At 48.8% G+C, this 66,648-nt stretch overlaps 3 protein-coding genes across 4 annotated transcripts; 2 read left to right on the top strand and 1 right to left on the bottom strand.

Moving 5' to 3' along the window:
* The first annotated feature begins 774 nt into the window (after positions 1-774).
* On the top strand, positions 775-21,742 carry rgs12b (regulator of G protein signaling 12b). The gene is made up of 18 exons (XM_068750556.1): positions 775-1,824; positions 1,892-2,131; positions 2,255-3,154; positions 5,443-5,562; positions 14,875-14,896; positions 16,269-16,438; positions 16,531-16,623; positions 16,721-16,864; positions 17,091-17,273; positions 17,513-17,663; positions 17,759-17,853; positions 18,080-18,292; positions 18,401-18,474; positions 18,570-18,696; positions 18,808-18,904; positions 18,989-19,035; positions 19,862-20,033; positions 20,278-21,742. Exons 1-18 carry the CDS (start codon positions 775-777, stop codon positions 20,862-20,864), a joined length of 4,485 nt encoding a protein of 1,494 aa, XP_068606657.1. The 3' UTR covers positions 20,865-21,742.
* Positions 21,743-25,102: 3,360 nt separating this feature from the next.
* dok7b (docking protein 7b) lies at positions 25,103-38,122 on the top strand. The gene is made up of 11 exons (XM_068750625.1): positions 25,103-25,159; positions 25,278-25,323; positions 26,070-26,146; positions 26,353-26,503; positions 27,398-27,598; positions 32,678-32,797; positions 33,966-34,073; positions 34,202-35,025; positions 37,486-37,557; positions 37,792-37,837; positions 38,000-38,122. Exons 1-11 carry the CDS (start codon positions 25,106-25,108, stop codon positions 38,017-38,019), a joined length of 1,719 nt encoding a protein of 572 aa, XP_068606726.1. The 5' UTR covers positions 25,103-25,105; the 3' UTR covers positions 38,020-38,122.
* A 1,115-nt stretch (positions 38,123-39,237) lies between these two features.
* lrpap1 (low density lipoprotein receptor-related protein associated protein 1) lies at positions 39,238-44,854 on the bottom strand. 2 transcript variants are annotated; one of them, XM_068750627.1, is made up of 8 exons: positions 44,616-44,854; positions 44,186-44,306; positions 41,484-41,614; positions 41,248-41,368; positions 40,584-40,739; positions 39,867-39,949; positions 39,604-39,780; positions 39,238-39,376 (listed from the first exon to the last, which is right to left on the bottom strand). In XM_068750627.1, exons 1-8 carry the CDS (start codon positions 44,772-44,774, stop codon positions 39,308-39,310), a joined length of 1,017 nt encoding a protein of 338 aa, XP_068606728.1. In that variant the 5' UTR covers positions 44,775-44,854; the 3' UTR covers positions 39,238-39,307. The 2 variants fall into 2 exon arrangements, with proteins under 2 accessions (XP_068606728.1, XP_068606727.1); XM_068750626.1 differs by having other exon boundaries at positions 44,186-44,330.
* Positions 44,855-66,648: the final 21,794 nt, after the last annotated feature.

The following is a 66,648-nucleotide window of genomic DNA, read 5'->3' on the forward strand; positions in this document are numbered from 1 at the left end:
CGCCAGGACCGAGTCCTGTGTTCCTGCCTGAGGACCGCCCAGGTGTGGGGACGCCGCGCCAGGACCGAGTCCCGTGTCCCTGCCCAAGGACCCACCAGGTGCGGGAACGCCGCACCAGGACCGAGTTCCGTGTCCCTGCCTGAGGACCGCCTAGGTGTGGGGACGCCGCGCCAGGACCGAGTCCCGTGTCCCTGCCCAAGGACCCACCAGGTGCGGGGACGCCGCACCAGGACCGAGTTCCGTGTCCCTGCCTGAGGACCGCCTAGGTGTGGGGACGCCGCGCCAGGACGGAGTCCCGTGTCCCTGCCCGTAGATTGTCCAGCTGTGCAGCATGACTCGCTGAAACAAACTCAACTAGAAAACGACAATCAGAGATTGCAGACCCGCCTCCAATAGACTATTGGATCTTGTGAGACAGTAAACAGGGCTTCCGGATCAGAGGGCCCAAACCTGCTCTAGCTTGCTGCTCCGGAATGTACTACAAGCCATCTTCTGGACTCTTTTTCCCATCATGCCATTCGTGCCCCTCCCTCTTAAAGTGGCAGTTTACAGCACAGGCACAATTCCAGATGTAAAAATAATTCTAGAATCTGGATCCAGATCCGGATCTACGCCATTCTCGGGGAGGACCGAGCCACGGACAGAACCTTGCTTGTGTAAAATTTTCAAGTTGATTGGGTTACTAGTTTTTGACTTATGCGCTCGGACAGACAAACAGACAGACAAACGCACCCAATTGCAATACTCTTGCCTCCGCTTCGGCGAGGGTAATTAATGGACAAGAGGAAACTCGTTGGCACAATGTTCAGACAAGTGGACGCACCGTCCCAAAGACGTCCCTGTGGTGGAAGTGGGCCTCCGCCGCCATCCTCCGGTAGTCAGCAGCTCCGCGTCCGGGCCGTGGAGGTGGCCAGAGGACGAACCGGGTACGGCTTCACGCTGTCGGGACAAAGTCCGTGTGTCCTCAGCTGCATCCTCAAGGGGAGCCCTGCAGACTACGTCGGGTTGCGTTCAGGGGATTACATCCTGTCCGTCAATGACATCAACGTCTCCAAGGCGTCCCACGAGGATGTGGTCAAGCTGATTGGACGCTGCTCGGGCGTCCTGAAGCTCGCCATCGCCGAGGGACAGCGCCACCGGCGGCATCACCACCAGCGAGCCGCCGGAAGCCGTCACCACGGCAGCAACGCCGTGGCGGCGTCTTACCTGGATTCCTGCTCCAGTGACGATGAACTGGATGGTTTCTATGACAACAGTGTTAACAACAACAATAACGGCAGGTCAGGCGGTGGCGCCCGCGGGGCGGGGGGCAGGCCCAAGCTGGATTCTAAGCAGCTGGGCATTAACCGGGCAGAGAAGGTGGTGGCGGAGCTTCAGTCTGGGGGGATCTTTAACATGATCTTTGAGAACTCCAGTCCGTCCTCCAGCAGCTCTGACAAGGACAGGCCTGGTCCCGCCTCGGCGTCCAAGCCCCGCCCACCGTCTGATCCGGAGTTCCCTCCATATCGGAATTCCTCCCGCTCACAGAGCAATCCCAACCTGCTCTCCGAAGAGGAGATGGCTCAGGTTCTGAACGATGACTCGGTCTTCCTGGACTCAGATTTCCGTCATCTCCAGCTTCACAACGATGAAGGGGAAGACTTGGATGTTGGGGGCGGGGCCAACGAGGGCATTCTAAACGTGGGCATGATCGTTGGCTACCTGGGCTCCATCGAGCTGGCCTCCGCCGGGACCAGCCTGGAGAACGACAGCCTGCAAGCCATCCGATGCAGCATGAGGCGCCTCCGGGCCGAGCAGAAGATCCACTCACTGGTTCTGATGAAGGTGCGGCTCAGAAACTGTAACATGATGATGGAGGTGACGTTTACGTCTCATTCCGATGTCCCAGCAGGTCATGCACGACAGCGTCCGTCTGTGCAGCGACCGGGGTCAGATTCTGGCCACCTATCCCGCAGAGAAACTGGCCTTCAGCGCTTGTTGCCCCGACGACCGCCGCTTCTTCGGACTGGTCACCATGCAGGCCACCGACGACCACGACGACGGTCACTTCAGCCGCCGAGCAGAGGAAGAGGCCGGCTTGAGGACTTCCTGTCACGTGTTCATCGTGGACCCAGAACTCTGTCACCACCAGGTACGCACAGAGACGCATCGCGGACAGCGGAGTGATATGACTGTTCTCATTCTCATGAGGACGGCCCATGTTCTCATATTCTCATCCTCATGTTCTCATCCTCATGTTCTCATTCCCTCTAAGGTCCATTTCGGTGTCGCTCAAAGGTTTGGCTTTCAGTGCACTCCGGACCCAGACACAGGAGGGTGTCTGGAATTCCCGTCCAGTTCCCAGCCGCTCTTGCAGTTTGTCTCTGTCCTCTACCGGGACATGGGGGACAACATCGAGGGGGTCCGGGCCAGGGCCTTCCACGATCCAGACAACGACGCCCAGCAGAACCACAGCACGAGCAGCAACAGCGACAGCGGCATCGGCAACTTTTTACCTGAAGAGAAAAGCAACCGTGTGCTGCTGGTGGAACTCGGCGGCCCCCCCAACCACAACCACACCTCCGGGCCGCGCCACTGGGACAGCCCGCCTTCTTCCCAACAGGCCTGGAGCCCGACCCTGGGAGCTGCAGCCCCCCACCCACCTCCCCCGCCGCCGGCGATTCTGAGAAACGGCCACAACCGTCACGACCCACACCTGGCTGACCTTCCCCGCCCTCTCCCCGTGGCCCACCATGACGTCCCGGGGAGGCAGGCTCGGGGGCTCCACCCACACCACTACCCACCAGGGAAGCGGGGCGGAGGAGAAACCCGAGGAGGGGTGGGGGTGGAGCAGCAGCGGTGGCTGCCGGTCCACGTGCTGAGAGACTGGCGTCAGCAGCACCTCCTCATCCAGGGCCGGAGCAGCGACCAGGAGTCCTACGCCGAATCCACCGACGGATGGTCGTCAGCCAACTGCAGCACCCTCCCCCCGCCCATGAGCAAGATCCCCGCCGACCGCTACCGGGCCCCGCTGGCCCCCGGGGAACACCTGCCTCCCCCAGCGCAGCCCCCCTCCCAGAAAGACGAGTGGGCTAAGAGGCTGTTCGGGGCTGGGGGCAGGGAGAGAGGTGAGCGAGAGAAGAAACGAGGGAACGCAAAGGAGGTGGAGAAAAAGGTACGTTTTTATTCTCATCCAATCCCGTCTCTGTAAACTCCAGTTAATCCGTCCGTCCGTCTGTCGTCAGCCAGAATGGGGGCTTTTTGGAAGAGTCGTGTTAAAACTGTCTGTGAGATGAGAGGTAGCCCCCCCCCCCCCCCCACGCACGCACACACACACCCCGCTGTGGAAACTTCCTCTGACCGGACCGTCCAGGAATAGCGTTTATGGAGGCTATAAATCTGTCTGCGTCCATTTCGCTCCTCTCCATCACATTCTCTCCCCGCCATTTATGAGACCTGGGATTTAACCCTTCGAGGGAAGATTCTGACTCACTCAGGTCCTCAGAGGTGGAATCAGAAGCCAACCGGACTCTGAATTGACCTGTGGGGGGGTTGACGGCCTGGACAGACGAGGAGCTGCCGTTTTCTCGGCTTCAGACCTTCGGATGAACCAGGTTACCCTCGAGCAAGCGTCGGTGCTCTGTACCCAACAGCACCAGCACCAGCACCCCGGTCGGCTCTGTTCTAGTGCAGCGCTAAGTTATTCATGCTGCTCCAGTGTCAGGTCATGTATTATGCACCACCCCCCCACCTGCCCCCACCTGCCTCCACCTGAAACCCACCTGCGTCCGACGCAGTCAGACTCTGCCGGCCGACGCCGACGTGTTTTCTTGGCGTAGTCATTTCATACGTGTTGAAGATTGAAACGAGATGCTAACGTTAGCTTCGTCACATCCGCTTGGCGTCGCTTCCTTCCTGTTGGCTTTAAGAGACTGAGCGTCACTTCTCAGAACGGGCGGGTCGGAGCGGGTTCCTCCGGCACCAGCCGCTCCCGCTGAAGAGCCCGTGCAGGATCAGGATCCGACGGGAACGGGAACGGGAACCTTGTTGCTACATTTGAATAGCACAACCCGGTGGACAGACTCGTGTTTCCTTGACCCCTGAAGGAGGCTGGCGTTTCCCAACCAGACAAAGAAGTGTCCCGGGACACCCCAGGGGACAATCAGAGGAAGCGTTTACAAGGCCGAGGTCAGGGTAGAGGCCGGGACAGGAAGGGGGACGCTGGCCCGTCTTAATAATGTCCTCTGAGTGGCTGTTTGCCCTGACTAGGCAAAATAAAATGCTGATTCTGCTGCGACAATCAACGAACCTCCGTCTGTAATATGACATTTATTACGACTGCATGTGTTAGACCCATGTCCCTGGATGGGGGGGGGGGGGGGGGAGAGACACCCGAGCTGTCAATGAGGGTCAGTATTCGCCACACGATGGCGCTGTTTTATTACTTCATTACTTCTAGTGTTTTAAGTGTTTTTTCTTGCAGCAACTCTCCAAACATCCAGCGATGAGTCAGATCACTTAAACAGGGTTGAAGTGTAATTGAGCGACGCACACGCGCACGCACGCACACACACACAGGACCGGTCCGGTCTCCAGGCAACACCGCCGGTCATATCTTGATGAATTGCTCCTCATCGGCGTTTGGATGAGGAGCACACACTCGCTCATTCATCAGCCGAACGCCGGGTTAGATGGGAACTGATCATCTGCTCCTCCTCTCTCCTCAGGGCTCCGCCCCCCACCCCGTCTGTGGTGTCTGGGTTAGATGGGAACTGATTATCTGCTCCTTCTCTTCTCAGGGCTCCGCCCCCCACCCCATCTGTGGTGTCTGGGTTAGATGGGAACTGATCATCTGCTCCTCCTCTCTCCTCAGGGCTCCGCCCCCCACCCCGTCTGTGGTGTCTGGGTTAGATGGGAACTGATCATCTGCCCCTCCTCTCTCCTCAGGGCTCCGCCCCCCACCCCATCTGTGGTGTCTGGGTTAGATGGGAACTGATCATCTGCTCCTCCTCTCTCCTCAGGGCTCCGCCCCCCACCCCGTCTGTGGTGTCTGGGTTAGATGGGAACTGATCATCTGCCCCTCCTCTCTCCTCAGGGCTCCGCCCCCCACCCCATCTGTGGTGTCTGGGTTAGATGGGAACTGATCATCTGCTCCTCCTCTCTCCTCAGGGCCCCGCCCCCCCCTGTCTGTGGTGTCTGGGTTAGATGGGAACTGATCATCTGCTCCTCCTCTCTCCTCAGGGCTCCGCCCCCCACCCCGTCTGTGGTGTCTGGGTTAGATGGGAACTGATCATCTGCCCCTCCTCTCTCCTCAGGGCTCCGCCCCCCACCCCGTCTGTGGTGTCTGGGTTAGATGGGAACTGATCATCTGCCCCTCCTCTCTCCTCAGGGCTCCGCCCCCCACCCCATCTGTGGTGTCTAGGTTAGATGGGAACTGATCATCTGCTCCTCCTCTCTCCTCAGGGCGGACGCTTCCGGGGTCTCACCATGGGATTCCCTCTCGTCTCCCAGCGCTCCTCGGCCAGACGCTCCTTCGGACGCTCCAAACGCCTCAGCCTGGCCCGCTCTCTGGATGACCTGGAGGTGGGGGTCATGCACACGTACACACACACACACACACACACACAAACACGGCGTTCACGTCCTCCACCGGGCGTCACGCTCAGTTTGACGTCCTCACATATCGAGGGAGCCGGTGCGTCCTCTCAGGCTTCGATAGCAGGAAATGACCTCATAACGGAAGAGTTGGACCTACGATAGCGATCAGAAGGGCGCTAAACGCTTCCGGCGCCGGGCCCGTTCCGAGGCGCCCTGGGAGTAGATGAGCAGATGCCGCGTCGGTGCTTCCGGAGTGCACGGCACATTCCTGCTGCTGCTTTGATTGAACTAAAGAGTTTAAACGTCAACGCATGACGTGACGCCAAATGTCTGATCCGTGCTGGCGTGTTTGTGAGTCGCCCGCCGGATGTGTGCGTCCGTTCGTTTCCAGTAACGGAGGAATTCCTCTCATCTTTTCTCCTCCTCCATCCCTCGCTCTCTCCTCCCTTTCTGTCTCGCTACTCGGGCAGTGATGTCCACAAACAGAGAGGGCTTTGTGTTGTCCAGTGTGTGTGTGTGTGTGTGTGTGTGTGTGTGTGTGCGTGTGCGTGTGCGTGTGCGTGTGCGTGTGCGTGTGCGTTCCAGTTGTCTGGTCATAGCCAGATCAACTTTACACTCTACATGTGTTTGCAAGCATGTTTTAAAGTTCCGGCTTAAACCTGAACAACGTACGGATGGTTGCCGTTGGTTACGCTCGTACAAGGCAGACAACCACAAATAGTCATCCGGAGGTCAGAGGTCGGAGGCAGAGATGTAAGCTCTCACCGATGCACGGTGCAGCGGACGAAGATGAGGGACCACCAGCCGGCGTGCTCTGTGGCGCCGATGGCTCCTCCAGCGGTTGCTTCCCGACGGATCGGATGTTTTACACGATGTAGAAAATCACCGCAACACATTTTATTCTGTAAAGATCTCATCTTCTACAGGCCGTTCTGTCCGTGCAGCGCATTCCGTCCTGAGCTGATCAAAGCGAGCCTATTTACAAATGAGTACGGCGCCGTGTCCTATTTTACGTTACGGTAACGGTAACGGTAACGGAGCCTACAACATTCCAAAAATAATACAAAGTGTAAATTCCCCTCTGATGCTGTGTTGATAGAAGGCCCAGAACAGTGTTCGGTCAGGAAACAAGCTTTATTGATTGAACTGTGGACACGGCGGGAGACAGGAGGCTCCACGCCTTGTCCAATCAGAGGATCTGAGCTCCAGCTTCCTCCCAGAGTAGCAGGAAGGAGCGCCGGGAAGGATTCCCAACACAAGCAGCACATTGTGTGAGAATGAACGACCATGTTCCACTACGACCCGCTGCAGCTTTTACCTCCCAGCACTTCCTGTGAGGCTTCATCAACGGTTGCTGCGGTTAGATTAAACACGAACGCAGCAGTTGTCTCTGTTCAAGTCGCGGGCCGTGGGAGAAACCGTCGTGCAGCCGACTTATCTCAAATGTAAATCTAACCACGCCTCAAAAACACAGGATCCTGGTATTCCCAATGCGCCACGGAAGCACGGACGTATCATCGAATAGTTCCTCAAGTCATGGGAGAAATCATTCTGCTCACGAATGCTGAGGGGTCAGTCCAGGATGGTGACCCCTCTGGGTTTGACACTCCGTCGGGGCTATCGCGGGGCTCGGGATGCATGACATCACACCTGCTGGTTTTTGTTTTGTTCTCTTTGAATGTCAGAAGGACATTCGGTGGAGGAATGCTTTTTAAACTTCATCACTGCTCCGTAACCGCCCTCGCTGCCAGCCAGAGGATCTCCTGCTCTCTCTAAATATCTATTTCCCCGTCTTCCTGTTTACTCCACCTTCTGCCCCCCCCCCCCCCCCTTCCTCAAACATACATGAGGCATTCTAATCATAACACAGAAGCGCTCTGAATGCATTCATCTTGGTGTGGGGGGGTACAAGGGGCCTCCCTCTGCAGCGTGCCTCTGCGTCTTTGTGTGTTTTTGTGTTGGTGCATGTCTCTGAGCCCACAAGCAGTGTGGGAGGAATAGAAATTATAGGAGGGTGGGAGGAAAAGCAGAGAAAGAGGGGAGGGGGGAGCGCGGGGAGGCAGGTTGAGGGAGAGATGATAGAGGAGGAGGAGGAGAAGGAGGAGGAGGAGAGAGGAAAGGAGTCTGGCGACGGCGACATTCTGAAGCGATCTGGTTGTTTAAAAGCCGTCAAGCGTCGCCGGATCGTCTCCGACGCACAACCACGGGTGGAGATGTGTTCTGGGTGGTGGGGGGGTCTCTGACACGCAGCACTGAGGATCACTCGCCTCTTCCTTCATGGAGCAAACTTTGAGTGTGGATTCTGAAACGGCCGCTGATCAAGTGAGTGAACGAGCTGCGAGTGTGTGTGTGTGTGTGTGTGTGTGTCCTCCCTGAACGTGAAGCATGCGGCTGCGTTGCAGTCGTGACTGCTGCAGACCTGCACCGCCGCTGCAGACGAGCCTTCATCTCACAGCCGAGCTTATTTATAGCTGGACTTTTGTACAAACAGCCATTTTCTGTTCTTGTCAATTTATAATAATCACCGCAGAAATAGTTGTGAAGGGTGTAAAATAAGTTAATGTCAGGCTTGTGTGTGTGTGTGTGTGTGTGAACCGTCGACCTGTCCGGGTTATATCCCGGATTAGCCTCCGACCCTTATAGGATAATCAGGAACAAATAACTCATTTAAATATCTCAAAACTTTCAGCGAGGCCTGGCTCAGGATTGGCTGATCATGTGACATATGCCGACCAATCAACAGGGTCTATTTGTCTCTGCCGAGTTAAAGGGGGGGATCTGTTGATTGTTCAGTTTAGTCCTTCAGACTAGTTTAACTATGAAAACTAAGTTGGCTTTTGGATCCTTAAGAGTGATTTAGTGTGGGTAAGTAGGTGTGTGTGTGTGTGTGTGTGTGTGTGTGTGTGTGTGTGTGTGTGTGTGTGTGTGTGAGTAAAGTAGCTTTTTGACATTGAGCGTAAAGCAATACAAGTTATCACGTTATTAAACACAACAGCCCCCTGCAGGCCCTCTGACACACACCACAAAATACATCTTAATAATTAAAACGTGACATTTCACCCACACGTCATCTTCTGCGTGTGCGTGTTCCTCATTTTTATCCGCCGGGACCGGGTAGTCTCATCAGGTGATGCATCCGGATCAACGGCGCTCCTGTATCCCAAACACCTCAGGAGTCAAATAAATCAGCTGCTGCTCCTCTTTCAGATCAGCACAAATGCTTCTCTTTGCTCTCAGCAGGTTAAACCAGATCAAATCAGATCATGCTTGCCGTGTCCCACTTTAGCACAGTCACAGTGTTCTGTGGAAATGCATCCACAGCACTGAGAAAGAAAAGCACTTGTAACTGGAGGAGCCGTCCTGCTCCAGGTCAGGATGTCTCCTCTTCCTTTTTTGGGAAGAATCTTGCAGCGTTTGTGATTGCTGAACCAGCAAATACGGAAAATCAGCACTCATGAGGTTCAGGGAGAAAACAATAGTCATTAAAAAAACAAAATCCTTCTTCTTTGGGTGTTTTCTGTCTGTGACGTCCGGGTTTAGAGCAGAGTGGGACGTCCGTCCTCATCCCTTGTGTCCCCTTGCTTGGGACAACTTTGCATAATTTTTATCAGGAAAAATATTCACCGTCTGCAATTTCACCAAATTAAATGGTTAATCACTCAGATGTTAAACAGCTTCCACCCCCCCCCCCCCCCTCGAGTGAATGATGCACCGACACACACTAGTTCTGATCTGACCAGGACCATCCGCTCTCTGGAGACGATGGATCAATGACCGCTGATCAATACTCATGATTCACCCAAAATGTTCAAACTAAATGATCAGTCATTCTCTATTCGGACAGCAGAGGGCAGCATTGTGTGTGTGTTTGTGCGCGCATCACATGCATGTGACTGCTTACAGGTGTGTGTGTGTGTGCGCGTGCGTGGCAGAAGGGGATATTTCCTTTTGATTTTTGCTACCACAGAAAAGGATCCGAGCTTGAAACAGACACGCGATCGTTCAGAATCAGTCTCGGGTCTTTTATCTGATCAGACGTTGCTCAAAGCACTTTCATCACCTGATGGAATCCACGTGTCACTTAGAGATGGAATCAGAAACAGAACGTCAGGACTAGACCTTAACACGAGGCTAAAGAGGAGAGCTCCTCCGTAGCCAAGCTAAACGTTGTCTTCTTTCTTCCCCTCTGTTGATTGATCGACGTGTTATTGGACGGGCTTCCGATCCATCACTCTTTGATCTCTCCGGTCCGGAGGGAGGTGTGTAAGACGACGAGCTCCAAGAGCTTTAACATTAGAAGCTGGTTGTTTGGGCTCTGACTGTGCATTAGTGTGTGTGTGCGTGCGCTGAAGCCATCCCTGTTGTTGCTATGATATGGGACATGGAAGTTTAACTTAAACCACAAAACAGAGAGAATATCTTATCAGCTCAAGGCTGATGTGTGTGTGCGTGTTGGAGGGTGTGTGTGTGTGTGCGTGTGCGTGTGAAGCCTCTATTTGCTTCCCAACATGAATCAACTCTTCCAATCCCTCGCTTGTCTTGCTGCTGATGACACACGAAGAGATTCTGAATCGTTTCACGCATCACTCGATGGCTTTTACGTTTGATCGCACCCAAACCTGTGTGAGTCTGAGCTGAGAGGAGTCTTCAGAGGGGGGGGGGGGGGGGAGTTACAGGCTGTGCTGCAGTGTGATTGGCAGACTGACTTTCATCCCCGCCCCTTCTTCTGTAACTGCTGCCAGAGGGGGCGTGTCACTATGGAAACTGAGCCGTGAATGTGTGTGTGTCTGCAAGAGAATGGAACTTCCCAGTCAGACTGTGGGCTAAGTTCTCAGAGTGGGAGAGAGTGGGAGAGAGTGGGAGAGAGAGTGGGAGAGAGAGTGGGGGAAAGAGAGTGGGAGAGAGAGTGGGAGAGAGAGTGGGAGAGAGTGGGGGGGCCACACGATGTCGTCAGAGCCAACGGTGTGATTTTATATTTACTGTCTGCATAGCTGAGGCCGGCCTGAGACCTGAGCCATGGCTCCATCCAGGCCTTGTGTGCGCTGTCTGCACACGCGCGTGTGTTTTCATGTGTGTGTGTGTGTGTGTGTGTGTGTGTGCGTGCTGTTCTGGTGTGTAGAGTGAGTAAGAGGAGTTTTCCTCCTGTGTGAGCAGAGAGCAGGATGAGCCTGAGGAAGAGGCTCTCCTTCAAGCGAGTCTGGAACTTCAATACAGTGAGTAGAACACACACACATGCGCACACACACACCCACACACACACACACACACACACATGGATCACTGGATAACAAAGCTGTGCGGCTGCTGAAGTGGAGTTTTTAAATATGTTTATAGATGTTTCTTGCGGATCCTCGATTGAATCGGTTGTTGTCTTTTTCGTTGGGTTTGTGCGAGTCTTTCTCGGCTGCACCGCCACCCTTGCTTGCAGGCTCCCGGCCTCATTTGTGTGCCCCCCCCCCCCGTCCTCTCAGAGTTAAGCTATGCTAAAGCTAAATGGTTTTCGTGCCAGCCCTCCAGTCTGCTCAATGGCAGCTTCTATTAAACTCATATTCAAAAGTAAACACGCCGGCCGGCACACACACTTTAAGAATGTTGGAGCAGGAGCTCAGCTGGATGTGTGTGTGTGTGTGTATGTGTGTGTGTGTGTGTGTGTGTGTGCGCAGTCCGGAAATTTGTGTTGTGACACCTTCTCAGGACAGCATGTGTGTTCTCTTCCAGGCGTGGCCTGTCTTATGACACAGGAGTAGACTGCCTTCAGTGTTACACACACACACACACACACCTACACGCACACACGCACACACACGCAGTGGCAGTTACGTCTTTAGTAATGCAGCCAGGAACACGGCTCCGCTGGTGTAAACAGTCTTGTCTTTGTGAGTGCAGACGTTAACGCTGACAGTTTTTGATTTGTTACCGGCTGTTCTGTCTCATCCAATGAAACGGTGCGTTTTTCCATGAAACCTCGCCCACCTGAACACACACACACACACACGCAGGGAACATTCCGGAAACTGGAGCTTGTTTAAGGAAACTTTGATCACTTATAAAGTCTTAAGATGACATGATATAAAGGGTACCCTGGTGTTCTGCCACGGCTTCATAACAGATGACTTAAGCCACCCCATTTTCCCAGAAGTCAGAGTTAAGAGGGCGCACACACGCACACACACACACACACATACACCTAACATGAACAAGACAGGTGTGAGGCTGCAGCATTTCATTTTCAGCTGTAAGCAGTGGGTTAACAAACATGTCAAAATGCCGTTTTTAAAGTGCACATAGGATTAAGACATCACTGATGACATCACTAATGACATCACTGATGACATGCCGCGCCCTGCTCCCACCGACAGCATCCTCAACACCAGCTCGTAGAGAATCTGAAGCTGCCTCTAGCATTGAAAAATGTGTCTTGTGATCTTTCTACAGTCTGCATCAGAACAGTGAATCTGATTGGCTGATATATTTTGAAGATTATTTTTTGACCACTATCTTGTCCTGAGTTGTAATTTCTTTCATTAAATTGTGCTTTGACTCATTTCGATACTTCCACGGCTAGCTAGCTATTACTGCGCTACATGTTGTGTTTTTGACTCGATGACATCATCGCATCCCTTTTTGATTAAAGCATGACGTGGCCATTTCTGGCCATTCCTAAATTCTCGTCCTCTATTCTAATCCTAAACCTGAGTGTGGAATCGTCTTCGTCCTCCTCCTCTGATGTCTGTCTTCCGTTCACCATGCTAATGGTTTGCTCAAGTTTTGTTTCAGTCGAACTGAAATATTTCTTGGTTTGTCTGAAATTAAACCGACCGTCTTTCAGTACATTTCATTTCATTTCATTTTATTCATATGCACAATAATAAACATAAACAAAACATTACAAAGGCAAATAATAGTGCAGGAGAGGAAAAGAAGGTAAGGTTACTTTATTTGTAGGTAGAATTGGTTTACAGCAGTTACACTTCAACTGTAGTCTGCTGCTGAAAGCCGAATGGGCTTATATAAAAATCCTCCCCTCAAGTTCAAATTAACTAAACAAAATCAATAGCGGCGGGATCGCTGTCATAACATGGCCGTTATGGACTTCTCTTTGTTTTCAGTTTTACGGCGTCTCCGGTCCATCAGTGGTCCAGACGAGAACAGACGCTAACCACATTAGCCACATGAAATGATGACGCCAAATCCGACAGGCTGTTTTAGACAAATAAACGGTAAAGAAGCAGAGAACATCTGTGACAGCTGCTATTGGTTATTGATCCCCGGCGGCTTTGTCTCTCATTCCGGTGTTTTTTGTTTGTTTTAAAATAAAATGCCATAGAAAAGTTGGCTTAACTTAATATTTGACTGTTAAAACGAAACCCTTGGCATGTTTGAGGAACAGCTTTAATATCATTTTCCAGTTGCATGCTTTTTATTTATTTACTTGGGGAGGGAAAGTATGGAAAACCCCAGCCATTCCTTGTGGGCTGTCAGGAATGACCAGGATCTGCCAGGAGAACAGGGGGAACGCCACTGGAATGACTGAGGAGGGGGTGAAGGAGGGAGGGGATGAAGATACCATAGGAGGAGAAGAGAAGGGTAAGAGGGAGGGGGGGGCACAGGGAGGAAGAGTATGGAGGATTCTAACCACTCCACCACAAAGTATGTCTGGAAGTGATCACACCAGAGCGGATTGGGGGGGGGGCCAAAACTCCAACACACACAAAAGAATGAGCCTAAAGAAAGGCATGTCTGACTGGCGTGGACCACATGCATGAGAGCCCCCCCCCCCCCCAGGCAGGACACACACCACTGACACCAGGATTGGGTCACCACTTTCCACTGGTGCGGCGGCGCCCTCTTATTTCCTCGTGTCCTCTGCAGCACTTTGATCACAATCAGCGGCTAGAAAGTCACATGGAATCTCCCATCACGCTCCGGTGCCGACATCGACTCTTCCAGGGAGAGTCTGGAAAACATAATCCCGGGGATTAGGGCAGAATGCGGGCCAACCAACCCAGTACACGCTGCACGGCGCACAAGCGTGAGATTAGAGATTATTCCAGAAATATATGTTTGGAGAGAAGCAGCAGTCTCTTCTGTCCCGGAGCCACGGGGGGGGGGGGGGGGGGGGGGGGGTGATAGGGACAGTGATAAGATTTTAGAATGGACTCTGTGAGCGACTTGGCGGCAGAGTAAGGACTTTAAAATGGGTGTAATGAGGTGTTATTTCTTCGGGCTTGTCAGGAGCCTGGCAGCGGTCCCCCCATTAAATGGAGACGTTTTTGGGAGTTACGATAATCCAATCTGTGACGTGGAGATGCTGGAAGCGTCTATTTTATTTTAGTGGCAGGTTCATCTCTGGTTTTATTGCGTTGAACCCAAACCCTGTTGTCACAGCAACCGTCGCTCCACCTCAACCATGAGGCTGACATTCTGGTGAGAGCTGAATTTAGAGATCACATGACCAGAAAGTTCTGTTTTCCTGGAGGAAGCGGGTCATCGTACGCATCATCGTTGCTGCAGACAGTAACCCGGGTCGGTCCGATCATGGGACTCCTCCCAATTCACAAAAACAAAAACCTGTGCTAATCCTTCTCTGGGTGTAAATAGATCAGAAAACGTGACTTCCTGTTGCGAGTTTGTGATGATGAAGTGTTCCGCGTGCAGAAAGAGCCTTCATCTAAACCTGGAACGCGTTGCTGATGGCAGCCTTGTCTTCACCTCCTCTTCTCTGCTCCTCCTGAGTCACTGAGCGTTTCAGCTGCGTTAGCTTTGTTACTGATGTCTGCGTTGACTGATCTCATCCCCACACAGTGTGTGTGTGTGTGTGTGTGTGTTTCTGATCAGTTTGTCTTTTAGCGGCGTGTTTTTTGTCTACGACGGTCAGTTTGGATGCAGATTCGACGCGTCGCCTCTTTTAACTCTATAACTGGTGATCGTGTTGTGTGCGAGCACGTAACCGTCACATCTCACGACCACACACAAAACAACCGACACACACACACACACACACACACACACACACACACGCCCTCCCTCCCAGGACACTTTCCTGCAGAACAAGCACAGCCAGTTCACACACGATTCCACCCACGCAGCAGACAACGAGTGCGGGTGCCAGCCTGACTGGGACGATGCGCGTGTGATGCTGGTGAAGCGTCTTTGAGACACACACTCCGTGTGTGTTCATGTCTCCACGTGGCTGCGTGTGCAGGCGGTGTCCTCTGGATGTGGTCGGCGAGCTGCGCGTGTCCTGCCTGTGGTGAGGGAACATCCTAATCCATGTCTCTCTGTGCTTCTCTACAGGCTGCTGCAGTCTCCGATGGAGGTGAGTCCACCTTCGTTTGCTGCTTTCATCACACACACAAACTCCGGTTTGACCTGCTCAACATCGGGCCAAGCTCCGCCTCCTAATCTGCTGCCGAAGGGCCGGGATCTAAAGATAGTCCGGTAAACGTCAGCTATTAAAAGGGACAGCGAGCATTCTTAAGCCGATCCCAGCTGAGGAAAGGTCATCAGAGGTCATTTCAGGACCTCGTTCACGCCTACTGGCCAAGGCGCTGAGACAAACCTGCTCAGTGTTGCTCAGTGTTGCAACACAAGAGGACGAGACATGTTACAAATGCAATGCCCCCCCATCAGCGAGGCCCCCCACCCCATGGGCGGAGCTGCCAATTGGACGATTGATGCATGAATAAATGTATAGATTTGCCTTATTTTGAAACGGGTCCTTGGCACCATTCTTCGTCTTGCGGTAAGAATTTAGACCCGTTTTGTTGCCCCCTGAAGTAAAAGACTTGAATCTAGAGATTAAAATGCCCCTGCAAAGCCTGCGGAGTATTTAAGGCCATTTTATTGACTGTGATGTGACAGGAAATACAATATTCTTTCTCTCGCTGTGTGTGTGTGTGTGTGTGTGTGTGTGTGTGTGTGTGTGTGTGTGTGTGCGTGTGCGTGTGTGCGTGTGTGTGTGTGTCTGAGGCCGTATTACACTCGGTTGTTCCTTTAATAAGCTGCTCATCAATACTGCAGCTTGCGTGTGCATGTTTGCGTGTCTGTGTGCGACATGTATGCGCTTTCTAACCCCGACTCCCCCCCCCGCCACTCTGAATTATTCACCATCGAGGCCTGTGTGCGCTTGTATCACTTACCTTCCGGGGAGCTAACAGACGTGTGTGTGTGTGTGTCTGGTGACCGGAGTCTCCTGTCGTCTCTCTGGTCGCCTCCCTCTTTCTCTCGCCCCCCCCCCCCCCCCTCTTGCTCAAACATCCTTCTTGTGATGTCGTCGGCTGGGAGGGTGTTTTTGCGCCCCTGGCTTTGGGGGGCACTGATAGGGTGACTATGGATGGGGGGGCCTGGTTGCCCCTCAGGATGCGCTACATGCCCCGTTGGCACCACACGGGCTCCTATCAGCTCCACCCAGGTGAGGATGTAGCCGACGGGCCGACACCACAGATGGTGTCTGTGTGCAGATGTTACTGTCGTGACGTGATGCCTGAAGAGGGGGGGGGGGGGGATCCTGATCCTGATCCTGATCCTGATCCTGATCATGTGATCCTGATCATGGACGTGTTCACCTTTGCCTCGAATTCCCAGCCATGGCTTACGGATGGTATCTTCAGGTGTGGGCGGCATCCCTCCAGAACTTTATCCTCTTCACAACTATGTGTGTTTCTGTGTGTGTGTGTGTGTGTGAACAGAACTTCACAGCGTGGAGCTGCAGGGCTGCAGCAGCGACAACAGTCTGAACAGCAATGCCAGCCTGCCCAGCGTTCAGAGCCACCGGCGCCACACCGAGAGGAGGGTGGCCAGCTGGGCCGTCTGCTTCGAGAGGCTGCTGCAGGACCCGGTGGGGGTCCGCTACTTCTCGGTACCGCTACGGGACACGCGCACCTCGCAGGTAACGGGCCGCTTCAGTCCAGCCTCTTTCACCATGGCTTGCATTTTATCGCCGCGCTGCAGGAGTTCCTGAAGAAGGAGTTCAGTGAGGAGAACATCCTGTTCTGGCAGGCCTGCGAGTTCTTCAGCCACGTCCCGGAGAACGACAAGAAGCAGGTAGCCGACGTCTGATCGCACTCGCAGCTCGGCCTTCCTCATTCTCCACCATCCATCCGGCTGTTGCTCCTCTTCCTGCCCCCCCCACCCCCTCCAGCTCTCCCAGCGCGCCAGGGAGATCTACAACAGCTTCCTGTCCAGTAAAGCCACGACGCCGGTCAACATCGACAGTCAAGCTCAGCTCGCCGACGACATACTGAACGCACCCCGGCCCGACATGTTCAAGGAGCAGCAGCTGCAGGTAGCACGCGCACACGCACACGCACACACGCACACACACACACACGCACACTGGGGACTGACGCATTTGATTTTTATAACCTTACGCTGTTAGAATTCAGGACTCCAATAAAATCTGAATATTTTCAGCGCCGAACACGAGGACGGGCTGTCGGACTTTTTTCCTCTTCCTCACGTGTGGTTTCAACATTCGTGATCGCGCTTCTCCTTCCTGTTCACGCCTTTAGATCTTCAATCTGATGAAGTTCGACAGCTACACGCGGTTCCTCAAGTCTCTGCTCTACCAGGAGTGCATGCTGGCCGAGGTGGAGGGGAGGCCCCTGCCCGACCCCTACCACGTCCCCAGCAGCCCCAACTCCAAGCACAGCACCACCGGCTCCGACCGCTCCAACCTTTCCACTCCCAAGAAGGTAGCGTTCCACGGCCGGTTTCTCTCGCGCGAACATTGGGGAATCGATTTTGGAAGTCAAATACTAACATTGAAACTGACTGGGGCCCCTCTGCTGAGACCCCCGCCACCCCAACCCAGATAAGGAGAGAAGATGTATCAGTTTTGCTCCTAATTTCAATCCAAGATGGCGTTGAAAATCACATTTTCAGATTTAATAGGATCCTTGGCAGCATTTCTTTCTCTTTCTTTGTTTTCTAGGAGGACAAAAAAAGCAAGTCAGGCCGATCTTTAAACGAGGACAGTCGGGATGATTTGGGAGACCGGAGGAAAGGCACGTTCTTCTCCTGGTCCCGCAACAGGAGCTTCGGGAAAGGGCCAAAGAAACGGGAGCTAACCGACTTCAACTACAGTCAGTAGTTTTTGAGCGTTTGTGGTTTTCTTGAGAAACTTTCCGGAGTTGGATCTTTTCCTTCGTTTATCCTTTTGGCGCGTTTCCTTCTGCAGATTTCTCCGGCAGCAATGGCCGCCGTGAATCTCAGGGTTCGCTGTCTTCAGGGGCCAGTCTGGAGCTGGGAACGTCGGGGTCAGGGAAGAACGAGGTCGGCCACTGATAAGTAGTTCAGACGGTTTACTCATTTTACCCAGGATGGAGCAGCTTTATCTCCAAGCTCTTCCTGCCTTTGAAGTAACTCTGCCTGTGTTTTCCTCTCCTCTTCCTCCTTGTCGCCCTTATTTTTAAAAACCTATGCTCTCTATCTGCCCCCCCCTCACCCACACCCCTCACCCACACACACACTTGTGTCCGTCTCTGTTTCCTTCCTTCAGGGTGATGTTTCCCGAGCTCCAGTGTCCGTGTCATCAGAGCGTGGAGGAAGCGGCGCCCCCTTGAGGCAGTGTAACATCAGCTTGCCGGACGGCTCGTGCTGCTCGGTGCCGCTGAGGTCCGGAGTCTCCATCAGGGAGCTGCTGCTGGGCCTCTGCGAGAAGCTCTGCATCAACCTGGCGGCCATCGACCTCTTCCTCATCGGAGGAGAGAAGGTACAAGACGGGGGCTGTCTTCCCAAATAAAGCGGGGACTCATGCGGTTTTATTGAACGTCACATGTTCGGCAACTGAAGGATGATTCTCTCTCTCTCTCTCTCTCAGCCACTCGTTTTAGACCAAGACTGCATGACGCTCTGCTCCCGGGACCTCCGACTAGAAAAGCGCACTCTGTTCCGGTAATATGCAGTAAATGTCATGATTTCTCTCACGCTGCTCGGACATTGTTCTAAATCCTTTTTTTTTGGGGGGGGGGGGGTTATTCCCTTCCCAGACTGGACTTAGTTCCTATTAACCGTTCGGTTGGGCTAAAAGCGAAGCCCACCAAGCCGGTGACGGAGGTCCTCAGGCCTGTGGTGGCCAAATATGGCCTGCACCTCTCTGAGTTGGTGGCACGCATTGTAAGTCCCGCCCCCTTTTCATTCTGGCTTCCTGTAGGTAGAAATATGCAGACAGGCAGCGTGTGGAATGACGCCAGACTTGTATCGTGTGTGTGTTTGTGCGGGATGCAGAGTGGGGAGCTGGAGCCGTTGGACCTCGGCCTTCCGATATCCAACCTGGATGGACTGCGGGTGGTGCTCGACGCAGCCGAACACGCGCCTGGGAAAGGTAACGGGCACGAAGCCTCTGACTGAGGAACCGCTGCTAGCATCATCGTCATCATCGCTGCTCTCCCGTTCCTTCATCCCGCAGACAAACAGAAGCCGGCGGTTCCCTCGACCAGCAGGAATCCGTCGACAGTAAGACGATTTCATTCTTACTTTCCTTTTGCTCTGGAATGTTCCATAACCCACCGAATGTCTCCACTTCCTGGTTGATGATGTCACGCTACTAAGTGTCTCTCTCACGTGTTTGTAAAGTGTCCAGATGCTGTGTGTCTCTGGCAGTTTGTGTGGCGCCGACCGAATGCCTCGACTGCTCTCTCTGTGTTGCTGGTTCTGTTTCTTCCATATCAAACCCAGTGGGCGGGCAGTAGCGACCCGACCGGGCAGTAGCGGGCCGTCCGGGCAGTAGCGGCCCGACCGGGTTTTCTATCATACCATCGGCATTGTTGGATTATTGCTAATTTAATTCAGCCATAATCAACAAACGGTCTCGTATGGACCGAATGTTCTGACCCAGCGTTCAGAGTAAACGTCTTTGAGGCTGTTATAGGAAGTTCATCAAAACATTCAAGATGGCGACCGCAAGGAACGTCAGCACCAGAAGAGGTGCCGGTTTGTGTGCAGCTGCTTCAAAAGTAGGAAAACAAGGACGAGTACCGTCGTATGAGAAGAAGTTCTAGTGGGTCCGTCAGTCTGAACAGAACCATCGTAGGATCAGACAGTAAATGGGTCTGTGGAGCGTTCTGCGTCGCTGCGTCCTACAGGTTAAACACGACATGTCAAAAATCACTATTGTCATATTTATCATCTTATCGTCCAGTTGCATTCTGTGCCCCCCCCCATCCCGTTAAATCATCCCCATTATTACAAACGGTGACCCAGCTGACCGTCAGCAGCACCGGCCAGCGTGACTCGCCGGGGCTCTAACGCCCTCCTCCGTTCTCCTTGTGGCCCCCCCCAGGGAGAGGACAGGCCATTGAGGAAACCCGTTTCAGTCCACCCCCATGGGGGAAACGGCAAGGCTGGGTCCGTCCCTGACGCCAGCCCCCGGCCCGTACCCAACCACTCGGTCTCTGTCCCAAAGGCGCCGGAGAAAAGAACACAGAAAAAGATTAATATAGACGAAGCTGAAGGTAACGACTGAACGTCTCTCTGTCTCTCTGTAGCCTCGTTGCTATGACGACACTAACCGTCCTGCCTGCAGCAGCAAATGCTTTCAATGCTAGCTAGCCATGTGTAGCCAGTCGGCCTGCTCGCTTGTCTAACATTAATGAACCCTCTGTCGCATGTTTCCTCAATCAAAGTGAATATGTGTCTGTTTTAAGCTGTCATTGTGGGTCAATATCCATTTGAGAGTGTGTGTGTGTGTGTGTCCAGAATTCTTTGACCTCATATCCAAAGCTCAGAGCAACCGAGCAGACGACCAGCGAGGCCTGCTAAACAAAAGCGACCTGCAGCTTCCGGACTTCCTGCGCCTGTCGCCGCTGACGACCGCCCAAGCCCTGCCTCTTCCCTACGACCACGGGCCCGGGTGCTCCACCCCATGTTCTCATTACCCCAACAATGGCAGCTTCCCCAGCACTGGTCGCCGTGGCAATAAGGCCAACAGCAAAGACAGAGGTCTCAACGCAGGCCATCAGTCCCAGAGCTTGGACTCTGCGCTGGGCGCTAACGGGGGAGGGGCCAGGAAAGCCAGGCCTCCTCCTCTGTTTCCTGGCTCCGTCTCTCCCATCCAGCCTTCCCAGGGATCCCAGCATTGTCTCCTCCAGGACTCTGGCAGGGGGATATCCGTCCAGATGCTGGAGGAGGACACCCTGTCAGATCTGACTCTCGTGGGGGAGGGGGACATTAACAGCCCCAGTCTCAGCTACGTCACCCCCTCAGCCCTTCAGTGCAAACGCCACTCCCGACCCCAACAGCCGGAGCGGGACGGTCGGCCGAGCTCAGGTACTTCCCCCGTGTGAACTGTTGAAGCTCTTCCTTCACCTGGCTGCGAGCGGGACCGGCGCCCCCCCCCCCCCCTGAAGCCAGGTTGAATCCCCTTGGGTTGTGGCTTGAACGGTCCCGGATGCATCCAGATCTCCACGTTTGATTCCATAACTCGTGTCACGGAGAATTAACCCTTCGGCGTTCACGGCTGAAGCGGCGACCGAGCTTAGCGTAAAGCAGGTGTCTGCGTTCGCTTAGCGGCGTCTGCAGCGCACGTGTACAGCGCACATCAGAGACGAGACGAATAGGAAGCAGCTCAGGCACATAGGAAGAGGAGCGCTGGATGCATCGGGATCAGAGTCTCCCCTGTTTGTGCATCTGTGTGGGTTTGCTGTGGATTTCTTTAAGAAGACGTGAACTTTAGAACGGGGATGAATCGGTGACGATCAGTGCCAACCCCCCCCACACCCCCCCACACCCCCCCCGTACCCACCCCCAGCCCCTTGTACAGAATCTAACGATGCACTTTAGCCAGTTAAAAACCAGACGCTACACATTTTAACGCTCTCCGTTCTCCCTGCATTTGTTCCTTTCTCGATCTGTGACAAGTTCACAAAGCAATTAGGAAACACTTTTAAAAACAAAAGTGTTTCCAGTCTGCATCGAGCCACTCTGGAATTAAGAATACAGAAGCTCTGTTTTCATTCTTCCCACCGCGTCGTTCCTCATGTCTTCGGTCTCAGTTTCACTTTTTAAAGACTTTAATGTTAATCCTGCACTTAATTTTCACCGTCTCTTAGTTACAAGTACTCATTTGTATATAGTCAACTTAGGAAACCCCCTTTTTGCTGTAGAATCCGGCTCTCCTGTTGTTACGCTGTAAATAGATCAAATAAATGGTTTAAAGGTGGAACTCCTTTCTCTCTCTTTTTTCTTTTGCTCTCTTTTCCAATACAGACCGGATTACAGCTGGAATCTGTATTTGAGTACTCCGGTTACTTTACATTACCCCATAAATGAGAAAAAGATTCCCAAATGTATCATCGCTGCTGTTTGTGACCTCTGACCGACTCTGCCTCCATGTCTGCAGCTTCTTACTTGATATTCATCTCCTCCTCTCTCTCTCTGTTGCCTCTCCTGGTTGTGTGGATGTGTGTGTGTTTGTCGGACAGGGCCTTTGGGGCTTTTGTTTTGGGGGTTCAAAGGCTTGTGGGGGTTCTGAGCTATTAGCTATGCATGGTTTCTCCCCGGCTCAATGCCTTGTTAGGCGTTCTTTGTCATTGGCAGTTCGGTAGCCTACAAAAAACTAGGTTCACACACACACACACGCACACACACACACACACAGTAGGGCTTCATCAGAAGACTTGAGTGTTATTTTCTGTGCATTTCTCTGATGACTATAATTAAACTAAGCATAGTCGTATGGACATAGACAGGCCTGCCATTGTTCCTGTTTCTTGCCTCTCTCTCGTGCACACCGAAACACAAAGCGCTTCCTGCCCGGCTGTGAAGTGCCGGTCTGTGGGATTATTTCAGTGTCCGGTGGGTCCTTCAGGACAGTCGGTGTTCCACACGCGCTGTTGAGATCCCCGCGTGTGGAAAGCATCCTCTGGGTGGGAGTCGTGCTGCAGAGCCCAGTCAGGTTTCTCATTGTTGCTGTAAATGCGTGGGAAAAATGCACCACGAAGCTGCATGTGAATGCAGCCTCGGCCTCTTAGACGCTGGCCAGGACCTCTGGTTCCAAATGGCTCCATCTGCTGGTGAGGGACGGAACTGACAGGTTTTCCCCCCTTAAAGTTTTAAGGTAATTAATTGTACTTTAAATATTTGCTGTAAACTTTCTTTGCGTTTCCATATCGGTTTACAAAGTCGAAAGATGTTCTGTCACAGAAACACTTGTCGACTCTGACGTCATAGATGCAGCCTGACGGGAACTCGTGGCGGCCTTTCCACCAGACCGCTAAAATGTTCAAACGCTGACGTCACGGTGTCATGGCGACGGATAATGAATACAAGTTACAGAACGAACAAGTTCAATCGATTATCCCCAGAGAAAGAGCGAGGATGTCTCTCTTGCTGCAGAGAGCCAGTAGATGGCAGTAGTTTATATGAAGACACGTACAAACATACAGATTGGCTTTAGTTCACCTATCTTCTTATTTTTGGTCTTTAATTCCTGACAAATCATCGACTTTTATCAAGAAATGCTTCATATTTTGCTTTTATTTCATATTTTGACGTTATATTATTTCATGTTTTCCGAGTGGTTCCTGCATGCAGATGTTTTCTGTGGTTCCTGCATGCAGATGTTTTGAGTGGTTCCTGCGTGCAGATGTTTTGAGTGGTTCCTGCATGCAGATGTTTCTTTGCAGTGGGGGTGAGTCGGTCCCGTCTCTCCTGTCTCTGTGCGTCTCTTAAAGCAGCCTCCTCTTCCTCAGGTAAAGACAGATGGAGAGGGAGGGAAAGAGGAGCCAGATATTCCATCCCCGTCCCCCCCTCTCGCTCTCCTCTTCCTCCTCCTCCTCCACAGCCTCATCTCCCTCCTCTTCGCTCGCGTCGCAAATCCAAGTCGCCTTCGTCCCGCGCAAACCGCTCGACCCTGAAACGAGCCTTGGATGTGGACAGGATTGGAGCCACGGAGGACAGCAGGCAGAGCCGCATAGGCTCAAGGGACCACCGGGGGTCCCCCCGGGGTCCGGAGCCGGACAGGAAGTGGGAGGGCGTGGCTTCGGAGCTGCGTTGCCGTGGTAGCAGGATGAGGTCAGCGGTTTACCAGACTTCAGACTTGCCCTCCATGGTGAAAGCCAGGAGACAGCTGGAGCTGAGTGACGACAAACGGCACAGAGACGGCGGTAAAGTGAAGGCCACGTTTGTGTGAGGAGCCTGCCTGACCCCCCCGGGGGTAAAGTGAAGGCCACGTTTGTATGAGGAGCCTGTCTGACCCCCCCATTAGGATGAAGAGCTCCACATCATCAACTGAGCAGCTGCTGAAGCCCTGGCCAGTCATAGAGCGCCGCCACTGAGGTTAATCAAAAGTCTGAAGCCTTTCATTCACATTTATTCTCAGTGGTGGTGGGGGGGGGGGTCACTTACAAACCCCCCCAGCTCTGAACTTAAAGTTGTAACATACCCACATTAAAATGGCTCCAACCCCGACCTGCGTCGCTGTTATTATCTCCCCCCAGAGATTCAGCTGAAGACGCGTTTTCTTTTGCTGATTCTGAATTTGACGTCTGACAGCGTGGAAGCATCTGATTGGATCGTTGCACGCGCACGGAGGTTCACTACCCCAGTGTTTCCCAACCTGTTTTGAGCCGCGGCACATTTTATACATTTACAAAATCCTGGGGCACACCACCAACCAAAATGACAACGACACTAACACAGTACATATTAGATTAGATGGGTTTTATTATAATACATATAGTTAATAATATAGTTTTTTAATGCATTTATACTTAGTGGGAAACCTGGGGCTGTTTTGATGAACACAAAATGGATATTCTGGCAGTAATGAGGAAGATCAGCAAAGTTTAGCTTTAAACCTCGATCTTGTTTCAGATCAATGAGTTCCTTTGAAGTCAGGTCCTTTCCAGCACCGGATGCTGAGCTGTGTGGGTCCCGAACCCAGGCAAGGCATTCTGGGAAGGCTGAATATAAATAAAATGACAACTTCTCAAGAGTTTTCAAAGTTTTCACCTCGCACGCTGCAGCAGTGCTGCCGTCACGCAGCTTCTCTGAGTGGGATCGTCTCAAGGTTGCCCGCTGCGCCTTTGAATGCTTAGTTGGCACCATGGAGTTATTGGAGCTTCTCACCACACACCGAGCCCAGCGGGGTCGGTGCCGGTGCGTCCCCGGTGAAAGTCAGTCCAAATGAAGGAGAGCCTTCGCCGCATTGCCTCTAGCTCACCGTCTTTTCTCTTTTCTTTTGTCGACCGCTCAGACTCGGACCTTCATCTGGGTCAGAATTTTGTCCGTGGCCCAGTTCTGCATTTGCATTTGTCTGACAGTCTGACAGACTAAGCGGGCTTTCCACCGACCGGACCGAGGCTCGGTGACTGGAGCACGAACCCCCGGTAACACCGGTCGAGTTGTGCGCTCTGGGACGCGGGACGCAGGACGCACACAGGTGCCCCCCCTCCCGGTCCGGTCGTCTTGTGGGCCGGCCGGTGGAGCCCGACATGTAAAGGCTCTTGTGAAATTTGACCCCACCCGCCTCTCTCTCTTTCGCGCACGTGCGCGCGCACACAGCTGCTCGGAACCATGACAGAAGATGACGGACACCGTTGTCGTGGAGGGACACGCCAAGTGCAGAGATGGGAAAAAGGTCTGTTCTTCCACGTTCCTCTTGTTTTCTTGCCTTTGAAATGTGTTTCCACGCCTCGCGGATCAATTCCGCCAATATCCGGTGTGATTGATTGATCGTCTGTAAACTTTGTCCACAGTGGAAGTCCCGGTGGGTCGTTCTTCGGAAGCCCTCTCCGGTCGCAGGTGTGTGGCAAACCGCTTTTATTTTGTACTCTCGGTTCTTAGTCGGAACCCCGCGGAGCCGCTTCCGCGTTTTACGCGCGCGCAATCTGTTAATTACGCGCAGAGAATAAGAAAACTCCCCAACTTTCCCTCCAAAGTTTCCGTCCTATGATCCGCTCCTCCAACAGGCCGCCGGCCGGCTCCAGGCTGCTTTTGGAGTTGCTTGGCTGTGCGCCACGGACGCGCGAAAGCCACGCATCCCGTCATTAAGCGGATCCGTTCAGCGCCACACAGCTGCAGAATTGATTGGTCCAGTTGATTCCATTGACCCAACCCACCTTCAAAGAGGGGAAGTTTCTCCTCCTCCAGCGCCAGGCGGATGGATGTTTGATATTTAAAGGCTTTTCAGCCAAACGCATAAAGTTTCTCTCTGCGAGCGTGAAACGATTCAGAAGGCAGGTTTCAGTCGAGATCCTCTGGAGACACACTCCACCAACATGTCGCCTGTTCTCACGTTGCATTTGTGCCGCGTCCTCCGTCATCGGGTGCGCCGGCGGATCAGTCCTTGGGTTTTAGGGTGTGTTGGAACAGCTGCGCCGTGAACGCACGGGCCTGTTGTGTTTCTGCTACGAACCACCACAAGGACCTTTTAGCCTGTCAATCCTTGAACCTCCTCATCCCAGGTGTTTTCGCTGTGTGTGTGTGTGTGTGTGTGTGTGTGTGTGTGTGTGTGTGTGTGTGTGTGTGTGTGTGCGTGTGTGCACCAGACTGCTTGTCTCTGCTGGTGTATAAAGAGAAGAAGAAAGGCGGCGGCCGCAAGGAGCGACTCAGCGTCACGCTGGAGGTGGGTTCAGCTGCAGAGACCAGAAGGAGGACTCCTTCTGATCCCGAGATCCGGGGGAACCGTTCGTTACACACACACACACACACACACACTTCCTGTCGCTGCCGGCAGACTTCGGTTGTTAAAGTGTCCCCCTCTGACCCCCGCCGAAAGGACACGGGTCTAAAGGAAACTTCCTAAAGCGGTAATTCGCTCTGCTTTTCCAGGGGATCTGTGGCGTGGAGCCGGGGCTGGGTTTTGACGGGGTGTCCTACACCCTCTCGATTCTCTGCCTGGCTCGCACCGTGGTCCTGGGGTTCAAAAGCCGAGACGCCCTGATGAGCTGGGACGCCCGGGTCCGCTACAGCCTGGGAGAAGGTCAGTGGTGGGCTTGAATGGGGGTCAAAGGGACTTGTGAAGGATTCCAAATGGGGGGAGGGGCGCGTACTTGCATACCTATATCCAACTGGAAAACACAAATATTTACGTACCCGAATGCCTTTGGGTCGCTGACTGTCATTCTTTTTGTGGATCAGCAACAGCAGCTGTTCACCGGGACCAGAGTCCGTATCTCTGCCACACAAAAGTCCTGTTTCATGGAATAGAACCTCGGTTTGAACTCTGTATGGATCTAGTTAAAATAGGAATGAATCTATTTGTTTGAATCTGTCCTTCTTGGATTGTTGTATTTTTTTTGGTTTACCCTCCGAACAGGGTTCCAATAAAAATGTCTTTCCTGTCGCCAGACGCCACAGACACCAGGAGAAGTCCTCTCCTCTGGATTGCACTTTCTCTCCTCTCTATTTAAATCCTGCAGTTCTCTCACGGCGCTTCCACCTTTGTGCATCATTTATATGATATAAAACGTCCTTTTCGATCAAACAACAAACCCAAAACGTGATGTAGCGCCACCTCTCTGCCGTCTGCTCCCGCCGGAGGTGAAGCTCCAGCTCCTTTTATCACAGTGCTTCCTGTACGCGTTCTTACATCCCTTGCTTTGCACGAGTTCACGTTTGTCTTGTAGCTTTTGATGCATCCCTTTAATTAAAAAGCGTCGCGTGTGCTTTGGGCGACGGTACATTTGGCTGTGAGAGCGAGGCAAACCTTGGCAAAGAACCGGCGCCATCTGCGCATACTGAGCAAAGAACGGCTGCTGCCAGCGGCGCTCCAACTGCTGCCCGTCATCATGACTGAAGCCATCGGTGCGCGTGTGTGTACCGCGTGTGCACCGCGTGTGCACATGCTAGCGTGTTACGAGTCTCTCTTGTTCAGCTCACAGGTTCAGCGTCAACGTGGAGCCGGGTACCAAACTGGGGTGCGGCCCTGCGTCCCTCCACCTGTGCAACGACCTCCTGGTCCTCGCCAGAGACGTTCCTCCTGCCGTCGCCGGCCACTGGACGTTATCGGCGTTGCGTCGATACGGTGCGGTGCCCAACGGCTTCGTGTTTGAGGGGGGGACTCGCTGCGGATGCTGTAAGTACCATGTGGAAGTTTTTTTTTTTTTTGGGGGGGGGGGGGGGGCTGTGTGAATCAGACCTCTCACCTCTTTACACCCGTTTAGATTTCACAAACCAAATCTGGTTTTAGGGTTTGTGAAAATCATCAGCGAACACTGAGATATCAGCTGCCGGGTGACCCGTATAATCCGGATTGAATCACAGCCTGGATTATTTTCCTGAGGGGGGTGGGGGGTGGCTGTGGAAATGCACCCCGTGTATTGAGACCTTGTGCTTTGTAGTGACGTGGGATAGTGTCCAAACGGCTGCTGCTTCGTCCTCAGACAGGTGAGGGCGTGGAGCGAGTGTTCCCGAACGCTCGCCTGTGACGTCTCTCGGAGTCTGAGTGCAGACTGTCTCGTGGCTCCTCCAGGAATAGCCGTGAGGCCCGCGGGCTCAGGTTTCAGCGTTCTGATGGGTAATGCCTATAAATACCGGCCCCCCGCTTTAATGGTCCCACAGCCAATAGTCTTTTCCTCCATGTCAATTTGCATATTACCCAGCAGCCACTGCAGCAGCGAGAGGCCTAGAAGGCGACATCGGCGTGTGGTTTTACGCGCTTGTATTTGACGGTGGGGGCTTGGCGGCGCTTAGATCTGCTTTCACCTGAAGAAGACGGAGGCTCCAGCGCTTTTTGGCTCGTCCCTGTAAACAGACCTGTGAGGGTTGAAATGGAATCCTCTCGTCACAGCATCGGTGGATCGGTTCGGTTCTGGTTCTGATAATTATCTCAGACATTTCTCCAACACTTCGGCAGCAGATTTCTTTCCTGCTGGGAATCGGATCAGATTCACAGTTTGCTCAGGTGTCCCTTAAAAACAAGCAAGTATTCTAGATCTATATAAATCTGTAGCTACTGCTGTTATCGATTAAGTATTATCAACTATTGATAGATCTGACCTCATTTACAGAACAGAACAAAAGAAGAGGTGAAAATAACACAAACTGAAATGACGAAATAAACATCTGTTTGCCAAAACTGTGTGAGAATAGAGGATATAAACATGTAAATAATGATTTTTTTTACAACAGTCATTCACTAATCATATTTATTTACATTCACATTAATCAGATACTCCTGTGAACCTTTACTGCTTATTTGTGAAGCTTTATTACTTTTAAGGATTTATTTTACCGGAACGGTAATCTTTCATTTATGCTGCTTCTGAAGTTTCTGCTTCTGTTTGGAGTCTGCGTCTGAGAACACTGATTGATGCCCCCAAACCCCTCCATCCCATAAAGAAATGGAACACATGACCCTACATGGGAGCAAAGCAGGAGGGTAGGGCTAAGGGGAATTGGGATCGGACCTTACTTTGGGGTCTTGTTGTTTTGGATCATCTCTCTCTCTCTCTATCCATATTTATGATGCCGCTTCAGTTAGTTCACAGCGGATTGTGGCTGCCGGATGAAGCAGCTGTCGTCCTCCTGAAGCGGCGCAGGGTTGGATAAATGATGCTTTAGAAAACACAGGACTCCAACGCGATCGCGTGCAGCAAAGCCGAGCGGGCCATCAGACAGAATAACTAACGGCCCAAACAAATGCTTCTTCATTAGGCCACGCCTCCAAAGCGCTGTACTTTTGGATCGATGTCTTACAATGTATCGTCTCAATTCTCAATTTCCCTAGAGGCCTTTTTGCTCAAGAATATCACTAAGTTGGTCTTCCTGCCTTCTGGTGCTGCTGCTGAGATTATTCTACCCTCGACTGCTACAGCTGCAGCTCGCTGCTAGGAGGCATCAGTGGCGCTGGGGTGGCAGGAGTTGGACGCTTGCTGTTGGTTGCCACTCACGTTTTCCGCACTGTGGAAGTGTGACTGATGTTTGAAGCACAGCTTGGGCCACAGATACCATCGATGTCTTTGCCTTCATCCCTGTTAAGTAATATTCAGCCGTTTTACTTCTGAGTGTTTTAGCAATAGTCTCATTATCCAGATCTAAAGGCTTCTAGAGGGCAACTTCAGCTGCCGTTTTAATGTCATGTGATAATAAGGTGTGTAAAACCACCCCCCCCTCCCTATTATTAGAAGGGTTGAGGCCTCGCGGGTTAGTGGTAAACCCTCATGATGAGAGCAACGTGAGACGGGAAGCTCCTTAGAATGTGATGTCTGCAGATGACATTGTGATCTAGTAATTAAGAAAGATAAAAAAAAGAATAAACTATAGTGCATGTTATACTATGAACAGTTACGGTGAAGAGACGTGTGGTCTTTGAAGAATATTAGTAAAGTTAGTGAAAATAACAAGGAATAAAAATGTGTCCAAGACTCATTTTCTCATTCTCCGCAACAATTTTCAATCATTGTTCAAGTCCTCAAGAAACTTACATTTGCAAGGAATTTTGTTGGAGGGGACAGTATTGACTGTAACATTCAAGTTGGCTACCAGGTAAGCAGTTATTTTATTATCTCTCCAGATATAATTTCAAAGTTTGTATGTTTAAGTAGCTACACAACTTTTTAGTTCTCATTACCGAAACGTGAAGTTTTGAAGTAAAACAAAAAAAGTTAATGATTCAATTTATTATTATATAACCAATTATGGTCTAAACATAAACAGCTAAGAATAGTTTAGCTAGCACATCATGTACTAGCTACGTTTGCATAAACGTTCATTGTCACTCATCCACCGCAACACCATTATCATCCACCGCAACACCGTTTATCATCCACTGCAACACCATTTATCATCCACTGCAACACCATTATCGTCCACCGCAACACCGTTTATCATCCACCGCAACACCACTATCATCCACCGCAACACTGTTTATCATCCACCGCAACACCGTTTATCATCCACCGCAACAGCATTATCATCCACCGCAACAGCATTATCATCCACCGCAACACCGTTTATCATCCACCGCAACACCGTTTATCATCCACCGCAACACCGTTATCATCCACCGCAACACCGTTATCATCCACCGCAACACCGTTTATCATCCACCGCAACACCGTTTATCATCCACCGCAACACCGTTTATCATCCACCGCAACACCGTGTATCATCCACCGCAACACCGTGTATCATCCACCGCAACGCCGTTTATCATCCACCGCAACGCCGTTTATCATCCACCGCAACGCCGTTTATCATCCACCGCAACGCCGTTTATCATCCACCGCAACGCCGTTATCATCCACCGCAACGCCGTTATCATCCACCGCAACGCCGTTATCATCCACCGCAACGCCGTTTATCATCCGCCGCAACGCCGTTTATCATCCACCGCAACGCCGTTATCATCCACCGCAACGCCGTTATCATCCACCGCAACGCCGTTATCATCCACCGCAACGCCGTTATCATCCACCGCAACGCCGTTATCATCCACCGCAACGCCGTTTATCATCCACCGCAACGCCGTTTATCATCCACCGCAACGCCGTTATCATCCACCGCAATGGCCAAAACTAATCATTTTTAACCATATATTTCATGTAATGTTAAGTTGCGGTAATGATAATTTGTTATGGACTTCGTCTAAAAAATGTCAAACACATGGGCAATATTTTTTTTGAATTCTGAAAATATACTTTTTAGTTAGTTCACCCCCTATCTAATTATAATATTCAAGGGCATGTTAAAAATTCTTATGCTTGACACCTTCTAAATCTTGATTTCATGAGAATCACCCACATGTGTGTAAATGAGGTCCCAGGGGGACAGTGAAGTTACATGGAATAGACGTAAAGAAGGTAGAGGACTTCAACAGAGCAGAGTGATGCAGAGAATGTGGAAAGGAGGTGAAGAATCGTGTGCAGGCAGGCTGGAACAGGTGGAGGAAAGTATCAGGAGTGCTCTGTGATAGGACGAAGGGACAGGTCTACAAGACAGTGGTGAGGACAGCCATGATGGACGGCTTAGAGACGGTGGTGAGGACAGCCATGATGGATGGCTTAGAGACGGTGGTGAGGACAGCCATGATGGACGGCTTAGAGACAGTGGTGAGGACAGCCATGATGGACGGCTTAGAGACAGTGGTGAGGACAGCCATGATGGACGGCTTGGAGACAGTGGTGAGGACAGCCATGATGGACGGCTTAGAGACAGTGGCTCTGGGGAAAGGACACGAGGCAGAGCTAGAAGTGGAGGAGATGAAGATGCTGAGGTTCTCCTTGGGAGTAACCAGGCTGGACAGGATTAGAAATGAGACAATAAGAGGGACAGTGAAGGTTAGACGTTTTGGAGACAAGGTCAGAGAGACCAGACTTTGATGGTTTGGACATGTCCAGAGGAGAGACAGGGACTATGTCGGTAGAAGGATGCTGAGGATGGAGCTGCCAGGGAACAGGGCTAAAGGTTGACCCAGGAGAAGATACATGGACGTAGTGAGGGAGGACATGAGAGTGCCTGGTGTTGGGGAGGACGATGCAAAGGACAGGGTGCAGTGGAGAAGGTTGGGCTGCTGTGGCGACGCCTCAGGGGACAATGAGAAAGAATAATAATAATATAATATCTGTCTCTTTAAGAGGACAAGGTGAACAAATAAATTATAATGCCGCCAAAACTGAAAATGTCTTGTTTATTTAGGACTTTCTGTTGACATGTCCTCACGAGGGATAGCGTGTGGACAGGCCAGCGGCGATGCTAACGCCAGATAAACCCGGATCTAAAGAGAGCCTGACTGGATTCTCTTTATTTATGCAGCCTCAGAGAAACACTGGCGAACTCTGTGAGTTTCTTGCTCATTTCTGCTTCTTGCTAATCCTGCAAACACAACAAGTAAATCCGGCATGCTCGACAGAGCCGCTAACGCGAATCGTTCTCAAGACGCTGCACTTTTAGAAATCTGCTTCTCTCCACGGTCCATCTTGAAACGGTGTAACTTTGCTGACTGCTCCATTTCCTCAGCTCTCTTCCTTCTTTATTAGGAACAAACTGTTTGAGGATAAACCCCGAGTAAGGCCTCTGTGACGGCAGACATGTTTCTCTTTGCTGGGGGAGTCGGGGCCGTTGTCGGTTGCTGCTGACCTCCGTTTTCTCACCTTCGCCTCCCAATTCTTTTTCTCCCCTCCTCCGATGTGTCGTCTCTCTGCCCGTCTTCCAGGGGCCGGCGTTTTCGTCTTGTCCTGTTCGGACGGCGAGCAGATCAGTTTCCTGTTTGACTGCATTGTGAGGGGCATCAACCCGAGCAGGACTCCTCATGGGCTGCAACCCGCCCTGCCAGGTGAAAAACGAAAACACACATGAAGATATGTCTGCATGCAGGATGTGAGGAGGAGTCTAACCTTATATGGTCATGTCTGCACACACACAGCCTCCTCCTGGGACTGAAACAGTCAGCCAGGTTGCTATGTGACTCCGTGACTTCCATAATAAAGCTTTACTGGCTGTTTAGCATATGTGTTCGGTGCCATGCCAGCAGAAACACCACGGCCTAAGAGCCCCAAGGGCCATCGGGGGGGGGGGGGGGGGGCACGCCATTGTGTGTGTGATATCCTGCTAATTTCAAAGGCATTTCTCAAAGCAGACAAATGGAGACGGGTCGTTTAGCGACAGGCGGAACGGGATGTACGAGGAGCATTTAAAGGATCAGCAGACAGAGACGTGATTTAAATTAAATGAATGACGAACCGATGCCAGTTTGGAGAAAGATCTAGAGTGATTGATTCTTTTATCCTTTTAGAAGAGGACAGGGGGAAGAGACATTCCGTTCTTCCGTTTCTATTAGCTGCTGTCAATGTCATGCTGCACTTAAAGCCTGCAGAATAACAGCGTCTGCCTGTTTTCAGCAGGACTCTGTTTCCCCATCTATTCTGTATTTCATTATAGATAATAAACACGTTCTATAGCTTAGTTTGCTCATGGCAAAGGTCAAGATGCTTCAAATGAAACTTTAAGTACATGCAGGGTACGCATCGTTTGCAAAGTGCTGGAGGCGCATGCATGACGGATCGTCTGTGTCGCTGCAAAGGTGGAGCGTGCTGTCATTCCAGTTTGAGCTTAACTCCGTCCTCCTGACGCGTATTAGTGTCAGACCCAAGCCTGCTGCAACGCTACAACGTTCGGCTAAGATTAGCGTAGCTGAGCAACGTTAGCAAGTGTTAGCCGACACCTTGCATAGCCTGCTTCTGTAGCATCCAGGTTGTTAAGACCGATGAACACCCCGACCCCCTGCAGAGTACGCACACACACACACACACACACACACACACACACACACAGTGTGTTATTGGTTAAACTGGTGTTCCAGATGGGTGAGAAAGCTCATCCGAGAGATGCGTCATTTACTGATTCAGAGTTGGAGACACTTCCACACAGACACGGACCGGTTTGCTGAACTGTGAACGTGTGTTTGGGTTAAAGTGCGTCTTCTCCCCGTGATCCAACCTCAGATCCCAATGCTGACCCGGCGTCGGCAGAGGAGCGCCTCGCCCAGCAGGCGACGGAGCTGGAGAAACGACTCAGCATGTTGTCTCACTGCAGCCTCGCGAGTAGCACAGGTACGCTGATCCGTTAGCGCCACCTGAGGTGACATCGCGGGTCGGTCTCATTTATGACCGCCAGCGCACGACATTAATCCGTCACAGCCGTGCTCAGTTTTCTCTTCATTGGGATCTATTTTCTTCAGCCTCCTCTTACAGCTGTTCTACATCTGTTGCCGGGGACGACCGAAACAGCATTTCCAGCTCCTCCTCCAATCAATCGGATGTGAGCTTCGGAAGCAGACTTCCGTACTGGGTGGAGCCGTCGGCCAGGTCGCACGCCTCCGGCGAGACGGCGTCAGGCTCCTCCTCCACCAGGAAGGCTCGGCCTGGTTCTGATGACAGGCTTTGTGCTACTGTGGCCGGGGGCAACGGGGCTCCTTCATCCTCCTCCCTCCTCCGCGCTCGTGGGCTCAGCGACAGCGGGCGCCAGAGCTCATTGGACAGTGGGATCGGGATAGCGACAGGCAGTCAGTCATCGTATTCAGGGAGCTTCTCCTCCTGCACGGAGAGTCTGGACAGTCAGGGAGCAGGGGAGGAGTTCGGCTCTCTGGCCAGCCTACCCGCTCTTCCTTCTTCACCTCCTCCTCCTCCTCTTCCTCAGTCCACACTCCTTTTCAGTCCACGCATCCGAGAGTACAGCTCAGCGACCTCTGCCGCCTGTTCGTGTGGAAGCTCCAGCGCTTCCCCGAGGCACAGCGAGGAATACCGAACCCCCGGCCTGCTTCAACCGCGGTACGACACCCCCAGGAGTCTGCTCCAAAGCCCCCCCAAAAGAGAGCCCCCTGCCCAAGGAGGCCTTCCTGGCCTGGGCAGCAGGAGCAGCCCAGGTGGAGACGGTAGTCGGGGTCAAAGGTCAAGCAGCAGCAGCTCCCTGGGAGGTGAGAGGGCATCTTCTTGGGACATCGAGAGAAGGCCCATGCTCAGACCCCCGCCGGCGCCCCGAGGTTCGGCTTGTGGGGAAATGCAGGTACCAGCAAACGCTCGGATTCTCTCAACACACCCAGCCAGGCAGCACATAGCATAAAAAATAATGATTTATAACGCATGCAAGAAGTGATTTCAGACCATTTCAACATAAGAGCACCTAATTTCTGTAAATCATCAACGTGATGCAGTTCAGAATGAAAACATTGAAGCTTAGAGACGCCACCTGTCTGCCGGATCTCTCTGGGAGTAGCATTTCCATGCTAACGTTCACAGCAAGTACAAACTGTTAATGGAATTGCAGAAAGTTTGTAAATCATCGCGCTGATCCGGGTTTCCAGCTCTCCGGTTTGCTCCCACAGACGCTAATCTCTCTTTCATGTTTCTGTCTGCGTTCATTAAGGCCACGGGGGGGGGGGGGGTATTCTTCTGCCCTCAAATGAGATCTTCGGCAATTAGGACTTTTAGCTAATAATCTAGGCTAGAATTGTAGAATGGATGCTGAGGGATGGATGGATGGATGGATGGAAAGAAATGAGGAGCAGAATTCATACTGCTGAGGTCGCCTCCTTGACCCCGGCAGACACAGATCTGTCGTGTTCTACTCCCATCAAGCAACAAAGTTCAAGACCCGACTTGTCTTTCGTATTTCTGTTCACTGAGGCTTCACACATTTTGGCCCAGCATGACATCCAAGTCTTTAATAATAGAGGAGAGGCTGATAACGACATCCAACTAAAGCCAATTCAACTCTAATCAAATGAATGCCAACATTTAGCATTCTTAGCATCCTGGCAGCTGATTGAAATGCCACTGCCGTCTCATGAACATCCCCGCCTTCAAACAGAATGAAAGGAATGGCTCAGCAACTGTGACGTGTACTAGCGCGCCGTTCCTGTTATTATGCAAAGTGCCCACAGGGCTTCATCAAACTGTCCACTAAGCGTCTTTAGGTCAGTTTTGGCGAGGATCTACCTTCACGCCGCGTCGCTTCTGGCCTTTGTGACGCCCTTTTGCAGTGTTTGTGCCTGAACCAGCGATTCGGGGAGCAATTATCCCGCCTCCTTTCATGACCACCGCTGCTATTCAGCCCCACGATCCACTCGGGTAGCCGCCTCTGTAATTATGCTTTAGAAGTCAAATGAGATGCAGCAAAGCCAGCGACCAGTAATAATTTCTGCATAAATAAAAACGGCTATTGCTGGATTTGATGGTCGGATATGGCCGATCGGAAACACCTGGAGCCGGGAATATAGCAAGGGATTCCATACCCGAACAGGGACAGTGACGAGATATTGGCTCCTAGGATCAGGGATAATGTCGACACCCGCATTAAGTCTGCATCCAATCCAGGACATTTCTAATTATAGGGCTCGTGGAACATTCACTCCTGTGAGGTAAGAAACAATAATGACGCCTAGTTAGGCGCTCAGGCCTAATAAAGATAACGTGGTAGCTGAAACGGGTGACTTGGTTCAAGTCGAATGCGTCCGAGCCAAAAACCCCGCTCTCTGAGGCACGTAGTTTGTCTGAAGCGCTCTCATCATGCTGCAGGTTTTCATGGTTAGGGAGTCAAACTTTCATTAAGCAGGAAGCAGATCTGCAAAGTCTCACTTCCTTCTGAAGAACTTCACAGCAGGCCTCCTCAGCTTCCTCCATGTGGGCAGTCTTGTCTCCAGTCCAAATGACTTTGCACGTCTTCGGCCTGAAGCCACAGGCCCGGGAACTGTGGGCGAGAAGAATCAAACGCCAGATGGAGGTGACCTCGAATCAAAGCCGAGGCGCCGACCTCCCAATGTACCACCGCTAATCGTTAAAGAAAGGCGTGGCTCTCCATCGACAACCCGCCCCGGCGCCGGTGGCTTTCCCTTCGGTTCTTCAGTTCCCCCCTGGTAGAGAGCAACTTCTCATCAGAGCAGGGGAGGCAGCAGGGTGTCTTGTGATTTCTGACAGCCTGTGTAGGAGTGTGTGTGTGTGTGTGTGTGTGTGTGTGTGTGTGGGTGGGGGTCATTACACATCATTCTGGAGAGTGCAAGAGGGGACCAAGTAAGTTAATGACTAGCGATGAAACCATCAGGTGCTCTCAGAGTCGAATCCTGTTTTCTGAAACACCAATAATGAATTCTTTATCCATCTTCCCTCGACTCTGAAGAAACAGGCATTCAGTGCGGTAAAAACCAGGCTGCACCTCCATGTAATGAGACAATCAGTGATTCCACTGCTTAAATTATGTCCGCATGAAAGAAAAACGACAGCTAACGGTCCTGAAACTTGAGTCTGCTTCTCTTTATTAGCGGCGGTGGGAGGGAGGAAAAGGTTTGTTCACGTTCACGTTCCAGCCGTACACGAGTGTTCTGCACCGTCCTCTAAAGATGCAGGCTTCCGCCTTGGAGCCCCCTCCTTTTCTCTTTCCTAATCAGTCCTCTTCGCTCAGCAGCGATTAATCCCGGTCGCCATGACGATAACCCTCTCTTGTCTGTCCCCCCCACCCCCCCTCATGCAGTACGATCCCGGTTCGGACAACTACATCACTCCGGAGCAGTGGCAGTCTGTGAGGAACAGATGCTTGACTCAGGTAAAGACAAGACTCCATGACAGGCACGAGACGCGCGCTCGGGAAGAGCTGAGGAAAAGGTGCCTTTAACAGGCTGAAACCTCGAGCAGACCCAAGACTCGACCGCTGCTTGGCCTGGCTAGGGAGAGAGATGGGAGGATAGGTGGAGAGAGGGACAGGAACACATTTATTATTTGGGTTTATTATAAAGTATTTGAAGATAAAATCTTTAAAATAACTTTATTCATTCTGTAGGTCGCCGGCTCGCCATCAGGCCCGTCGCCGTCCGAGGAAACGCCAGGTATGTTGGCTCTCCTGCTACTTTTACTACAGTACTGTGTTTAAGTACACTTTTAACTTGAGTATTCTGATTTTAAGTCACAAATGGAGCTTTCAAAAGGAACAAATATTTCATTAAACCACAGTAATATTAAACTTTATCATGGTATGCATCTGTTTCCAGATCCCCCCCCTCCTGTGTGAGAGAGGAAGATGATGATGGGGTGTTCCGGTAACCTGGCAGGTCTGAAGAGGTCGACGCCCTCTCGGCAGACCGCTGCACCACCTTTACCTGCTGCTACGAGCGTTAACCCGTCAGCGCCGGTGGATTAGGGTGTGGGACCTCTGCCAAGGAATTCCTTCACCCTTTTATTGTGATTAACACCAAAAATATATTATCCTACATTAATTTTGTATATACTTCTAGATTCCTTGACCTTGAAAACAAACTTTAATCAATTGGATTTACATTGATATTAGTTCAGAAGTTATTCACTAGAAGCACGCTTTCAGTAACGGCCGTTTCTCCCGGATCTATGGATCCACAGCTTTTGAAGCTGCAACAAATCGGTTTGTCCACAGCAGAAACGGAAGCTGCTTGGCGGCGGTAACGAGCAGCGCCGAGCTCTTTGGGCTTCAGGCCCGTTGTGTGAGGAATCAGCCAGCGCCATCATTAATCACAGTAATCAATACCTCCGTTTCTGCTCCGAGAGGCGGCGGGTGGATGAATGGAATGGCATCGTGTGTTCCAGCTTCTCGCCCCCCTCCGGACACGATCCGGACAAATGGTCCGGTATTTGCCATTAATGCACTTTCCTGGTGGCGGCGGGCGTCACCGCAGATGCCGAGTTCTGTGCTGGACTTGTAGATAACTGCTTTTATTTAGACAGTATGTAAGACAGTATTAATATCAAACTATATTCGTAAAGTATTGCTGTTTGTACGTTTTGGGCGCCTATTAAAGATTGACGCGCCAGGCTTCTTGCTCTGCGCTTCATTTATGTATTGATTACCGGTAGATTGACAGTATTTCACCAAACCAAGTTGGGTTCTCTTTATCACTCCGACAGCCAGCGACAGACGGGCGTGGAAAGCGTCCGGCCGATGTTCACACGGGATGAAATGGTTCTGCAGCCTGTCCGGTCCGACCTGGACCGTTCCCTGCATCGGCAGGCTAGGAATGACTCAGCGAAACACCTCCACAAAACTTGTCTCTCTTGGAGCACGGCCACGTCGCAGCCAGACGGCTCCTGCACCCACCGGTTCTAAAAAGGAACGCTGGCGGAGAACCAGACGGGGGTGTTATTTTAAAAGTTGATTTATCAGAAATCTCTCATATGTACAAAACAACGATTCATGTCATCGTTCCAGAACAAATCAGAAGCTGAAAACGGAACAAATCGGAAGCTGTTTTTAACAGAAGTCCGCGGGGGGGAATGTCGGGCGTGGCTGATTTCTCTTCGTTCTCCGCCGGCGTGCCAATCTCGGCCTCTCAGAGCTCGTTGTGCTCGAGTCCCTGACGAGAGATCTTGTTGGACAAGTCCTGCATATGTTTCTTCATCTGAAATGAGACGAGGGAGGACATGAGCTGCGGCCAACCCTGAACCTGGTGTCAGAGGCTAAAGGCTGCAGATACAGACGAGCTTCCCTCCTACGACGGGAACAATATCAGCCTCATTTCTCAGAACTAGAAAGGTGTTCTACTCCTCGTGCATCTATTGACATTCGTCTCCAGTGCAGGCGAGCAGCGCTGCGTTGCTCGATGGTGGGGTGTGGACCCCGCCTCACCTTGTAGCCCATCTGCCTGGTCTTCTCGGTCAGCGTGTTGTACTTCTCCTGGTTCCTCTTGATGTGCTCTTTGTCTCCTAAAGCTTCGACGTGGCGCAGCTTCTGATGGGAGAGCTGCAGCTGCTCCTGGTAGTGGCTGTGCTTCTCCACCTTGGTCTCAAAGTGATGCAGCTCCTCCTGAGAAGATCAATGAACACATTGTGTTATTTTAGTCTAAAGCCTAATCCAGAAAGCAGAAGAGTCCAAAAAAACCACCAAACAACCTTTAGAGAGTCCAGCTCATCTTCAGTCAGGTTGGCTCTCTTTGCAGCCTCCCATAGTTCAATCACACGAGGCTCTCGGAACTCTAGAGAGAGGAGGAAGCAGCGGAAGGACGATAAAGAGATGAACAGTGACGGTTTGGAGCCTCGCTGATATCTCACTACCAGATGGGGTAACAATCACCTGCAGTCTTTGTTATATACAAATACATCATGAAACAGATTGAAGAGCTTGCAGCGAGAGCTCAAACTGAGGCGCTGACACCGATCTCTGCACTCCGCGTGCTTCAAACAGGAGGAGACGGGGACGAGGACATTAAGAGTGTTTTGTGCACGATGGGGAATGACGTGAGGCGAGAACTGGGCGAGCAGAAGTAAAAGAGGAGCTGAATCAGCAGCAGGGCCGTCACCTTCGTTCTGACAGTCTGCTGTAAAGCCGAGGCCCGCAGACTGCAGCGCAATACAACAAGGATTTAAATAGAACAAGGACAGAGTGATTGACGTCAGTGGATGTGCCATTTTTAAAATAACCTCTTTCAGATACATCTATTACTTTGATCTTTGGAATCTGGTTTCAATTTGGAACTAAAAGCACAAAAACAAAATAGATAAAGTCGATATCAATACTCACAAACTCCAATAAAACATTGCAGATGAGATAATGGTGAGACTGGGATGCAGAAACAAGCTGCTGTGTGTGTGTGTGCGTGCGCGTCTCACCGCTGTCCTCCGTGAAGCCCTCGTGGCTGAGCGTCCGGAGGCGTTCGAAGCCCTGGTTCAGGTCCCTCATCTTCTGCTTCAGGTCCGTGTGCTTCTGCTGCAGAACGTTCGTCTTGGAGTCTCCCTCCGCAGGAGAAATCTCATTCTTGTGGATTTCTGTTGGAGGTGAAGAGAGGAGGAAGAGGAGGAGGAGGAGGAGGAGGTTAGGAGTCGAGGGTCTCTGGAAATGTCCTAAGAGCCTCGTGCTAAACTTTAATACAGCCTGAAGGAAGAGGAGGAGGTAAAAGCAGATAAGAGAAGGCGGAGTCATGGATGGATGGAGGTACACAGAGACGACCCTTAAGGCAGCGTGTGATTGGCTAAAGTGCATCAGACAAGCAGGGAAAACCTCCGGGCTGCTAAAAGCATTCAAGGACTGGCCCAAACCAGCCAGAGAGACGGGTCCGTCTCAAACCCTCAGACTGATGCAAGGAGACAACCGATGAACGAAGGTAGCAGTGGGCGGCGACAGGAGCAGGCCGATACCTGCCAGCTTATTACGCCCACGCCCAGGTGACAGCAGGACGCAGGTGAAAATGGCTGAGGAGGCGTGGCGGTTTAAAACAGGTCAGAATAAGACAGCGATAAAACGAGCAACGCCGGAAGGTGTGGGACCGCAGCTCACCCTCGGTCCTGCTGACGGTCTCCATGACGATGTTGTACTCGTGGATTTTATCCTTGTGATGCTGGAACTCCCTTCTCAGGTTCAGCAGCTCCTCGCTGGAGAACTTCCCCGAGCTCTCGGCCTGGTGGCGGGGGAGGGAACGACAGCCACAAAACGCACCATTAAGACTAAATGATGGGGTGGAAATGAAAAAGTAAGACACGGTGTGGCCATGTCTCGTCCGTCAGCACACACACCTTGTTCCAGAGCTTGTCCAGCCTGGGATCGTCAAACGCGTCTCCCTCTTTGGTGGCGTGATCCTTTAAGTCGTTGGTCTCCAGCGGCCGAGTGTCTCTTTTGCCGTCCATTCCATACTTGGCCAGAATCACTGCACAACATCAGACACAGACTTCTTACTGGTGCTCTGATGGATAATAAGAATCCCAGGCTGCCATCCGAGGCGGCCGTTTGATGTGCGAGGGCATAAAACGCCAGATAGATTCATCAGACTCTGGAACCACGGGAAATGCAACTGGCTGAATGTAAACCGAGCGGGTCAACAAACGCAGTTTAACGTCTGGGAATGTGAGGAGCGCTTTGAGAAACAAACGGTCGCTCCCGTTCCTGCCACGAGGAGCAGGCGGCGGGAGAAAGACGTGATCTTTCTGCTCCCGACATGAACAACGTTAGCGGAGGCTTTCACAGAGCGCTGCCCAGCCGAAGAACTGGAAGACGTGGACATGAGGGAAAATAAAGCTTTCATATGCTTCAGAACCGTCTTGTTGGGTTCTAAAAACAACAAGAGAGGTGGTTTTTAAAAGCGCCCGATCTCTGGGGAATGGAAATGTTCTGGAGAAAAGGACGCCGCAGTTCTGGAAGCATTAACAGCCTCCATAGACTCCGACAACAACTCTGTGCCGTCTAAGCCGCCGCCCCTCAGGATGACATCATCCAGAGGTCCTGCTGGGGTCGCCGCTGAAGGACACGATAACTGCAGTTTAAAATCTGCTACAACAAAGCTGCTCCACTGGAGAAAATGAGACCCGTGTTTGTGACTGATTGGACGATCATTAAAAGTTAATAAGAAACAAAGTCGGGGTTGTTAAACCATCGGAGCGAACTGAATGATCAACAGAACCGCCGGGTGCAGCTTTGTCTTTCAGACAGCGACGCAACAACACGCAGATGGACTTGGTTCTGAAGAATCTCCCGCTCTCGTAAACTCGGCACCAAGCTAAACCTGCTGGTAACAAACGAGTCACTTATTAACTACCGAATTAACTAAAATTAACTAAAATAAAGGTACGGTACGAGCTAACCCGAGTGATGTACGACGCGCAAACGGTAAACAGTGTCAACATTCATCTTTAAGAGGCCATCAAGGAAAGGCTCAATGAAAAGAACGACAAAGACGGACGACTGACTTTGGAGCCCATTTGGAACGACATGATTTATCGGGGAGACGACGACTCGAAGTCCTCCGAGGACATTAATCAGAGAAGAAGTGGAGAGAGCGCCGGCAGCTGGAAGGTCACTCCACCTCAGGGGGATCGGCGAGGAGGGGAGTCCAAAGCCCGTGGACGACACTGTGTGTGTGAGTGGATGGGTCACTGCGTTGGAGATCCGTTCACAAACTCATCCATCAGCTTCTCATCTAATCAGGATTGGATTAACCTTTAAATGATCAAAACAAGCCGGTCGGGTGTTTTCAGCCTCTCAGAACCGACTGCAGGAGGAACAGCTGGATCCGAACCGCTAAACGCACACACAGCTGGATCCGAACCGCTAAACGCACACACAGCTGGATCCGAACCGCTAAACGCAGACACAGCTGGATCCGAACCGCTAAACGCAGACACAGCTGGATCCGAACCGCTAAACGCAGACACAGCTGGATCCGAACCGCTAAACGCACACACAGCTGGATCCGAACCGCTAAACGCACACACAGCTGGATACGAAACGCTAAACGCACACACAGCTGGATCCAAACCGCTAAACGCACACACAGCTGGATCCGAACCGCTAAACGCACACACAGCTGGATCCGAACCGCTAAACGCACACACAGCTGGATCAGAACCGCTAAACGCACACACAGCTGGATCAGAACCGCTAAACGCACACACAGCTGGATCAGAACCGCTAAACGCAGACACAGCTGGATCAGAACCGCTAAACGCAGACACAGCTACAACATCCTGGATGGGCGTGAAGCAGCAGCCATGCTAACGTGCTAGCTCTGCTCGTCTGCCCGACGAGGACTGGGCGCCGCTACCAGCCTCATTCTGAGTGGAGGTGGTGAACACAGTGGCAGCGGCCCAAACAGGACGGGGACGGGGGCGAGGACGAGGACGGGGACGGGGATGGGGACAGAGACATTCTGCAGCAGTGAAATGAACACGCTTGTCAAATGGAGTTCAGTACAGGAACAACCACACCCAGAACAACGCATTCCTCAGCGGGAGCATTCCACGTCTAGAACCGGTGAAGTGACGCCAGGTCCTCCGTCACGGCGCGAAATAAAAGGTAACCTCAGCCGAGGTTCCGTTTGTAAATCTGTAAATCACAGGCTTTAAAAGCCAACGCTGACCAAATGGCTCGCTGAAAATCTGATCAGGCGGGAAGGTGCCGCTTCCTCCCGCTGGCGGCGGCGAGGACGTGTCTGTCCGTTCAAGCTGATCCCTCCAGCGAGGAGGCTTCGGATTGATCGATCAGACCCCCACCAGGCGCCTCAGCCCCCACCTGTGATTTGCACCAATGAAAATATGCCTGAGATCATTAGCACGGACGGGACGTGAGACGGGACTGTCCCGGTCAGACGCGAGAAGGGACTGTCCCGGTCAGACGCGAGACGGGACGGTCCCGGTCAGACGCGAAAAGGGACGGTCCCGGTCAGACGCGAGAAGGGACGGTCCCGGTCAGATGCGAGACGGGACGGTCCCGGTCAGACGCTCACCGTTGAAGCCCCTCCGGAGCTGAGCCTCTGTCTCCCCGCCGTCGTCCAGCCCCCCCACCTTCAGATTCTTCCACCGCAGCTCATCTTTCTCCTGCATCTTCAGGTCGCTGTGCAGCTCCGCCTGCCGCACGGGGGACAAGTCCATCTGTCCACGGCAAACACAAGAGACCGGGTCAGACAGGTGGAGGGACAGGTGAGGACAGTAAGACAGACAGGTGGAGGGACAGGTGAGGACAGCGAGACAGACAGGTGGAGGGACAGGTGAGGACAGCGGGTCAGACAGGTGGAGGGACAGGTGAGGACGGCGAGACAGACAGGTGGAGGGACAGGTGAGGACAGCGAGACAGACAGGTGGAGGGACAGGTGAGGACAGCGAGACAGACAGGTGGCGGGACAGGTGAGGACAGCGAGACTCACACAACGTACGCACCCTTTTAGCCTTGTCCCACACCTGGTTCAGCTTACTGATCCGGAACTCCATGGTCTGTCCATCACTGCCGCTCGGCTTCTTCTCGTTCACCTCCCGTGAATATTTCCCAGCCATGACACCCACGAAGCACAAAGCAAAGACAAAGTACGTCCGCGCCATTTTGGAAATGGAACTGGAGCTAAAACCGAAGCAGGAGCGGCGAGCGCAAGGCTAGCTTAGCGAGAGAATAGCGGCTAGAAATGTTGTTGCGGCTGACCGGAGCAGCAGGAAACACGTGACCAAATGGGTGGGCACTTCCGCTACATGTCTGCTGTAGTTCTTGTAGTGTTTCCGTTCAAGCATCTGCGTTACAAGTAAAGCGGATCCCACTTTACTTGAACTACAATTCCCGAAATGCCCCGCTGCAGAGCAAATAGAAACCCTCCACGCGTTTCACGGCTCTGGACGCTGTTCCCGTCATTTACTGAACAACATGACGGAGATGTTGCTGTAAAAAAAAGACATTAATATTGATTCACTGGCGTTTTCCCAGAGAGATGCGAGTCTGCTTCGCTAATTTAGTATCGATAGCTCAATTACAGGGTTATTCACTTTCTAAATAGAGCCGGTCCCTTTTTTTATAGATTGAAATAAAGCTTCCCGAATTAAAACATTCATATTAAAATAAACTATTTTAGCTAAAAAGACAACTTTTCTGTTGTATATGTTGCACAAAACAAATAAAAAGTTAATCATGGGCTCTATTAATCTTATTTCATCAACAAGTGATGAAATAATCTCCCTCACCAGGAGATTATGTTAACACTCATGTTTGTTTTCTTTTTTATTTAAAAAGATAACACGTTGTTGGATTTTGATGATTGTTTGTGCGTGTTGTTCTCTCGATAGCATCTATTGAATGTGAGAGGATTTATTTCAGCATATTCTGGAAATTATTTTCAATCAATAAAACAGAAGTGAACGTTTGTTCAGTGATATCACTAGAAAAACATTAACTATCTTTTACACTAGCTGTTGGATTGATTCTGAACATTTTCAATGTTTCATCAATTCATGTTCTTCATCACATCTTCAGTTGTATTTTGAGTCTAATGGACTAGTCACTTTTAAAGGATTCTTTATTAAGTGTTTATATACACCAAAATACCACAATAACTGAAGTAAATGCAGATAAGCTATACTAAACTGGGAAGGGATAAGTGAATGTGAGACAGCCAAAGGAAACGGTTCTGTCTTTGCCAATATGTTTTTATAACTTCACACAATCAATGTCATTCATCAAAAATAATTGAATCAAAGTAAGAGTGAAAGAAAGAGAAAGGATGAATAAAGAACATGGGTGGCATTGAAACGCCAAAACGAGAAGTCTTAAGACAGAAACCAATAATATTTCCTTTGTTAGTTCCTTTTGAATTCAGCTGCTCCAGGCAGTTGGCGATCAGGTTGCCCTGGAGACAGGCCTCCTGGAAGGAGGCGAGGAGGGACGAAGACAGATGCAGACTGATGGTAAGATTGTGAAGTGTGACAATAGTGATCATAATATTGATCATAATGGTGCTGCTAATATTGATATTAATAATTGTGACAGTGGTTGGCGCACCTGACTTTTCCTTCAGATAGGACATTTAATGCCTCTCTGTCAGTTCTAAAAACAGCAGCTTTCACTGACGGGATAGAAGGATTAGGATCTGTGCATTTTTGGTTCTACGACTGCAAAATATCAACAAATAAATATCCTATGTTCTTGAAAATTGAATTCACCAATTGTTTTTGTCCTATCACGTGTGACTATCGGTAGAAGGATGCTGAGGATGGAACTGCCAGGGAACAGGGCTAGAGGACGACCCAGGAGAAGATACATGGACGTAGTGAGGGAGGACATGAGAGTGGCTGGTGTTGGGGAGGACGATGCAAAGGACAGGGTGCAGTGGAGAAGGTTGGGTTGCTGTGGCGACCCCTCACGGGACAAGAAGAAAGTACAGGAGTAGTAGTTTTTCCTAACAATAAAATACAGTGTGGTGAATTTCACAATTGTACTGTCACTTTTTTTTCTCCAGAATTTAGATCTGCATTCTCTTTTTAAAACTTTTTTCTCACTACTATTTATTTACTTATTTAATGTAGATTGGTATCCTCGTGATTCATTCACAACCAAATGGAGAAAAGAGCGTTTTTGTGTGTGCAAAGACTAACAAATATTTAAATCTGAATATTTGACAGCAATTTAAAACCTTTCTGTTGACACACAGTCGTCCTCTGAAGCCATCTGTACTTTTTCACCTGGCAGGCAGATCAGGACATCAGGACAATGTCTCATTGTGTTGGGACTGCCTACCAAACACACCCGGTTCCCGTTGTTCACTCATTATGAAGCTCGGGAGAATCTTGGCAACACATTCTTTTGGATCAGGGCTCTGTTAAAACCATAATCTGATCAAGGTAGTTTCTGTTGCTTTTGCTGCTAACAAAGTTACAATTTTACTCGTAGTTCCATAGAAGAAGAAGAAGAAGAAGAAGCTAATGTTATTATGCAAATTGTACAACAAAACTGTGAGGTCAATGTGGAGCGTTAGTCCCAAACAAGTGAGATAACAACCCATAATTTATATAAAAATAAATAAATCTCTGTCTCACACATTGGAGTATCTCTCCCCTGAGATGGATGGAGCCTCGTTTACTACTTGCGGACCAAGACATTAAGTTATAGATAAGATCCCGAGTCATCCAGACTTCCAGTCTTGCAGACTTATGCATCCTCGGAGCGAAGGGAATACACCGTCCACAAAACAGAGACAGGATGTCTGCTTCCTCAGGGGTCACTAATTCCAGACGTGTAATTTAGCAGCACACAGGAGTTAACGGTACAAACAGAACATTGCTTAATGCAGCATTGCGATTACACTGATGTTTTAGTCGTCTGTGACTTATTGTGATTGCCATAATAGAATGAGCTCGCGGCATTCCATCAATTAAATTAGAGGAAACATAAAAAATAAGACGAGGGATCAAGAGACCTCAGTTTGTCCTTGCAGGATAATGATGTTAAATCTGCGCTCTGAAACTATAAAAATATATTTTACATGGCGTAAATTTAGTCCTAAAAGTAGAGGCTAAAATAAAAATGTAATTAATAAATTAGAATCTAGTCTAATTTGTGTAATTTGTAATCAGCCGGGGTAGCCTCCATGCATCCTCTAGTTTTCCTCCTCCTCCTTTGCTGTATTACATTTCTATTTACCAGAGCAACTTTTGAAACAGGCACACTGATGCGCAGTGAACACGACTGCCTGTAAAAGCGGTGGGATAGCATTCAAGTACTCAATGTACCAGCAAAAGTACTCTTGTCTGGGGTTTTAAGTAAAAAATGTGAATCAGGGAATGTTCTTTCAAATAGATTAAAAAAAGTGTTTCTGCAGAAAGGCCAAATGCAGGGAGAAAAGTCTGTCTGTGTCCTCTTACACAGACATGATGTAATATAACAGACACCCTGGAGCCCGCAGCATCACGTGGAGGCATGTGGATAGAGGTGTTCTACTGCACAGCCTGCTGAGATAGGAAATGATTGCGTTGGGTCGAACAGTTAGCAAACAAAGTGGGAAGACGAAGGAACAAATTTGGTGTATGATAAAATACCAGCACGTTCCGAAAGAAACCGCTGCTACTGACACTCCTGCAGCATCGTTACTCCCGTTCATGCACATGTGATTGAATGAATTCAAGAAGTCGGTATTTAACATTTATGTGTGCATCACAGATTCATGAAAAATAAAACACTCTACATTTGTGCAGAAAATCAAAGGGATTAAAATGTCACAGAGCACAAAGGGGAAGGAACAGAGTGGGTGTCGGGTGTTGGTTTGGTTGTGACTGCGAGTGAGCCTGAACAAATATGTGAGAGTCTCTGGAGTGGGAAGTGAAGAGGGAGCGAGACGCAGCCCCCCCCCCCAATGCATGTTGGATGATGCCATCACTTCATCTCAGCTTTGGTTTCTATTGGGACTTCAGGAAGAAAAAATTGATTGGAGAAAAGAAAGAAAGAAAGAATGAAAGCGTGAAGGAAAAATGAAACAAATAGATTGAGATGGGAGGCGTTTTATCAGCGGGTTGCGTTGTCCTGTGGGGGACGGAGAGTCTCGAGGAAATTAAGGATGCATTCAATCTCCGACTTTGAACAGTCATTAAGACACGACGATTCCAATAAACACTTCAGCTTCTTATGTCTCGAGCTGCAGCTGCAGGGAGCAACAAAAGCAGACGTCACATTAGCGTGGCTTTTATTAAGTAGATTCTCAATAATAATAATAATAATAATAATAATAATGCAGTTAGCATTTTAGAATCTTCTAACAGCTTTTACCAGTGTTTATGAAAATAGCTTTTGTGTTATTTAAAATGTAATGATAGTCAAAAACATGATTGTTGAATCATTGGATCAGCAGAATGAGTCAGTCATTTCAAATACTCACTTGATCAAGTTTTTCCAAAGGGGAAAAAACTTGTTTTGTCAAGGAAGGGATAAAATCAAAGCTCTGATATTTGTTTCCATTTTGTACTTCAATTATCTTGGAACTCTTAACAACTAATACTCATCCAAGGCACAACACAACACCAAACAGGCTTTTTATTGTTCATTTGCTTCATTTTGTAATAAATCTCAAGGCAAAGAAGACATCTTTCACTGGTTCAATAAGCTTATCACACATTCTTTTCACTTAAAATATTAATTCTAAAGATAAATAGAAAGGAGAACAATGTTTGTCTGTGGAATGTAGTGAAGTAGATAAACTGATGTAATTTTCTTTGTGTAAAACCCATGCAGGCTAAAATCTGACATCAACAAACTCAGCAACATAAAAAGCGAGTTACCATCATAAGAAATGTTTTCTGTGGGTTTTATGACACTGCGGATTCTCTGTAATACTGAAGCAGGGATTTCGGCCCAACATGTGAGGAAGAAGAGATTTCAAAAGCCTCTCAAACATCAGATGCTGCTGGAGCCCATTTTTGGGCTTCAGATATTAAGCTGCGATTTGAGCCACAACTGAAATGTGCCAGATGACTGGGCGCGTCGTCTCCACGCGTGGCTCGTGTTCGACACGTTGTCAGGGCGACTGTTCCCGCTTCATCGCCACGGCTCAGCAGAAGTCAGGATCCTCCAGAGAGGGACCGGAATGTTCCTCTGTCATATTCCATTCTCTAGACGCTCTCCAGAAGTTTTACTCCATTTTATACTTTTGTTTTTCACATATTTGGCTGAGTGTCATCCATCACCATCTTGCCGACCATTTACTGATGAGTTTAACAAGTTGCTTGTCGTCGGCTCTGCAGTTGCTGTGCAGCTGCTGTGCAGCTAAATGCTTTTTTAAATACAGAAGCTTCACGTTTGCCTCGCTGTATTCTGAAAACAGCAAAGTCATCGCTTCCTGTCGTTTTCTGTTTCAACTTCTGACATTTTTTAACACTTTTTTAAACCAACACTTAGGAAGTGAAAAGGTATGGAAAGGCAATGCATTCTAATAGGGGATGGATGAGGTTGATGCGTTACTAATGCAACACGTGCGCCGCTGCCACTAACCTGTCCTTCTGACTTGCATTCAGCTTCACTGAGTCCAAGAGAATCATTAAACTCAGTCATGCCAGCAGATGCGTTTGATGTTGCTATCGGCTATCACACCATAAAGTTCTGCAGCTGTAATGCATGAATACAGCATCGATTCCAGAATGTCCTGACTCACACAGGAAGAAACAGAATTAAATTTAATTTCACTCGTATTTTGCGGCGCGTGAAAGGTCTCATAATAGCTTTATAACTTATTCCTACATCTGATTTGGATTGAAATGTTCTTGTTTTGCCTCAAAGTGTGAAAATATTTGCAAAGGAATGACTGCATGCCGATGATAGGCAGGTTTCCAACGTGTCACGTGAGCGCAGGACACATTATAATAGTGAGCGTATAGATAGTAAAGATAATGGAACAATTATTTCTCTTACAAACAGATAATTGTTTTAAAAGCTTTGTTTTGTGGCTAAGACCAGGTAGCATGATCACAAAGTTTCTAAGCGTATGAAAGCAAAACTTCAGCAATTGGAGGCAGAAATAATTCAGTAAAGGTCATGGTAAAGTTTTAGTCAATATAAACAAGCAGAAATTAGAAGAGAAATGGAAATGACTGGCTTGTAGGTCATCCTGGCCTTTTATTATGCTTTGCTATTTAAATGACAAATGCATGGCCTGTTTTTAGAGATGTCTGCCCTTCTTAATGCTGCAGTGCGTGGGCATATCATTGGCTGGCGGACTTACATCCTGTACACACACAATATTACTGCTAATTACATCATTTGAGCTAATTTCATTACATTTCAAGGGCAATGAAATGACTTTCTCTGATGACAGAAGTTGTTATCCTGGACCTGTAGCGTGTCCGAGTTGTGTCTCACGTGCATTCATGTTATTTTATTCAGTCACGACTGTAATATTCAAAATTAAACCAAAAAACCTGACAGGCTGGCAAACGGAGGCGCTGAAAGCCCCCCCCAGAGGAGAAGAATCATGTGGCCTCAAGAGGAGCCCCTTTCACCGGTAATCCCCGGATCAAAGCCTTATCATTACTAATCCACAGAGGAGCACTGAGATTATGGATTAAAGGGTTAGCAAGATATAGGAGCCTACAACCTGGTCCGGAGGAGGTTCTGGTCACAGCGCTGCAGCAGAAGCACATGGGTTCTCTCCTGAAACATCAACGCAACTCTCCTTCTCCACCACAAACAAGATCCCATCCCTGTTTTCATCTGATTAAAACATCCGCTGTCGTGTGTGTGTGTGTGTGTGTGTGTGGAGGAGGTAAAGAGGTGTTGCTGGTGGATTCAATATTCATTAAATGTTCTCAGTCTGCTGACCTTTCCCTTCTTCCCTCCCTGAGTCCATGCGTCATTTGATTCAATAAGAGACGTGAATGTTCAAAGTAAACCTTCACTTACACATTTATTCCCCGGGGGTGTTGCTTTATGTGCAGAGAAGAGAGGAAAGAAAGGGAACCGCAGAGATCAGAAGCAAGGAGATGGATGGTGGTGGAATGGGAAAATGGAAAGACAAAAGGCTGAATATCTTGTTTTTCCCCAGCAGGACCGTCTTGAACTCGTCAATTCAATAATGTGTGAGGCAAAAGCAGGTGGAGCAATTTAGCTCTTCAATCCCTGTAAAGAAGTAAAAATAAAAAGATTAAAGAATGTTTAATTCTTTAATTAAGAAATTAAGAATGTATGTGGCAAATTCGGGACGTTTCCATGCTAATATGTCATTTTCATAGCATTGGTGATTGTTTTGTGTTGCACTCATTTGATTAACATGGGAAACACGGTAAATATAATGGCATGGTTATGATTTACTTTTTCGACCGGCAGGCGTGTCAGAATGTAAGTGCCAAATTTGGGACGTTTCCATGGTAATATGTCATTTTCGTATACAGTAATGGGAGAATGTCTCGTCATTCATAATAGAATAACATGGGGAACTTTGGCCATTGCCATAGTAACACCGTAAAAACAACAACATGGTTACGATCGGGTTTTTTGATCGGGACCACATGAGGGAATTTTCTGGAAAATTTCAATAATTTCTGGCAAACTATTTTAATTCCCATTCAATTTTTGTTCTCGTTCTGTAGGGGGCGCTGTAAGGCCGATTGTCAAAGTTTCACTTTTAAAGTGTGCAGGTTGGAAGGGTCAACAAGTGTTTAAAATTTGGTTTGGATTGGAGTGTGTGTGTGCAAACGGGAGCAATCTTTGGTGTACAAAAACTCTCAAAATTCTACCTCAAGTTTGGAGCTAATTTGGATAACTTTTGATGCCCCAAGTCTCTAGATGGTGTACACTGAATTTCAGCTCATTTGGTGAAACGTCCTAGGAGGAGTTCGTTCAAATGCACCGTCAACGTTAATATATAACAAAAGACTGATATAATGATATATTTGTCAAGTAATTCTGATATTTGTTTCATATATTAACTACTGAATGCTTTTGTTCTGTTATGGTTTGCTGTCTATGTATTTTGGTATGATGGTTTGTTCCTTTACTTTAATTATGGAGACATGCTAATAACTTTGATGACGAGAACTGTGTCTTATTAACGCCTATTTGTGAATAGTGTCCCGGCTCACCATGGAGACAATTTCTCTAATTGAAACTCATTTTGAGAAGGTCGAATAAAGATATTTTACATTCAAAGACATTAAACTGACTGAATCAGTCTGTAATGTGCATACACACTCTTGTAAACAATAAAATAGCAGATTATCTAAAAATTCTGTTTGAAACAGGACGACTTGTGTAACTAGAATAGCCCTCAGAGAGCGCAGACCTCCACCGAGCAGCTCATTCCCCTCCTGTCTGGACTAAATTGCTCTTGGCATCTTTACAATGAACCATGAAAAGTAAAAGTGAATCGGAGTTGGTGTGTATTTGTAAATGGGGTTTTCATTGTTAAAATTAAATATTCTTTACCGACTCCATTCTGGATCCGATCCGGATGAAATTCAGTGGTAATTTAGAGCTCCCCACCCTACATGATTGTTTCAAATTTCATAAAACGGTCAATAATCAACCGGACCAAGGCAGGTAAGAACCCAAATGCATGACAGTAGCAGGAACTGAGCTTTATTGTTCGTTACCGGGTAGAAAGTCCAAACCAGCGGACAAATCCAGATAGGGGCAGGCAATGAGGCAGTTCCAGAAATCGGGTAAACAGAATGACCAGGCAGACAGATCCATAGGGTCAGGCAGGGTCAAAACACAGGAGGTCAATTCAGAAAGCCAGAAGGTAGGAATCATCTTTACCAATCTGGCAAGGGTGTGATGTCTGAGCTGAGTATATGTAGAGTCAGGGCTAATGAGAGATTAGCTGCAGGTGAGCCTGGGAGCACAGGTGACCGGAATGAAATGATATCCAGGAGGAGGATCTAGTGCATGGAACAGCACAGGCCGCTCAAGCTGTGACAGAGATATTGAGGAACAAATTTTGAAGCTCCATTGACTGCAATTCAAATGACAATTTCAAAGTGATTCAGGATCTCATCTGGCTCATCACTGTTAGTGTCCTAAACTCACCCTGGTTCTTTAATCCAATTCCTGTCTTCATAATAATCTTAAACGATCCATCCCTGAATCTGTTCATAACCCAAACATACCTGACTCCTTTCTGCTCTCACATGTGGGTGGATTAAAAGTTTATGCGGATGGCGGGGTCACATATTTTTATAGCACTTCCTTTATTTCTTTCATATTCCCTCCTTTTCCTCGCCAACATTGCTGATTAGCATAATCTGTGTGGCATTTCACAGAATGCTAAATTTTAACATTACTTTATTCAACCGGCGCCACCTCAAAAGCAAAATTTACTCGTACTCTCATGGATGACCAAGCAAACTGACAGAATTTATAAAAAGGTTTCTGCTCACCTCATTATGCGCTGATCAGATGCAGCCAGGCCCCACAGATTCGTAGGTGTGTACTCAATGAAGAGAACAGACATTTATATAAACAACAATTCAGTTACAAGTTGGTGAGGAAAATCAACGCTGAGGTTCGGCCATGTTCCTTGTGGGCTTCGCCCCAACCAATCTGAAATCCCTGTCGATCAGTCTATCTGATCAAAGAGAATGTTTGTGGCCGATGAAGCCATGTCTTCTTTTTAAAGACAGAGAGAGGGGAATGTGAAGGACATTTCTACGTTCCGCTGAAATGTGCTAAGAGGGCTTTTAATATTCTGATAAAGTTCATTTTCACGTTCTGTCTGTTAGCTGGTAGAGCGCCGAATGCAAAGAAGCTTCTCCGCTTTCAGAGGGTCCAAATATTTATCTGCCCCCCCCCCTTCTGTATAGTAAAGGTATGTGCACAGAAAAAGATGCTGATGGGTAAGGAATTCCAGGTCTGAACCATTTTTCTCAATTATACGCAAAGTGCCTGATGGGGACTTTTGGGTTCTTTGGTTATCCTAAACGTGCTGATTGTTGATTCTGCCCGGTCGCGTCCTCGCTGCAGCCTTTATGTCATCTCTGTGCTTTGTTCGGGTTAAGGTTATCACTTTTCCATAGCTACAGGGTTCTTGTGTACCTGGAGCTGCTGATAGCAGCCTTCAGCCTCTGCATGAAGCAGAGATATGTGGAGCCAACTCACATCCATCAAGGTCGACTGCAACTCTGGCTTCCAATGCACATGAGAGAACATTCCCTTCGTTGATAACTCACTCGTCAGGGTTCAGAAATATAACAATCGCTCAATGTTCTAAATCTCCGTCACTCTGTTATCGGCTCTGGCTGGCTGCTGCAGCGTCTTCTCTTACGCTGTGAAATTGATGCCTCGCAGCTTGTTGTAGGATTATTGTAAATCCTGACCTCTGTCAAAATCTGGGATTTGTTATTAAAATTGTGAACACGGCACCATTTCCATGTTTAGAACCTCCACCGTGGATAATGCAATTAGCCGAGCTGGGATTTCAGGATTAATCAGGAAACGCCTTGTGTGCCGACACGCAGGTGTGTGCCACGCTGTCCCACCGGCCATCTGTACCTGCTGTTCGCTTCCTCTGGTCCATACAGATAAAACGTGGCAAACACCGCTCCTCTTTCCGGCCCACCTGATTGAGTTTGCCTACAAAAACACACATATCATACACGCTTCTGTCAGATTTCATCGAGTATGAAAGCTGCTACCTGAATGTGGTTTTAATGGTCTGGCGATGTTCAATCTTCTCAGGAAAGCAGCCGTCGCTCAGCGTCATCTGTCAAAGCTCTCTGGCCGTTTGCTTGAGGCAGGCGTCGCATCAGGTCGGCTGCACTGGAGATGACAGCGTTCTCCCCCAGGGAGAGGCGATGATGAATGTGTCGTCCACCTGACAGGAGCCGTGCACCGCTCGTTGGACTGCAGCCCATCCCTTAGGCTGATTTTCACATGAATCGTACACAAATCTGAATTGATGGGCCTCAAAGTCACAGAATCAAGATGTCAGTTCACGCCAACACCTGCTTCAGAGCCGCATCGGTGAAAATGGGACACTGACAAATTACCAACATTTAAGATATGGATGATCTCATTATTTGAGCACGACGCGGATACAATATGGAGCAACAGTAGAGGCACCTGTTGAATTCATGATGAAACTAGAAAAGCACTCAGAGAGCAGGCCTCCTCCGCCAAGCACCCCATATTCTGATTTACACCAAAAATAATGGTCCTACTTTTATTTTATCTGTATTTTTAGATTCTTTAACTATCAAAACAAACCTTGAGCGATTGGATTCACATTGATAACATAATTAGTTTAGAAGTTACTCACATAAAACACACTTTCAGTGATGCCGGATTCTTCTGGATCTGGAGCCATAGCTCCGTTTGTCCACCATCAAAATGATCCAGGATCCAGGATCTCTTCTGGATCCTAACCGAAATGTAATCATCTGTTCCTGGTAACAATGCCGCCTCAGAGAAGGCACGGGCAGTGTCTAAAGAAGAAGAAGTTACTGGTAACATTCCCAACGTTTCTTGAAAATTTCATCAAGATCCATCTGTAACCTTTCGAGTCATATTGCTAACAGGCAAACAGACAGACAAACAAACCAATGCAGGCGAAAACATAACCTCCTCGGCGGAGGTCAAAAAAGAAGAGAGATCCACGAAGCTGTTGCAGCAGCACAAAGACAGACAAAAGCACAACCCCAAATTCCTCTTTTTAACCCTTTGCCTCATTCTGAGTTCGGTAATAAGGGATGGCAGTGACTTTTACAGACCATCAGCTCAGCAGACAAGACCTGAGAGAGGAAACACTTTCACACACAAGATCAGTGATCACACAAGAATTTCACACAAGAAAAGTATTTATTTTATTTTATTGCTTGTGGGCAAACAAAATAGTTTCACGACTAAAACCTGCTTTATTTGTGGATGGATATTTTGAATTAATGAATAGAATAAAAGCAGGACAGAAAACAGCATCTCATATATGTGGAATGGCAAAATCATATGCCCTTCTGTCTGCATCGGTTTAAAATCTCAATCTTTCTTCTTAGCTCTTCTTCCACTCCTCCCCCCTGAATTCAATGGATGCTGATCCAACAAAGAAACGTGGTTGGTGCATCACCGACGGTGGGTTCGAGAAGCACCGAGTGCAGAAGGAGAAATGAAGGAATGGATCGAAGAAACGAAGTAGCGGGGACGGCAGAGGGAGAATTGTTTCTTGATTGCTGCAGTTCCCGTGTATTAACCCAATTTCAGCGCCATCTCCTCTTTTCTCATTCAACTCCCTCAGGTCTACATGATACAAAATTGATTTTGCGGTTTTCATTCTCAGCTCATTTACAGCAAACAGCGCTACCTGGTGTTGTCAACTCCCACCTGAATCCAACAGTAATTCATTATGCATACACACTTGTCTGTGTGTCTGCGTGTGTGTGTGTGTGTGTGTGAGAGAGAGTGTGCATTCCTCCCGAGACACTTTGCATTGAAGTGTCGAGTGCAGCATATCAAACAGCCTCTTTGCTTCTTGCACTTTGCATCGTGCCATCCCGACTTCCTCCACCATGTCACGAATTCAAATGCATCAGATTCTGGCAGCGAAAGCGTCGCCACAGAATCACAACGAGACTTGATGCAAAGATATTAACAGAAAACGACCAGCGCATCCACGCCAAGTCCAATTTAAATGTTGATGTGGTACCAGAAAGTGATGAGTCACCTTTTCACCTCATTTTTAAATAACACAGAAAATGCTTGGTCAGCACAGTCGCTCCGTAACCTCTTCAGAAAATGCCTATATCTTTATTTCCTTCATTTCCCCCACGACCAAATATGATCAGCAGCCGAGCAGTCGGTGAACTTCATGAAGTGAATGAAGAGAAGAGAAATAGTTTGAAGGCTGCGCCTCTCAAAACCTCAGTGATGTGAAACATCCATCCTCAAACACCATCAGTTCCTCTGACAGTTTCTGGAGTGCCTCTCTGGCTTTGAATGCGCCGGCAAAATTAAGAGGACGTGCTAGTCAAGAGGACGGTGGGGGGAGGACGAGCGTCGATGGAATGAACCTGCGGTTTTAACTTGTGTCACAGACAGCATGAACCTATTGCTGATCATTGATGCTCGCTGGATGCTAAAGTGGAGCCACGAGTCATCTATCAATTGTGCATTAAAAAGAAAATCAAATAAGATACATGTGTGCATTGATCTGAATGGTAGCTTAGCCTTAGCGCTATTGCATTTTACATGCTCTGCTTATGGGACAGAGAATGTGGTTGCAAAGCTACGTCCACACCAGATCTGAGTTTGAGTGAAGATAGAATGAGAATAACCAAAGATCTGAATGTGATGAGGAGAGACCCGACTTGGACACGGGATATGATGACCTGCATGTCACCGGGGTGAAGCAACAATAATCTCACACTGACATAACAGCTGACAGGAGCAGAGGGGCGAGAGATTAAAAGATGATTGACTCTATAGCTAAATCTCACATCGGCTGAATGAGAGGAAAAACTGTCCAGACGTCTTTCCAGTTTTCCGTTACAAAATACGCTGTTCTGGTCGAACCCATAGATTCGAGCGCAGAAGTGATAAAAGATGAAGAGAACAAAAAAGGTCTTTTATATCTGACTCAGGATAAACAGGCATAAAGTCCAGAATGGAATGAAAGTAAAACTGAAACAAGCCGATAATAAACCCACAAAGACAAACACAAGAGAACTAACCAACAAAGGAATACAGAATTCCTCTCCTCAACCCGACTGATTGGGCTGAAATATTCCGAAATAACGAAGGAATGACAAACAGGAAAGATGGGGAAGAGGAGAAAATCAGAGACAGGCAAAAATAAGTAGGCGACAAAAAGCAAACACGACACAGTTTGATGGTTTGGATTGAGAAATAATCTTATTGTACTTGCCAACAGAAGTGAGAAGAAAACATTCCAGGCGTATAAAGCACAGGAAATGACACGGAATTCAGGTGGAATTCAGATTACAAACAGAAGACAAACACAATTATCCTGAAAGAGAAACTAGTCTTCCAAATATCAGCGCTGTTAATCAGCAATCTCTTTGCTTTAGTCATAACTCTGTAAACAGCAAGTTGTTTCATTTTGGTGCAAACAGGTGCCAGAAGACTCAAGTTCCCCATCTCAGTTATTATAATCATTAATTACTTGCCATGATGAGGATGTCAGTGGGTGTCATCCGGGATCCCAGCAGCCGATCCAGTCCCAGGCGGGAGGAGGAAGCTCAAAGACTGCAGGAAGCCCCTTCAAATAACCAGAAAACATTCAGGTGTTAAATACATTGTTTTTGCATTTTATTTAGGCAGAAAGTGCAGAGAAGCAATTTGGGGATATCATTCGCTCTTATTCTGCTGTTCGGCGAGAGAATGACGGTGTAATTAAGCACGCTAATGATGCTGGAAGCAATTTCATAATTAGAACTTGATTCTTCGACCTGGAACCGGACTTGACGTCTCGCTGACACGGTTTAACTGGAAACCAAAATGGAGCAAAGCCATTGTTAATGCAATTAGTAGCGCCCGTGCTAATTAGCGACTCCTGCTATGACACGTCTGCTGGTTAAATCTGCTGCCTGCTCCAATTTTCGAGGTGCATTAGCGAACCATGCGGCGTTATAAGAAAAAAGAATAAACCCATTTTCATGTTCTTATCAGAACCACACTGGGAGTAAGCACGACATGCATCGCTCCATCCCCTTCATTCTTGCAGCAGTGGATGCACGATATACACCAGGGCCGGCAGCGTAAGACGCACGCCAGCCGTGACACGCGTGCCTTAGGTTGCCGATCCCTGATACAGACTCAGACATGCATTTCCAGCCGGTGGATTCTCAGAGCTATGCTGCTAAATGTGCAAAGAACAACACAGTGAACAAACATCCCCACAGCCTGGAAGTGACTCACAGTTAAACACATTAGCATCCCTGGAAGAGCTCATTTATTCCAGGACTATTGCTTTGTTTTTTTGAAGCTGGAGCTAATTGTTTACTGCGAGCAGGGAGGACATTTGCTACAGAAAATGAATTGTTCTTTAACATTGCGATATTAAAACCATTCATCGCGCCGAGCCGTGCCGACTCAACCACTGAAGAGAAGGCGGGTTAAGAGTTTATAATGTGAAGAAGACAGAAAGACTTTGCTCCCCAACGCTAGTCATACTTTGTATAACCCTGTATAACCCTAATACAGGCACTGCCTGTTTTATTTTCATTACTGAATACAATCTAAAGGTGCAGCAGGTATTAAATATTGCATTAAAAGCTCCCAGTTGAAAACAAACTAAATACTGTATCGTTCTTTTTATCGCTTGTTTTTATCTGTAAAATAATTAAATATACTAATACTGCTTAGCATACTACTACAGTCCAGAACAGTGCATCTGATGCCCCCCCCCCCCCCCCGTTGTTGACTCGGTAGTTGCGTTTTCTCATTCTGTGAGGCTGCTTTGTTGGACTCGGGAGCGCCGTAGGAGTAATGACCCACTGAACCGAGACACGAATAAAACAATCTGCTTGTTTTTCTTATTTTGGCTGTTGAGCATCAGTAATGATAATAAAATCCCATATCAGCTGTTTTTGTTTGTGTTTTTTTGCCATTAAAAGCCATTAGGATTGCAGCAGGCTGGCCACAGAGACGTTTCCATGTTTGCTAATAAGATGAGTGGATACAGCCGGATCGAACCCAACAAATGATAATATCTTTTGAGCAGCAGAACCTAAAGTACGTCTTTCAAATGTTAGGATTAACTTGAAAATTCAAACGACATTTGTAAGAATATTAAATCACATGCTAGTTTTGATATGAATTAATGAGAGAAGAGTTACTTTCATTGTTGTGCATGCAGAAGAGCAGCGTAGCCTGCGGGCTCAGCTGTCTAGAAATAGCTGCAAGTTTAATTTAATGTGAGCCCAGCCCATGCGTCACGTCCACAACAACATCTGGAACATCTACATTTGCAAAATTGATGCTTTATTGCTTCACAGCGTGGCCAGATATAATCCGACAGTCACCGGAGGCACTCTGCGAAGATAAATGTGATGTTGAGTGCTGTTTGCTGTTTATTGGCGTTTTCATAATTGATCATTGATGATTATTTCTGCTGTTTTGCCTCAAATACTTGACATTAGCAGTGACCTTTGGGTTAATGTTTATAGTAGGACTCGGCCTTCGTTTCTATGGCAACAAACAGCTGAAAAGGGCTGCCTTCTCGAGCATCCATCCATCCATCTTCTTGTAAACAACCTCAATCATCTCGTCTACAGCCACTTTATCCACCTTGCGGGTCACGGGTGTCACTGGAGCCTATACCAGCTGACTATGGGTGAGAGGCGGGGTACACCCCAGACGTGTCGCCAGACAGCCAATCACTCACTCACATTCATTTCTAAGGAGAGTTTAAAATAACCGATTGATCTAAATTCCAGATAGGAATCGAACCCGATACCTTTTGCTGTGAGACAACAGCCCCCCCTTACACACACACACACACACACACACACACACACACACACACACTACTATGCCACTGTGCCCCCAGTCTTCTGGAACGTAACCAAAAATATTGTGTGCCGTTAAGTTGGATCACCTTTGAGAGGGAAGTAGGATAAACAAGCAATTTATGAAGCAGTAAAAGCAAAACGGTTCCATACGGGTGAAGGGGGTTCGCATGAAATGTGAGGGAGGATGTTGGACCCGCTGTCTGGCTCCAGCTGGGATGAATTTGTCTAGATCGTGCTGGAAATGTGAAATTTATACACTAAATTGGATGGTTGGAGATATGTGCTGGCTCCAGATGGCTTTAAAGAAAGAAGAAGATCTGTCAAAAAAAAAAAAAAAAAGAAGCCAGACAGAAACAATCACAGGGTTTTTTGGAACAGCTGTAATGTTATCCTTGAAAGTCAAAACGCCTTTGTGCGCTTCGTAACAGCAGGCACAGATTCAGACTTTGCTGTGTTGTCCACTCAAGGCTCCGGTGCTCGGATCTGAGCCCATGACCCCGAGCAGTGTGGCTGCAATCACGGAGGCATGAGGAGAAAACCCACACTGCAACACCTTCACGGTAATCAGCTGCTAATTTCACTTAGCCTTTCACTCAAATACAATCCAAATGACAAATGTGAACAGAAACTCTTGGTGCTGTGAAACAGTGAGCTCTGACTTTGCCCTCCTCTTTCCATCCTTGTAGACTTTTATCCACCGCCTGTCGCTCTGAGTGTTTTACAGTCTGGTAATGGATGTGCAGCACAAAAGCCAATTGTTTTAGGCTTACTTACTTACAGCCGCTCTGATTTTCTGATGTTCGTGAGCCGTTTTAAATGCTGGAAAATTCTCTTTTGTGAGAATCTCCAAGAGATTTTAGTCATTTTTGAGATTTAGTCATTTAGATTCAAAGCACAAATGAATAATGGCAAAGCGTCTCTGCTAATCTGTCCTTTAAGTCCAGGCTCTGTTTGCAATTAGCTCTAAAACCAGTCATTCACTGTGTTTGAAGACCAAAGATCAGCCGAAGCTGTGCTTAAATGAAGTAAATGAAGCAAAGGCATTGACCAGAGAGAGGTTTGATGTGTCGTCAGAGTACATATGAATATGACAACATGACATTGTGTGAACTGCGTAATTTACATATATTGGGAAGAGAAATAGACCAAATATGGACCCCTGTGGAACACCTGTGGACAGGGACAGTGGGCCAGAGGAACCACTAATTGTCTGAGAGACCTTCGCCAGGTTGAACACATAATACATATATCCACGACACATACAACATGCAGAGACCCACCTGTGGCTGGTTCCGAAACCGGACTGCATGGACTCCAGAACACTGTGCGACTTCAAAACGCTCTGTAGCGTACACCGTGTTAAGCTTCAAACAATATGGCAATCAAGTTGGGTCAATGTCAGCCTGTGTTGCCTATGAAAGCTGAATTATGAGTAATGACCGGGGTAGAAGAGGAAGCCACGGGCAAAAAGAGAAGGTCAAAAGGGCCTTGCCATGATTGGCAAGTTAGACAATTGGGCAGTTAAACCTCGTCAACGCTCAGTGCTGCTTCCGCTGTCCCCACAGACTAATAACAGTCCAATCACACTCTTTGAATATGGAAATGTTAAGAGATTAAACTGGTATAAAATACAGGCTTATAAAACAGCCAGGACATTCATTCACCTCTGCTGAACTTTCCACAGCAAGTTGAATTTTTTATGCCGCTTGTGCAAAACCAAGTTTCATCTCAGCACCTATAATAATAATCAATCCAATGATCTTGCATTTAATTAACTGGACTGATAAATTCACCCAATTCAGGACAATAGCATTTTAATTGCATTTAAGGAAATAGCATCTATGAATCATCTGGTTAGATTATTATAGCTTCAATGTTTTTCCAGACAGAGATTGGCTATGGGGTAAGATGCTCCCTCCATCCTTACACATCGCCAATCTTCCAACTGTAGGAATCTGGATATCATTAACTGAAAAGTGGGAATTATAATGAGTGGTAAATTAAAGCTTGTTTGAGATGATTAGGGATACAATCAGATAATTAAGTGTTGAGTGAATTATGGGGATTGTCATAGAACCAGCAGAGCAAAATTACATCGGCCAGACGTGAAGGGGTTAAGATGAACTTTCAACACGGCCAGTCAAGTTCCTGATATGTTGAAGTGTTAGTATTAAAAAGGAATTCGAAGCTTCTCACCTCTATGAAAGACATCAAAGGTTCTTTTAAATCAAATTCATGGACATGTAGGGTAGATTTTAAAGCATTTCTCATAGCTAAAAAGGCCATTTTCAATAAAAGATTGCACCAAAATCGCCATGTAAAAAACAGATTTCAAATGAAAACTAGCAGAAAACCCGGTTGCAGAAGCGATGTAAAAAATTACCTGGAGATGAATGGGAGAGAAAAAGGCTCTAAATCACAGCAAGAATCTTCCTCAGAGAATTAGGAGCTGATTTAATTAGAAGGATTTGCTCAAAGGTCGATGACAGGTGGCGCTTTTTTGGTTCATGTTTAGTCTTTATTTATTAGACTTTATTTTGGAGGGGTAATTTATAGAGTCCATTCTGGGAGGTGTAGAATCTAAATTCCATCCCCTATACAATCAAGACAAAGACAACCGTTCATCAGGGAGATAAGAGAAGATCTGCCACCTGCCGTTCATGCAGACTCATGCGTAGGTGAGCTTCACAACCCCCCCAGAGATACATAAGAATGACATTTCTGTAACTACCATCCCTTAAAATTGTAACATCAAACAAATATAATGGTTTCTGCTGATTAAGGTTTGAAAACTGGAAGGAAATTCTTATTTTCACCCTGTAAGGAACGCAAAGTTGTTGTTATGTGAAATTTCTTTAAAATTTCATGGCTTGTTATGAGTTACGGGGAGTCGTGGCCCCCTGTGGCCAGATGGTATGAAAAATACATGAGTTTCCGTGTGAATATATTCAGTCTTTTAAGATTTCCCATTAAAAGAGACGCTAGAGAGAGGAAAGGCAGCGGAAAAAGCCCAACTCCACTCAGAAGTGTGCACCGGCAGCAGAATAAGAGGAACATAAGTCGACTGTACATTGTATTGTGATAATAAATGTCATTTCATATCAACACCCTCAAATATTTAATTCCGTTTAACAGAATTCATCATTTGTGATTATCTCGTTTTCCGTCCCATTCGAGCAGCTTGAAGTCTCTGATCCGTGTTTTCCGTGGTGAAATTCATCGAATCGCTGCGTTTGAGCTCATTTATGCTGAGTGCACTGGCTTGCATTCGCACGCACGCAAACACAGAGTCCCTTCTGACAGGTGATCCCTCACGCTGGAGGAGAGGGCGTGCTTTCTCGAATGGACAGATCCATCACTGACTGGAAAGTGAAGAACCGTCAGAGAGAGGGAGGGCCTGGGGAGAGATGCATGGCTGGGGAGTTGGCATGGAGGCAGTAACGGAGCTTAGCTGGGGCCGTGAGGTTGTTGGAGTTCAGCGCGCAAAATGATTATTGCTCACAACATTAAGCAGCACCATTTCCAGAGGCTGTGTGCTTGAGTGTAATTACGTCTGTATCTGCTTCCATGTTGTCAGCGTAATCTTAAATCGCACCGAAGTCGTCTCTGTTAAGTTATTGGCCCATTGCTTATCCGTGCTCACAAAGGCCCTGCTGCTTCAACCGCAGCTCGATCACAGCGAACTAATTAGGAGGGGAATCAAAGCGTCTTCACACAATGTGCATGTGCGCATGTGTGTGTGAGTGTGTGCGTTGCTGTGTTGTCAGAGAGTCATGATAAATTGCCCGCGCCCCTAGTGGGGCCAGATAGTCCCTTTAGACGGCCTCTGTTACTGTTCCTTTCTTTAGGGCACAGATACAGTCAAATTAAAATGCGGCGCGTGTTTGGATTGGTCTGATCGATAACGCCACCACCGGTCACATTCGTGAGCTCTTAGGCGACTTGTGAAGGTGACTCCATCTGAACCCAAGAACCAACGAGCTCTGTCAAAACCATTATGACCCCCCCCCCCACACACACATCTACAAGAATAAACAGGACTTTTATATGCGTGTGATGCTGCGGCTCCTGTAAAAAATGTCTCTTACCTCACACTTATTTATATTCCATATAAAATGTTGAGCCAGCATCATTGTTACCCTAAAGCAGTCACCTTCTTGTGCCCCTTCATTGATTCAAGACGGTCGGGGGGGCATCTAGTGTGGATATAATAGCTCGGTTTTAATGAGCACACACATGTACTCACACACAAGTTTATACAATTAAGATTCTGTGGTTTAAGTGCAATTAAATCTTAAACATCCCCGTCATCCAGGGATGGGGTTGATCTATAACGCTGCTGTCGTCCAACGGGGGTGGGGGTTATGGGGCATAAAGTAGTCCAGGCTTCTGCTTGCAGAAAAATATTTTCTTTAATGCTAAGGTTTGCACAAGGACCATTTTACTCTCTGCACTTTGTTGGGTTTTGGTGCTTGTTTACACGGCAAAGCAAAACAAACAACAAGATGACATCACAATCCTGCTTCTTGCACGTCTTATACAATTCCTGTCGACAATTTTCATTCAGGCAGAGGGCAAACAGCTATTATGGCCAGAGCAACAGCTAAAGTACAACCATGGACTGTCTGGTTGTGCTTGTGTGTGACACAAATCACTTTGAAGTCACTGTGGGGGCCATTCTTTCTTCAAAAATAGCTTCTTTGAATTAATTTTGGCTCAAAGGAGTGTCATCTCTTACGGGGGAAAAAAAACGGCTGACGAAAACTCCTGCAGCTATAAAAATGGTCTGCGTCTCAAGACAAGCAAATTAAATAACGAAGCATCACCTTTTCACCTCACAACTGTTCTGAATTCCATTTTAGAGGCTCAATGAAGAAGGGAAAACAGTATTACCTGCCCACAAGCACCTTTTCAAAGTCTGCAAATGGAGGCCTCAGTTATAGATTTGCACAATCAAACATCAGTCATCAGCAATTTAAGACTCAGTCAGGCGTCACAGGGGGGATGATGCAAGTCACGCAACAAACCGGGTCTCTCGATGGAGGCACTTTAGTCAGGTCCGAGGAAGAAGAGGAGACGAAGAACGCTCATTGTGAATGAAAAGCGGCCTTCCTGACTTGACGGGGGGAAATCAAAGGAAAAGCAGGCTCACGCGCAGACTTTAACCGCCTGTCAAAGTCCTGCTGCTTTGCACTTTACGCGCTCTCTCCACGGGAATGGGCCAGTGCTTCATTTTGGTGTTCAAGATAATCAACTGGAGTGTTTTCATTTAAAACACACTAAATCAAACACGACACACAGATTGTAAGCACAAAATGGACAAGGGGGCTTTCTCCCACGTACTGAATGTAAATCTGAACTAAATGTTGAGCCGCCATCAAATACAACAAGATTAGGAATGTTTCCTTGTGCCAATAACTCATTGCCAAATTCTACCCTCATGAAGGCTAGAATTACACAATGTTGATTTAAATGTCGACACAATCCCACCCCATATGTT

The sequence above is a fragment of the Brachionichthys hirsutus genome, chromosome 17 (assembly GCF_040956055.1).
Source record: "Brachionichthys hirsutus isolate HB-005 chromosome 17, CSIRO-AGI_Bhir_v1, whole genome shotgun sequence".
Taxonomy (NCBI): domain Eukaryota; kingdom Metazoa; phylum Chordata; class Actinopteri; order Lophiiformes; family Brachionichthyidae; genus Brachionichthys; species Brachionichthys hirsutus.

Excerpts from the sequence above, each read along its gene's own strand:
- rgs12b (XM_068750556.1), top strand. The coding sequence starts at position 775 with ATGGACAAGAGGAAACTCGTTGGCACAATGTTCAGACAAGTGGACGCA. Across the intron at positions 5,563-14,874 it reads GCTCTCTGGATGACCTGGAG|GCTGCTGCAGTCTCCGATGG; the intron begins GTGGGGGTCATG and ends GCTTCTCTACAG. Across the intron at positions 17,664-17,758 it reads GCTAACCGACTTCAACTACA|ATTTCTCCGGCAGCAATGGC; the intron begins GTCAGTAGTTTT and ends TTCCTTCTGCAG.
- lrpap1 (XM_068750626.1), bottom strand. The coding sequence starts at position 44,774 with ATGGCGCGGACGTACTTTGTCTTTGCTTTGTGCTTCGTGGGTGTCATG. Across the intron at positions 44,331-44,615 it reads TGTGGGACAAGGCTAAAAGG|ATGGACTTGTCCCCCGTGCG; the intron begins GTGCGTACGTTG and ends TGCCGTGGACAG. Across the intron at positions 39,781-39,866 it reads ATGAGCTGGACTCTCTAAAG|GAGGAGCTGCATCACTTTGA; the intron begins GTTGTTTGGTGG and ends TGATCTTCTCAG.
- dok7b (XM_068750625.1), top strand. The coding sequence starts at position 25,106 with ATGACGGACACCGTTGTCGTGGAGGGACACGCCAAGTGCAGAGATGGG. Across the intron at positions 37,558-37,791 it reads GGAACAGATGCTTGACTCAG|GTCGCCGGCTCGCCATCAGG; the intron begins GTAAAGACAAGA and ends TTCATTCTGTAG. Across the intron at positions 37,838-37,999 it reads GCCGTCCGAGGAAACGCCAG|ATCCCCCCCCTCCTGTGTGA; the intron begins GTATGTTGGCTC and ends ATCTGTTTCCAG.